This window comes from Sciurus carolinensis, chromosome 7 (genome assembly GCF_902686445.1).
Source record: "Sciurus carolinensis chromosome 7, mSciCar1.2, whole genome shotgun sequence".
NCBI classification, from domain to species: domain Eukaryota; kingdom Metazoa; phylum Chordata; class Mammalia; order Rodentia; family Sciuridae; genus Sciurus; species Sciurus carolinensis.
The window spans coordinates 24,955,664-25,027,752 of NC_062219.1; the positions used below are offsets into that span (position 1 = coordinate 24,955,664).

General features: G+C 34.2%; 1 pseudogene; it reads right to left on the minus strand.

Moving 5' to 3' along the window:
• Window positions 1-43,864: 43,864 nt before the first annotated feature.
• On the minus strand, window positions 43,865-55,218 carry LOC124989717 (protein FRA10AC1-like; annotated as a pseudogene).
• Window positions 55,219-72,089: the final 16,871 nt, after the last annotated feature.

A 72,089-nucleotide genomic window follows, 5' to 3' on the forward strand; every position in this document is an offset into this window, starting at 1 on the left:
ATGACATTCCATACTTCCAGTCAAGCCTGAATCAAGATTTTGCATAAACATCATAAAGGCAGAGGCTGGAAAACCAAAATAGAAATTTTCTGGAATGGTGCATGTGGTGTTCTGGGACGGGGTGCTTCTACCCAAGGTTACCTGATGCTCTTGTTTGTTTCCCCAGCAGTCTATTATATAACCACTTAGTGTTCTGGCAGTTTTTCTTTCTTTTTTCTTTTTTTAGACAAAAACATCCAAATTTAGATAACAAATTTTAGGATCACCCTAGCCAAATCCCTCCAGTTCATATGACTTTTTGAGATAGTATGGTTCAAGGTTGAATGACAGTTATGTAGAAATGCCCAGAGCCACAGAGTTCTAATATAAAGAGAAGATGTTCTTATGCTTAATATCATCAGCCTACACACCTACCAAAGGTGTGCTTTTGTAATTGTAGCTTTATTCCCAAATCTGAAATGATACGTAATAAAAATGACCAACCTGGAACCATATTTTTTAAAGGAGGAAAAAGGAAAAGACATTTCATAGAAACTCAATATTGAATTTGCAAATTAAAGCTGGTCATTAGCCTCATATAAAAGATAGGCTGTTGAATTCTTACCTTGATACTTCTTAGGGGAATAAGATAGAGTGAAAAATGCCAGAGCTTTTCATTTTTCCATTTAGTACAGAGTATATGAATGAATTAGTCATTTTCGTTCTACACTAAGCCTGCAATCATGTATTAACTACTTAAGGTACCCTAATGCCTGTCTTCAAGGAGTTTAAAGTTAAGTAGGGGAGACAGACAAGTAAAGAAATGTAATATAAGGTGCTAGGTGCTGCAAAGATTTTAAAGTGGGAAAACAAAGGATAAACTTCCCGCATGTCAAAATCTATCAGGAAATATATTTGATCCTTCTTGACTTTAAGAAGTAAGTAAGAGTTCTATAATTTTACTTCGTGAGCTGACTTCCTTCATTCTAGCAATGTGAACACGAGTCCTCCTCCCTGACAAATGTTGGAATCTTAAAGCTCAACGTAATTGTCATCTGTTTTTGAACTTTTATAAACTATTTGTGGAGAAAGGTTTCACTTCTTGATGCAAAGCCACAGGCAAGAGCAATTCACGGCAACTGCTCTCCCTGCTGTCTGGGTTCTTTGAATAAGGCATTGTGTGAAATTCCGACCTCATTAAATCTGCTGTTTAGCTGCACTCTGTGCAGCCACTGCGATTCTGCTCTGGGTCACCCTCCTGCTTGTGAAACCATTTAAGGCAAACGAGATGCCTGAACCATGAGGTGTAACATAATACCAAAGTCAGACAGTCACATTCTTTACTACTTAAGTAAATTTCTACGCTCTTTGCTGATCAAACTAAATTCTTGTTCTGTTTTATTTAGTAGAATCATTCAGACAAAATGTTGCTTCCTTCAAATATTAAATAGTATTGGAGGGCCATATAGTTTGAAAGAGCAAAAATCTTATTTCAGCTCACTAGAATCTAATGGTATAAAAATTAGAGCTTAGAAGTTTCCTCTGGCAAAGTGGATCAATTTAATTCTAGAACCAACATTGCCTGATGATGCTGTTTGGACAAATTTAACACAATATTTTCTATACTGCACTACAGTTTCAGAGTAGAAGAATCATCCTCAGAATAATTTTATTCTGCTATAAAATGGCCTGGTCCAAGAAGCCAGTGGTGTGTATGTGTGTGTGTGTGTGTGTGTGTGTGTGTGTGTGTGTGTGTAAATAGATGGGGAAATACATCTGCTAGAATTGAGACCATATTCTCATTTCATATGATTTGACAGTTCTTATGTGGCAGCAATCACTGTTTCTCTACCTACCTTGCTGACAGTCTCAAATCAATCAGTGACCTAGATAGGAAAGATTTTATACCCCATTACCCAGGCCTTCAGTCATCCCACTTGTGCTGTGACCAAACTGGTTTTCAATTCCAAAAATAGAGTCTGCTGCTGAAGGTATGAGATATTCCAAACAGAGATAACAATATGGTCAGTTTGGACTGGGCCTTCAGATTTTTACAAGAATCTCTGATATATTTTTATAACTTTAGTTATTAAAAATGCCTCAACTATGTTATCCTTCTTAAATTTAAAAAAGTTATATATATGACCTGCATTATCAACCTATTAAAACTCAACAAGAAAGCAGATAGTGAGTTCTTAGGAAAAACTTTCTTTAGTTTCTTAAAATATGTGGGTTAAGGGCCAATTTTGCCAAACATTGGGATGGTTTAATAGGATAACTGGAATAACAGCTGAGAGTGTTTTGCTTATTTGTTATTACATAAAAACCATGCAAATCAGAATGTGTCAAATGAAAACAGGAATGAATAAATTTATTATGTCCACACACCCACCTGTCTAAATCCATGTTATTGGGGATGTCGTTTTACAAGACATTATAAAATATACAAGATATTTCAATATGTAAAATGGAGAAACAGATGATTAGAAACGTCATAGAAATTGAGGAGTGTTTACTTGTATGATGATTTGGAATTAGGAAATAACATCATCAGTGGATTGAGAAAAATCAACCCTCAATGTCAGTGGACACAATCCAAGGAGCTGGGCAGAGCAAAAAAATAGAAGGAAGGTTTCCTCTCTCTCCCTTTCCTGGAATTTGGACTCTATCCCCCTTCTGCCCATAGACATCAGAATACTTGAATCTTCAGTCAAGGTATTCCAGGACTTTCATCAACAGCCCACAGGTTCTTGGGTACTTGAACTTAGACTGGAAATCACGCCATCAGATTCTTTGGTTTGGGGTTTCAGATTTGGACGGTTCTAATTTGCAGAAACTCTTTCATGAGATTCTTTCATCTCCATAATTCCTTGACTAAAACAATGTTATACTCGCAAAGATATAAAATTCAATAAACTTTGAATTAGTCTTTCTAGTGAAGATATCTGCGTCCAACTTAGAGTGATTGAGTTAGTATAGATGTGAATAAACTAGATGTAATCATAGAAGAAGGAAAAACACAATATCAATACCTTTATGAATAGATATAAATTATGAAGAAGACATTATACAAAGTTATTTTCTGGGAAATATTGAATGAGGTTTAGATGATGGCATCATTTTAACTATATGATGATTTTTATGCCCATTCAAAATACATGTATGCATTAAGACATTTTAAGGAATCAAATGAGTCTTCTTCTCATTTCACGAAAATCTAAACAATAGTCAGAGAACTCCTTGTTAAACAACAAAAAGGGAAGATACAGTTCTCTTACAATTAAATCTAGATAAATGAAGCATACATGTAGAAACAACAATCAACAAACATTATTTAGAGTATATTCTTTCTGGGCACTATTCCATGTACTAGAAATAGAAGGTCATTAAAGTTGTGTCACTGTCTGCCAGTAGCTTATGACATAGTCTGGAATTCTTAAAACCAATAATCATCATATAAATGAGCAAGCAAACAGCAGTTGCACTGGATGCAATGGTTGTAAAGAAGATAAAGGGTCAACTTTACACAGCAGAAACAGAAACTGGCAGCATAAGATGGGTCCTGAGATGATAAAATTTGAAACACTCGAGAAAATGTCATAAGCAGATGTCAAGATTGCAAATTTAGAGATGGAAGAGGGTAGATAGTGCATATATTCCATTTTTTTGCAATATCAATCCCATACATACCAACAATCAACTTCATGAAACCAAGGCAACGATATGCAAAGATGCAATTCAAACTTCTGAAATTTAACAGAAAACACATTTTTTATGTAGAAAGACAATACTGCAGGATCTCACTTTCATTTGGAATTAAACCAGTTCAACTCATAGAGACAGAGAGTAAAATAGTAGACAACAGGGTCTTGGAAGTGGGGAAGGTGAGATATTTGTCAAAGGGTATACATTTTCAATTATGAGATGAGAAAGTTCTAGAGCTCCAATACACAGTGTGGTAAATACAGGCAATAATATTGCATACTTGAAATTTGCAAAGGAATAGATAAAAATCTTCTATTTCACCTCTTCACAAAATTTAAATCTAATTATGTGGTGAGGGATTGACATGTGAATTTACTTACCTGCAATAATCATTTAATAATATATACATATGTTAAAATATTTCATACATCTTCAATATATAGAATTATGATTTGGCAATAATCTCAATAAACTGGAAAAATAAAATGAATCACAGATTGTAATTATCTCTATAAGATATGTTAAATATGCTCCATTGATAATAGCTATATTGAACTTCTAGAAAAGATAACAAGGAAAAATGAGTCTAGTCAATGAGTCAATTGATATATTGCATATGTAGATAATAGATAGATACAGTTGATCAGTAGGCACAGATACACAGAAACATGGAAAGATAGATTACAATGCAGTTCTCAGTTCATAAGATTTAAGCAGCCTCTACAAGGTTCACATAAAGCCACAGTAACCACATTATATAAACAAAGAGAACTAATAAGGGTTTGGCCTTAACTTGGAGGTTCTCCTGCCATTGAGTAATTTTCCAATGCCATATACTTAGCTCTTGTTATGACCTAATTATGCATAATTCTTTTAGAATAGGATCATTACGACTGTGCTTATGACAAGCTCAGCAACCATTTAAAGACATTCACCAAACACACATGTGGCTAAGTAGGGAAATGAAGTCTGCATCCAATTTGATAACCACAGAAGAAATGCTGGAATGAAAATATCCTTTGAAAACAGTATTTTGGTTTACCCTAGACTGAACCAAGATTGACAAAAACATTGCATTTTTGAGATATTTAAAGAAAAACAAATAGTTGACTTTGAAGGCATCATGCCCAGAAATCTCATGGTCTAATACAATACAGGGAATCACTCAAGGAAAAATAACAGTTTTATTGGATTCTTAGCCTCATCAAATATGCCTCAGGAAATGGAAGACATGACACCCTCATGAGTATGGGAAAATATTCTTTAGCTCAACAGTGAAGGAATTATATTTTGAGAGTTCTCAACACTTTTGAACCATAGGTACACATAGATTTGATAATAACTTGATGATTGTCTATTCTAGTATCTTGGTTAATTATTTGATACCAAGACTAGATCAATATGTCAGATAGGTAAGCTGAATGAACAGAGAAAGTGTTCAATAACTGTAGAATATAAAACTTTAAATTCAGTTAGCCATTTTTCAAGGGTATGATGTTGAACTTTAAGGTCATCCCATAAAACCATCATAAGTAGTGATTCTCCCAATTACTAAAGATAAATAAATGAATGAATGATGCTTTTGTTACTTCTTTTATTTAACTGACAAGTCCATTCATATAAAATCAAATATCTAATAACTAATATGTCACTCAGTAATATAAATTCTGGCAACATAAAGTTATAGGTACTTGTAAAAGGCAAAAATATCCTTGTTTTCTCTGTATTGTACTTGTTATTCGCAGGTTTACTCCATTTCTGATTTAATTCTGACAGTTATTGTGATGAATGATAGAGGTTAATGTCAACGTTAAAGATGAGGAACTAAGCCTGAAGGCTCTTTAGTGTTTGGGATTTTAACACACTTAACTGTTTTGAGTCATGAATGTGTACAAAAAATTTATGAAATGAATATTTGAGGCAACAGATATAGTTCTTATTTGAACAATACACAACATATATATACATTGAAACAGCACATGTTACCCCACAAACGGGTACAATTTTATGTATCAATTTAAGACATTTAAAAAATAAAGATAATACTTCAAACAATTATAGAGCTGAGGGATAGAGAGAAATAGGTGAAAAAATATTGATAAACTACTGATAACTGTTGAAGTTGGGTGATGGACTACTGGGGTTGGTTTCCTCACATAATTATACTTTTATATGTGGTTGAAAATTCGTACAGTTAAGGTTAAGAATGAATTAATGAAAAATTCTTAAAGATAAATATACATTGTATAAAAAGTAAAACTGAGTTCCAGGGTGATTTTTTTTTAATATTAGTATCAAAGAAGTTTTTGCACAGAATGAAATGAGGATTTCTTTGCCAAAATGTTGAAAAATATTTTGGCAAAGAAATCCTCTTTTCAATAAAATGGAGTACAAATAAAATAAAAATCGTATTGGATAAATTCATTATAATGCTTTCATTTTCTAAATCATTTAAAGGAAACTTCAAAAATAGAGACAGAATATAGGAATCTAGGACTTCTCCTTCCATAAAACCCAGATGAATTTTCCGAAGACCTTAACCTACAAGCTTAAACAGATTTGGGAAAAGATAAGAATGAAATTTGGAAGTAGAAAGTGTCAAGTTAAAAAATAAAGTATAGCAATTTATCAAACTTCCAAAGTGCCGTCAACATTGGAGAAATCAAGAAGAAACTCAGTTTGATCATAGATAGACCTTCAAAATGCTAAGCAATTGTCAATACCAGTTTGCTCTGTATGTGGGGTGCATCTGAAGTGATCTGATTGAAGGCTGTAAAGATGTGTTAGTTTTCTTTTTTACCTTTATTTATTTATATATTTTTTATGTGGTACTGAGGATCAAACCCAGTGCCCACACATGCTAGTGAAGTGTTCTACCACTGAGCTACAACCCCAGTCCCCACGCATTTGTCTTCTAATGCTGCCACAAAACCAAACCAAAAACTGAGTGTTAAGCAACAGAAGTTGATTGCACAGTTCTCACAGGCCGGAAGTTTGGACTCAAGATAAACAGGGATGATTTTTCTGAAGGTCATGAAGAAGAATGTGCTCAGTGCCTGCTTGCCTTCAGCTCCAGCCAGCAATGCTGACATTCCTTGGCTTGAAAACTTATCACTCTTATCTCTACCTTCATCTCCAGTTGGTGTTCTCCTCATCTGCATGTCTGTCTCTCCAAATTTCCTCCTTTTATAAAGATCCAAAGCAATACTGGATTAAGGGTTACCCTAATGACTCATTTTGACCTCAGTTAAGACTCTGTTTTCAAACACAGTCACTTTCTGAGATACTGGGGTTATGACTTCAACAGATGAATTTTAAGGGGACACAGTCTGACCCCTAACACTGTACATTCTATATTCCTTCTCCACTACATGCAACTGGTATATTCTTTCTTCAGTAAAAGAGACAGGGCTTATGCTATGGGTAAAATAACAATGAAAGAACTTAATAAATGCTGTCTGGTTAGCAATTCTTTGGATCATGTGTAGCTCTTTTATTAAAAAAAGCTTCACTTCAGACTTATAGAAAATGAAAGCTTATAGAACTAAAGTCTTATTTAAAGGGATTTTATTGTTTTGGGATGGGAGGTAGGCATATACTATCCAAAAAACCTGAATCAGAAAGGAATTCTCAAGGAAAATGCAAAGGCATCTTGTATTACAATTTTAGAATAATTTTCAGTGACTGATAGCTGAAGAAATTTTACTATTCAGCTCTACAACATAATGTGTTGATTGATGCAAATTATTAAACTTTGGCATGCAACATCTGTGTATCAATTATGTATTATTTGAGCTTTTAAGATGGTTAAAAATAAATATGCAAAGCAAAATTCAAAGGAAATCACTACAACAACACCTCAATAAAAATACAACAATCCACAGGAAAGAATTTTAAGACTCCTGATCTCTATGAAATTATAATCATTACTTTTGTTTGTATCAAAAGAGAGTCCTCATTAACACCTAAGAAATTTTATACCAGAGTAACTCCTTCTTTCTTCATCTTCTTATTCTCCTTTCCTCTTCCTCCTCTATTTTCTCCCCCTCCTCTTGTTCTATATTCACATACCTCTTTGAGGATCTTATAAAAACTATATTCCCCCTCTCTAGGAAAATGCAATTATGCCTTTCATCCTTAGATACTCAAATGCTTTTTTTTAATCAAATGCTTTTTAATTCAGTTTTGCCTCAATGATATCATGCTTTCATTAGATGACTACCTAGTGGTAAGTGATTTTTTTGTGCCCATAAAATAGACAGAAGCTAACCTAATTTTGAAGACAATACCAAAAAAGAAACAATCATAAACATGCTTATTAAAGGTTATTAAAAATTTTTAAAGAGCTATTGCTGTGAAATAAATTGTTCAATGCCCTCTATTATGAAATGAATATTTGTGTCTTCTCAAAATTTATATGTTGAGCCCTTAACAAACTCTCTCTCTCTTACAAAAACCTATAGGAGCAACCTGTGAGAAGGTAGTCATCTGTAATCGGGAAAGATAGCCCTTAGGAGAAGCCAAATATGATAACACCCTGATCTCAGATTTTCAACCTCTCAAACTGTGATAAAATACATTTCTAGAGTTTAAGCTACTCAGTTCATAGTATTTTCTTATAACAACCTACTTGGACTACTTTACCTTCTAATACTCAATATTCCTTTCAAAGTTTGAGAATATGTACCTGTGGAACAAAATAACTGCTGATGGAAATGTATGTAAATTCCAGTCAACAGATTAAAAAGATTTATATTAAAAGTTGACAGGCAACATTAACAACAAAAATAACTAGATCAAAATTACAAATGTCAAGGAATAAGACACATCCTTATATCCAAAATATATAGTTAACTAAAGTTTAGATAATCTTTTGGAAACAGATATAAACTTTTCATGATATATTGGCTTTTCTTGATGTTATTAAACATAGTTACTTCAAAAGAAATCCTAGAAATTCATGTCACTGCCTTCATAAGAATGATATATACGTGGGTTAGAAGAGATTTAATTTTTTAAGTGTATTTTTAAAACATTTTTTAAATAATGAGAACAATGTTCAGGAAAGAACATGAAAATATCTTAAAATTTGGAATTTGATTCTGACTAATTTGAATCTAGAAGAAATTGTACTATTTTGACACGCTATATGAATGTTCTCACTTTAATTTCTTTTAGAGAAAAAAAAAACTGCAGCAATGTCCACACTTTCACATGACATTGACTTCTATTGCTGTGGTTTAACTACATTCTCCAAAAAATAGGTGTTGAACCCCTACCCTTAATGCCTTAAAATGTGAACTTACTTAAAAATAAGCCCTCTATAGAGTTAATGAAATTAAAATGGCATCATTAGGGTGGGCCCTAATCTAAAGTAACTGACATCCTTACACTAAGCAGAAATACGGACACAGGCAGACACACACCGAAGAAAGACAATGTAAAGACACACAGGCAGATGTAACTCGAAGGTGGAGAAACATATTAAACTGATGTAGCTGTCAGCCAGCAAATGCTAAGAATTGTCTGCCACTACCAGAAGTTAGGAAATAGTAAGAGAGAATCTGCTCAGGACGTCAGAGGGAGCATGGCTCTGCCTTACAGATTTCCAAATTCTAAACTTCAGAGCTCTGACAAAATAAATTTCTACTGTATTAAGCCATTGGATTTGTGGTAATTTGTTATGGAAGTCCAAGGAGGCTAAACATCTATGTTATAAAATAGTATATAGTACAAAATTAGAGCATACCATTTCAGCTTTCAAATTGAACATAATTCCATAAGTAACAAAACATAAATTAACCACTGGAAAAGATTCATTGATAAATAATAGCAGTCTGTGGCATAAAATAACTAGATTTCCCAAAAAAATGAAAAGAAAAACAATTATTTGAGGAGAGCACTAATGGGTATAGGTCATCTGAGAACATTTTTTATTAAAAACATTTTGTAACTAATAATGGACATTTGTATGTCATTAAATCCACCTGTTTGTTTTGTAAGGTAAATATCATCTATATCATAGAATGAAAATTAACTAGTTCTTAGGAAATAAAGCTACAATATAATGCTCAATTTGTGTTGCTACTGGTTTGTACAATTTATAACTAAATCTTTTGAACCAAAGATTCTTAATGTATGCCATGTTAAAAGGGACTACAGATCATTTACAAAAGAATTAAAAAGACCCTTTCTAAGAGCTCTTTGATCTAGATAATATCAAATTCCCTATTTTAATGTAAGAAATTGTTTGCACACATATAATACTTCCCAATTCATTTGTAGTCTTCAGAATGACCCTGAGGCTATGATGAAAGCCATATAGTTCAAAGTTAATTTTTTTTAAATGTCACTATTTCAACCTTAAAAGTCCTCATTCTCTCTTATATTTATAAGCAATCAATGGTACCTAAGCATTATAACCAAGTTTTATTTCAACAGAACCAGGAGTTACAAAAGGAAGTTGGGGCAGCATTATAGACAAGGCATTCCAGCTTGTCAGACACACATAAGCTCTTGCACACATGAGCACAATGACAAGTAGGGATTGGAGTTAATTTAAGGTTCTTTGTTCATTCTTCATTGAGATCATTTTAGTTCTGAAGCTCAATTTATTACCTAACCTTCATTTCAAAATAGCATCTGCTTGCAGTAACACAAACACACCATGTGTTTTTTTTTTTTTTAATGCTTCTTTAAAGCTGTTTCCATTATAGCAAAAAAAAAAAAAAAAAAAAAAAACCTCTAACTATATAATAAAGAAAATGATGATATGATGAGCAATCATCTGGGCTTCATGATGAGCCAGGCACTGTTGTAAACTCTTTATGTATATTAAATCAATTAATACTCATATTCTGAGAATATACAGATACGGATCTGAAAATCAGTCATCTGATCTGTGGTTGGTGTGTTTCCTTATCTTAGCATATTTCATATTCATTCATTTGCTGACAGAGCAACTCAGACAAAAACACAGACACATAGGAAATATATAATTCCTTATCTGTAAGGAAATCTGCAGCTGGAAATGTTTTCTCCATTGCCAAAGAAATGCTGCATCAATGGAGAAATGAAGTGAGAGTCTCAATATGCTTATATGCACTGGACTTCTTGCTACCTGAACGATGAAGGTGACAGAGTGTATGTTGGAAATATAAAAACCTAAATTTTGACCATGACTCTACATTTCTCTAATTGTAAATAAACGTAAAAGTAAGCAGCAATACATTGGATAGACCTCTGTTTTCCCACTTTACAAATGAAAAAGAAGGCTATAATGTCTTTGTTTTCTAAGTGACATTTGATATATGCTAACTGTTACAGATGCTTGGGATATAATGATAAATGAAATATTTTCATAGTAGTCATTTTATTTAAACATCTTAGTGGGTTATATCTGGGACACTCCAAACCTCACATATATAGTATATATAATTTAATGAATTTAGACAAAAGAATCAGGAAATATGTTTTCCTGGCATTTTGACTATTTTGAATTAAAGGCACCTGAAAAATAGCACAGGTAAGAAAAACATTGTTAATTCCCCTTTTTCTTCAAAACAGAAAATGAAATCCCCATGTGAGTGCTGCTCTTCCCCTACTAGGAACAAAGAAATGTTCTTTTCATCAGAGATGGCAAACTGAGACCAGGAGAATTCTGTATGAACAGAATTTATTAAAATAATTCTTATCATCTTTTAGCCTCACCTTGTCTTTAAACTATTTTCTATTAATTGCCTCTTTGTTCAACCTAGTATCAAAGCAATTAGGTTTTCTCAGTTCTTTGGGTCACATAAAACTTATATTAAATAAGTTAGTATGCTTTTCTCTTGTTAATCTGTTCATGCTAATAGTGTGTGTGTGTGTGTGTGTGTGTGGTGTGTTTGTGTGTGTGTGTGTGTGTGTGTGTGCATGCTTTTCTGGAGGTTGAACCTAAAACCTCTTGTATGCTAGGCAAGTGCTCCATAACTGAGCTACAGCCCTTAATTGACTTTATGCAAAATTAATTTGCATCCCCAGACAGAAACCTTAAAAGTGAAATTTTGTCTCCCCTCTAGCATGCACACATTAAACCATCAACACAATCAAGGTATAAACATATCCATCACCTCTGAAAGCTTCCTCATGCCTTTTGTTTTTTTTTTTGTGAAAAGAACACTTAACATGTTTTATTCTTTTAAAAATGTTTTATGTGCACAATGCCGTATTGTTAACTCTAGATATTATGTCAGATCTCTACAACTTATTGGTCTTACCCAGCAAACTTTGTATATATTGAAAAACTCCTCATTTCCACCCCTGGCAACTTCTCTTTGTTTCTGTGAGTTTGACTATTTTAGATACAGTGTGTTAATGGAATGAATCATATAGTGATTGTCCTCTGTGACTGACTCAGTCAATGGAATGAAGAAGAAACAAATGATGTGGAAGAAAATATTTGCAAACCATGTATATGATAGAGGGTTAATGTCTAAAATATATAAGGATATCTTACAACTTAATAGCAAATGAACTTATAACCTAATTTTACCAGGGCATAAAGAACTGCCTACATTTTTCTAATAAAGTTGGAATTTGTTATATAAAATGAGTAAGTTGTAGAGATGTGATGTACAATATAATAAGTGGTGGCAGAATATGGAGAAATTGGAATACTTGTACAAACTTAGTAGGAAAGTAAAGGGTGGAACTGCTATAGAAAATAATATAGAAGTTCTTCAAAAAATTAAAAATATTTCTATATCTTGCTCCAATAATTCTGCATATATTATTGGCTATTATTCATAATAGTCAAGATAAGGATACAACCAAATGTCTTGATGGATGGGTGAATAAAGAAGGTAGGTTATGTACACAAACCTAATATTATTATCCCTATAAAAGAAGGCATTCCTACCATACATGATATCATGGATGAACCTTGAAGAGTTTTGCTAAATGAAACAAGCCAGTCACGTATAGTACTCATACCCTAAATTTAAACTCAGAATGATAAATGCTATGGTAGAGACAGACCAAGTTGCTATGAGAAGCAAAAGGATTGCATTTAAACCAAATTAGGGGAATTATGATAGTCTTTGTGAAGGGGATAACTATAATTTGAGCCTTGAAATTACTTGGAACCTAACTATGCTTTAGATAGAAAAATATTTCAGGCAGAGTAACCATTGTATTGTAAGGTAGGGTGGAAAGAAATAACTGTTTACTTGAAGAACACATGTAATCTAGTGTAGTTTACATACAGGAAGTAACCTGGAAATATAGAAAACAGAGGTTAAGAAAGTTAGTGGGAAGGAGATCATAAAGAGCTTTAATGCTGTGCCAAATAACTGTATAAAGTACTATTTCCCAATATGCTTTCTCTAGAAATACACTTGAAAAGTGGTATATAACATATTAGAGTTTTTGAGAGAAAATACAGATGTGTATATTAATGGATTACAAAAATTCTGAACTAATACAACTTATTAAATTTTAACACATTTCCCAAATGTGTTTTTTGAATTTATTTGACTGTGAAAATTTTTAAGTAAAACTTTGTTGCAAAATGCCATGAATAGAAATTCAAAATGTATAGTTTGTATAGGTTAATAAAGCAAAGATAATTTAATTTAAAAAAAAATTTTCTGTGGTGCTGGGGATTGAACCCAGGGCCTTGTGCATGCCAGGTAAACACTGTACCAACTGAGCTATAACCCCAGCCCAAGAATTTATTACCCTACCCAACACCACAAATATTATTGCTATTCTGATTTAAATGTCATATTAGATTTTCCTTTTTTAAAAATGTATGTGAATATAAATCTGCAATCAATTCATTTATAGCTGGTTTCCTTTGATTCAAATATATTTGATTACTGCTGCGAAAGTTATAGTGAATTCTTTTTCATTGCTGTTTCTTACTTAATGTATGAGTTCCACTCTCGACACTCAGTCTTGCACACAGGAGACATTATAAATAATGATATTAATATTTTTGTAATGTTTTTTGTTTCACATATGTACACAGTTTGTTGGTTATAAACATTTGAGTCAAATTGCCGAATCAAAAATATGACATATCCACCGTTAATTGATACCACCAGACTATATTCTCAAGCACTTTTTCAGTTTATACTCCCAACAGGAGTATGCTAGAGTTGATTTGCTGCACTTGTCTGCCAACAAATGACATCATTAATCTTTTTTAATTTAATCTGTTCTTGAAGTTGTTTGGTAGTATTTAGTGTTCAATTTGCAAATTGGCCATTTGGATACTTACTTTTGAAAAACACAACTTTTGTCTCTTGATCATTTCATAATTACATTGCTGATTTGTTTGGTCAACTGTCTTTTTTCCCATTTTATTGATCGTTAGAATGACCTTTTATATTTTAAAGACTACCAGTTTGCTGGTTATATGAATTATAAAATTTTTGCCCAAGATATTGCTCAACATTACATTCTCTTAATGCTATCGTTTTATGACTACAAATATCCATTGAGGAAATTTTAATAGAAGGCAAGATAGATATATCCAATTAACACAGCATCATTCAATTGAAAAGAGTATTGTCTTTCTCCTGTGCTGAAAAATTACTTTGTAAATCAATTGTCCATATTAGTGTAGCTCTGTCTCTGGATGATTCATTCTGAATTTTTACTTGTGTTTTCATCTCTACCACAACACTGTTTTGATTTCTGTAGTAACAAAATGCCAGATATGTTAATTCTGTATTTATTTACAAAGTTAATGAAAATGAAGATAAAGGTAATTTTTAAAATGATGAGAAATTTAGGAAGAAGTGTATACAATATCTTAGAATATATTACAAAGTTACATTTTAGACAATTATGGAAACACAAAAACTCTCCAAGGTTGAACTAAAAAGAGAGAGATGGAGGGAAAAAAGAAAAAAATATTAACCTATTGTACCAGAGCTTTAAAGTTCTGTCAGCAAGTGTAAACCTATATAAGGCATTACTTATATAAAGCAAGGCCTGCTGTATGAGGGGCATTGGGATAGGATTCCAGGCAGAAGAGAGCTAAAGTTACTCTCAATATCCATAAAGAAAAAGTCTTTCCATGTTTTATTTCAAGATCATCTTGGTTATACTTGGTGCTTTGTGTTACCTACACACACACATACATACACACGACACAAGTATTCTCTGAAATATGATCAAAATGGCATTTAATATGGAGAACATTTTGGAAAAAAAATTACATTTTTACAATTTCTTGTCTTCAAATTCATAAAACAATATCATTTCACTTATTCTATTAGTATTTTGTGAGTTTATCCATAAAGTTTTTGAACGACTTTGTTAGATTTATAATATGTATTTGATGTAACTGATAACATTTTAGGTATATAAATTTAAATGCCTTTATTCTGACTTTTCTTGTTAGAATGTAGAATCATAGTTGATTCTGCTTATTGGTCTCAGAGTGAGTGGATTTGCTAAATATATTAATTAATATTAATAATACATATTACTTTAGTCAGTTTTTTCTCTGTTGTGACCAAAAGACACAAAAAGAAAATTTTAGAGGATGAAAAGTTTATTTGGGGACTCTCAGTTTTAGAGGTCTTAGTCCATAGACAGCTGGCTTCATTCCTCAGGGCTCAAGGTGAGGCAGAACATCATGGTGGAAGTATGGCAGAGAAAATTAGCTCAGCACATGATCAGGAAGCAGAGAGAGCTCTGCTTAATCAGGACAAAATACATACCCCAAAGACATGCTGCCAGGGTTCCATCTCCTGCAGTCACACTGTACCTGCCTTCAGTTACCAAAGCAGTTAATCCCTATCAGGGATTAATGTGTTGATTAGGTTAAGCCTTTCATAATCAATCATTTCACATCTAAACATGTTGGCTCTTTTCTATGTTAGAATTACACAATCTGTGAATGAGAAGAGTTTTAATTTTTCTTTTTAATCCTTCTACATTTTTGCTTTCTATTGTTTTATAGACCTAGATAGAACCTAGAATAAAATGTCTAATAGAAATTATTAAAGCAGGTATTATTGACACTTTTATTCTCGAAAGAAGTTTGAAGATGGAATTATAAATATGATGCATGACAGTAGAACATTTTAAAAATCCTGTAGCAAATTAAAGATATTCCTTCCTTTTTCTAGTTGTTAAGAATTATTATCATGAGAGGATATGGAAATTTATTAAATACTCAGTCTGAATTTTACAATGATAATCATGTTTTTTTTTGTTAATGTTATGAGTTACATACATTGATTAGTTTTCCAATGTTAAAGGAGTTTTCAATTCCTGGAATGAAATAAATTTGATTGTGATATATCCTTTTAATATTATTAGATTTCTTTGGACAACATTTCCATTTTTGTTATTTTTTGGGAAGTGGGTATCAAGGATTTAAATCTGGGGCACTCGACCACTGAGTTACATCCCCAGTCCTATTTTGCATTTTATTTAGAGACAGGGTCTCACTGAGTTGCTTAGCACATTGCTTTTACATGATGTAGCCAAAATACCTGACAAGAACAACTTAAAGGGAAAAGTTTATTTGGGGCTCACAATTTTAGAGGTTTCAGTCCACTGACAGCTAACTCCATTACCTTGAGTCTAAAATGAGACACCACATCACCGGGGGAAGACCCAGTGAAGGAAAACTTCTCAGCTCATAGTGGGGTCAGGAAACAGAGTGAAGAGAAGGAAAGGAGTCATAGAAGATAAACCTTTCCAGAGCATGCTCTCAAGTGATCCCTCCTCCAGTCACTCCCTGCCTGATTATAGTTTTTACCCATTCAAACTATGATGAAGTGATTAGGTTACAGTTCTCATAATCACTTTATTTCTGAGCAATCTTGTGTTAGCACAGGAGCTTTTGGGGGACACCTCACAACCCAACCAATACATTCTACCCTGGCTCCCAAAAGCTCATTGTCTATTTTACTATGCAAAATGCATTTAGCTTATCTCTAAGGGTCCCATTGTCTTAACAAGTTCAGCATTATCCAAAAGTCCAAGTCCAAAGGATCCTTTGAGACCTAAGGCAAGCTATTGGCCATGAACTTGTATAAGCATTAAAACAACAACAAAAATCAAAACAAAAAACAAAACAAAACAAAACAAAACAAAAAAAAAAACACACAAGCTTCATGTATACATGATTCATTGAAATAAACATATCCTTTCCAAAAGAGAGAATAAGGGCATGGAAAGAAGGGACTGAACAAAAATAAGATTGAGACCCAGCCAGGGAAGTAGGTCCCATAACTTTGCATAGAACATCTAGGACCCATGACTGAGATGTGCTTTCCAAAGAGTTTGGGCATCCTTATCCCTTTGACCTTGCCTGAAGAAATATACATGACTCTTTTAGAGCCTGGCTCTCTCTGCAGTCAGTTTTTCTCAATAGGTAATCCACATTATTGGCATCCCTGAATTCCTGTGGTCTCCATTCCAGCCCTGGCTTCACCTTCATAGCATTGTGCATTGCCCTCTCAGGGTCAGTTTGCAGAGTATATAAATATATATATATATATATATATATATATATATTTTTTTTTTTTTTTTTTTTTTTTTTTTTTTTTTTTGGTGCTGGGGATTGAACCCAGGGCCTTGTGCTTACAAGGCAAGCACTCTACCAACTGAGCTATCTCCCCAACCCACCTGAAATCTTGATGGAACCCTCCATGACCCCTTAACTTAAGCATCCTGCCTTCCAGTAGAACTAGCATCACATGAATAATACCAAAGTCTGTGGCCAACTCATGCAATAGCTGAACCACCTGTGATCATGGTTTCAGTGGCCTCTGAGTATCTACATGGCTCAGCATGGGGAAACACCTTCCTGACCCTCCACCCCATGTGGGCAGGGTGCCCCAATGATCTCTTCTTACTCAAAAAAAATTTTGTTCCACACCCTTGCTCCTGTAGTAGGTAAGGTCTTGCAAATTCCTGAGATGCCCTTGAGATATTTTTCATTTTGTTTCTAAGCAAAGTACTTAGGATATTTTTAGGGGCTGCAATATCCTTAACAACCACACCTTCCTTGGCTTCAGCTTTACATAAGCTTTTCAGGTCAAAATGCAAGTATTTAAAATACTTTAACTCTATTTTATTTTCTTGATTCTCCCAGTAAATCTGCCTAAAAATTTCCAGCAATATCCATGCCACTGACTGAATACTATATTTTCTTGAAATTTCCTGTGCCAGATTAATTAATCCATCACTTTTAAATTAAGACTCACAGAAAGTCTCAGGAAATGGGGAAAATATAGACAATGTCTTTACTAGAAGCCAAAATGAATAGTTCCTAGTTCAACTGACAGAGAATGGGAAAACAGTGACTGAGATTGGGGGTCTCTGATGACCTCATGGCTGTGGTTGCCTGGTGCCTGGGAATGTTTCTGTGTGAAGGCATATGATGCCTAGCTCTTTTGGTAATGTCCTGCATGAGGAGGCCTTGGGGAAGAGTTTTATCAGCTTTGACCTTACTCTCAGGCATATAGCTTCCAGGGATAGAGGAATTCTCATGCTAGACAACCACAAAGTTCCACCAGTTCTGCTACTCCTAAACCTGCCCACTAAACAGTAACTTTAAACAATGAACCTTCTTCAGAGCTAAACAAAGCTCCTAACATTGCAATTTTCAACTGTGGATTGTATCTATAGAAAAGCTGCATAGATGTTTCTAAGTTTCTGTGACTTTCTGAGTTCAAAGAATAATGCTTGCATAGTCTTTAATCTGATAATGAGACATATATAAATAAAGATTGCTGGCATAACTCTTTAGATCTACTTCTCCATCAGAGAACAGCACTCTACCTGATCCCACCTTTATATTCAAAATCTGAGGGTGTATTTTCTAATCCCCTATTGCCACTCACCAGAACTGCAAGTTTGACTGGTTGGTTGTGACATCCAAGTTCCAGTAGAGTACTCTGTCTCCACTAAAGCCTCATTGAGACTCATCCTGCTTTTAATGTCCACAGTCCTATCAGCAATATCATGTTCTGAGTTCCCATGAGTATTGCCCATTAAGATCCACTTATAATATTCTAAAGCTTTTCCAGCTTGTATCTCTAAATTTTCCCACATTCCTCATTCCAACTAGCTATAAAGACTTCTAATCAGGTTAGTCACTACAATGACCTGACCCCTTTTCTGGTATCAATTTTTTGTTTTAGTTAACTTTTTATTGCAGTGATCAAAACACACAAAAAGAACAATTTAGAGGAGGAAAAGCTTATATGGGTCTCACAGTTTCAAAGGTTTTAGTCTATAGATAGCTGTCTCCATAGCCCTGGGCCCAATATGATTCAGCAATCATGGGGGAAGGGCTAGTAAGAAAAGCTGATTAGTTCATAACAGTGTCAAGAAGAAGGTAATAGGTACCATAGGGAAGATCTACTCTTCCAGGGCATGCCACCAGTGACTCACCTATTTCAGCCCCAAGCCATTCCCCACCTGCCTACAGTTATTACCCAGTTAGTCTATTCAATCTATAACATACTGATGAGGTTACAAATCTCTCTCAATCAATATTTTTACTTCTGAATATTCCTACATTAACACAGGGGTTTTGGAGGGATGCCTCACATCCAAATTATAACATACATCTTACATTTAATTCTTCCATAATTTTAATACTTAAGAGTTACAGAGCCAGAATAATCAAGATAGTAGACTATTGGCATAATACTAGGCAAGTAGGCCAACAGAGTCCAGAAATAAATACACATATATATGATAAATTGATTTCAACAAAAGTGTCAGGGCAATTCATTGAGGAAAGCATATAAATTTTTAAACATTTTTCTGATAAGTAGAAGTCTATATGCAAGTGAAGTAAACAAGATGAACAGCTAAAAATAAAGTGAGGACACAAATTACAAATATCAGGAATGAAAGAGGAGATCACTATAAACCCTTCAAAATCAAAAGGATGAAAATAAATAGTACAAATAACTCTCACATGTAAACCTGAAAAATTAGATGAAACATCATTTCTTTCTTAAGACACTACTACAACTTACCCAACATGAAATAATTTGAATAGCCCCAAAATAATTAAGAAAATTGAATTACAATTAATTACTCACCCTTTCAATAAATCTCCAGTTCCAGGTGACTTAACTAGAGAATTCTACTGAAATTTTAAAGAATTAACACCAGTCAAAATCAAACTTTTCCAGAATCTTAAAGAGACATTTCTTGAAACATCCATAAAACAATATTACCTTAATATCAAAATAAGATAAAGAAAGTTTAAAAAATTACACATTAATATATTTTCTAAAAATAGATCAAAATATGTAATAAAATATTGTTTGTAGAATTCATCAATATATAAAAAATACATACTATAAAAATAAACATAATAATTAAGTAGAGTTTATTACAAAGGTAGAAGGTTATCGTAGTCTGCTTGGAATGTTATTAAAAAAAGACCATAGAAGTCCGGAATGATGATTTACAGCTATAATCCCTGTGATTTGGGAGTCTAAGCCTGGAGGATCACAAGTTTGAGGACTCCCTCAGCAACTTAGTAAGACCCTGTCTCAAAACAAGAAATAAAAAGGGTCGGGGAAGTAACTTAGTGGTAAAGTATCCTTAGATTCAATCCCTGGCACAAAAAAAAAAAAACAAAAACAAAAAACAAAAAAACAAACATAGAGTGGGCAGCTTTTAGGCAACAGAAATTTATTTCCTAAAGATCTGACGACTGGGAAGTCTTAGATCAAGGTAGGTTTGGTGTCTGATGAGGGTCTGTTTCCTGATTCATAGATGGTACCTTCTAACTGTGTGCTCACCTGAAGGAAAGGGCAAGGCAACTCTCTAGATTTATTTTGCAAGGACACTAAAAACATTCAGGAAGGTGAAAGTAATGACCCCAGCAAAAGACCCACCTCCTAAGACCAATACCTTGCAATTTAGAATTTCAATATGTGAATTTAAAGGGCACACAATATTCAGACCTTAGTTAACCCTCATTTAATACTTTAAAATCAATCAATGCAATCCAGCATGCCAATAATCTAAATAAGAAAAACCACGTGATTATATCAATTGATGCTAAAAAAAAAATGAATTTGGAAAAATCCAGTAACTACTTATGATTAAAATACTCGGGCAGTTTGGAATAGAAGAGAATAACCTCAATTTGCTAAAGAGTAAAAGACTGAATGCTTCCCTGAAAATTGGAAAAAGGTAAGAATTTCTGGTCTCTCTGCTCCTATTTTACTTAGTACTAGAAGTCCTAGTGACCTCAATAACACAAGAAAAAGGACTACTGATAGAAAGTAAGAAATAGAACATTCTCTATATGCAAATGACATGATAAGTTCATGTAGGAAAAGAAGGAATTTACAAAAACAAAAATGTGAGTTCAATAAGGTAATATAATGCAAGATGAAAATATGAAATCATTGCATTCCTAATAGTAGCAATGAAAATATCACATGAAATTAAATGTATAAAACATTTTAAATCATACAAAAACAAACAAACAAACAAACCCCAAAACATACATACGACTTGTTTGCTGAGAACCACAGAATCTGATGAATGAAATCAAAGGAAACTTGAATAAATGGAAGAGAATATTCATGGGATGGAAGAATCAACATAATAAATATATCAATGTCCCCCAAATTGATATATGTTTAATATAATCCTTATTGAATTAAAAAAAATTGTATAGATTCAGGCAATATTATTCTAAAATTCACAGGGAAACAAAGGAACTAGAATAACAAAAGCATTTTGGAAATATAAGAACAAAGATTCAGTTTTGAATTTAAGATTTATCTTGTGGCTAAATAAATGCAATGGAATATGAATAAAAATGAGAAGTAATTTAGTGGAAGATATGGCTTAATCTTCATTACTCTTACACAATTAATTCCTACTGGTAACAGATTAATAGGTAAAACTCAGATATACGGGTTACAGTTTGGATAGTGTCTCCCAAAGCCCATATGTAAAAGTCTTGCTCTCCAGAGTGACACATTGGGGAAGCAGGGGAACCTTTAGGAGATGGAGTCTAGTGGAAGGTTCTTAGGGCATTGTGGAACCTCCATTCCCTCCATCCTTTTTCTCTAGTCTTCCTGCCTTGTGAGCTGAGCAGTTTTGCTCTGCCATGATGTCTCATCTGAGACCCAGAGCAATGGAGCTACTTGATCACCATCTGGAACCTCCAACACCATGAGCCAAAATATACTTTTTCTCTTTATACTTTAATTGCCTTGAGTATTCCATTATAATTTCAGAAATTTAAGTAAGACAGTACTAAATCCATATGTAATATAGATTTTCCTTATACATATACACCTATGATAAAGTTTAATCTATGAATTAGGCATAGTACACAATTAATGACAATTAAAATAATAAAATAAAATAATTATAATAATAAAATTATTACCTTTTGACCTTTCTCAGAACAGTTTGTTATACTATTAGCAACTTCAGCAAATGATAATTTTTCTCTCCTTATGAAGTTGTCAACTTTCATTTTTTCATTTTAAAAAGCACATTAAGTCTTCTCTTTGGCATGCAAGATTTATTGACCTGTCTACTGTTGTGCTTTGGGTCCAATATTAAGGAAAACGAACGATTACTTGAACACACATACTGCAATAACGCATTAGTCGATTTCATAACCAAGATAGCTACTAGGTGACTGATGGGTGAGTAACATACCCAGCATGGATTCACTGGACAAAGTGATGATTGGTATCTCAGACTTGATGGCACAGGATGGCACAAAATTTCATCATACTACTTGGAACATAAGCAAATTTAAAGTTATGGATTTTTTTTTTTAAGCTGAGCACAATGGTACATGCCTGTAATCCCAGAGGTTTGGGAAGCTGAGGTAGGAGATGGCAAGTGTGAGGTCAGTCTGGGCAACTTAGCAGGACCCTGTCTCAAAATAAAAAGTGAAAAGGACTAGGATAGCTCAGTGGTAAAGCACCCCTGAGTTCCATCTCCAGTATCATAATTTTTTTTAAATCATGGAATCTTTTATTTCCAGAAATTTTTGTTAATACTTTGGACCAAGGTTGATCACAGGTAACCAAAACTGCAGCAAGCAAAAGCAGATTCAATAAACTTAAATTCTTATAACTCAATAATCAAAATTCAAATATCCTAAAGACTCAGTTCACCAAAATAATAAATATCAGAAATTGAATTTTAATTAGTTAAAACTCCAATGGAAAAAGCAATAACTGATAAATTATATCTAGTCTTTTTAGCATTTCTTTTTTTTTTTTTTTTTTGCTTGTTGGCTAATTTATTCAGTTAGTGCACTATTCTTTTTGTGCTAAGCAATTAGCAGGTCACATCAGAAAAAAGACTGTTTAACAGAACTGCCTACTTCTTTTTAATACCTTTGGGATCATTATTTTTGCTGTGACCTCAGTGTTTTTTAAACAATTTAGAGTGTTTATTTATTCTAAAACACATGAAAGATGTATGGTAATTTTAAAGTTTAGAAATAAAGCAGAAATTGAAGATCTTTTCTTAATAGCTTAAAGTGCATAAAATTAATTTGACTGATATAAATGTGTGCTAATAATACTTCTTCAATTTGTGTGACAAATGCCCTTAAATAATTTATATCAATAACTTTGTTCTCATCTACAAATAGCCTATCCTACTTACCACATTTAAATCTTCATTAGCAAAATATATGTTGCTCATTATTTGTAAATAAGTATGCTTAATGATAGGAGACAGTAGACATTTAAGAAAAATATGAAACCTTCAAGGATTTATGGTAATTAAGCATGACATAAGTTGTAAAGAAGAACTAGATGGTAGGTGACTTGTACACTAAAACACACTTAAAGAATATTTTAAATTTAAAATGAAAGGAAACAGCAAAACTACCAAATCTAGTGGTATCTATTTGCATAGTAAACCTGGAAAGAAGTACATTCCAATGCTCTAAATATAGATTTTAATATTTTCTACACCAAAGTAGACTATCAAAGGGACATTCTGAATGTGCCCACCCCACACAAATGTTCTCAGTGACTTTCCTTCAAAGTCAACAGTCCTATCTTGGAAATCTTCATCCCGAGCCTTGTTTAGTATTTATAACCTGTTGCCCTCCCTTTGTGTAACTTATCACTGTCACTTTCCCATCCCATCCTACACTAAACCTCTGCCAGTTCAAGAGTTCCTATGAATTCAGTGTAGAAACTGCCAGAGCTTTTAATTTCTATACCCACAAAACACTGAGCAGAAAGTCTCATCTGGTTCCTTGAAGTAATGCCATATCATTCATTGTCGGATTCTGGGGTGATGCCTAATCTGTGTCTTGTCCACAGTGTGCTGCTTTTATTTGTCCTAATCACATCCAAGCATACCATTCTTTTTAATGATTTAATATCTATTAAAACATAATAGATGGATTTTGCAAGAGACCTTCAAAGCAGTTGACATTTGGGCCCCATTCTACCATTCCAGTCTCCTATGTCATTCTCCTCCCATATTGTGAAGTCAGAATTCTTGGTACATTTCACTTGCCAACAGTTCCTCAATACTCCATGTATTTAATGTCCCTAGACCTTTCATTGTATACATCTCACCATCTAAAATGCCCGTTCTTATCCTTAGTTCTCCAAAAGGCAATTGTCTCACTAAACTAAGCCAACACAATATGTCTCCAATCTAGAGCAACCATCTATGATACATTTCCTTCCACCTACTCAGAAACCCCTATCTCATTTACATCTTCATCACATGGCACTTTACATCCTCTTCTCTGTTTGAGGAGACACAGTGACACATCCAGTAAGACCGCTGACTCCAGAGTCAGGTGACTGGAGAGTGAGTCACAACCCTAACCCTGACAAGCTGTGCAAAATTGAGCCAGTCCCTCAACCTCTCCATTTCTCAGTTTTTTCATCTTTAAAATGAAATAACACAACATATGGACAGTTGTAAGCATTACAATATAGACACAGAAAAATTAGAATTGTGCTTAGTACATGCCCGATGCTTTGCCTATTATTTTACTTAGTTGTACATATACTTATTTTTCTTATAACTTAAAGAAATAAGGAGTGATTTTGTTATCTTTATATCAATTATTATTGCTTAAATACAAATTGAGTAACCTGTATCAGAAATTCTGGAGGCCAGTACATTTTGGCTTGAGGATTATTTTTTAAAGTTTAAAATATAAATATACATATACACAATGAGGTATCTTTGGTGTGAAATCCATTTGTTTCCTATATACCTTAAACACATTGTCTGAATCTCTTATTTTTGCAATATTTTTAGTGTTCTGTGTTTTGACCATTACCTATCATATGAGTTCAAGTGTAAAGTTATCCACTCATGGCTTCATGTCAGCACCAAAAGGGTTTCAAATTATGGAGCATTTCAAATTTTGGAGTTTTGGATTGGAATGCTCAACCTTCAGTGTAAAAACTCAGCAAATGATAATTTTTTTTCCACTGTGTCATCAGTCTGTATTTTATCAGAAAAAAATGATATTACCCCAGATTTTAGGCCAACTTAATCTAGGGAATCAGATCTTTATAAATTTAGTGGAAAGGCCAGAAGAGTTGTTAGTGGAGAGGATCTCTTTCTTTTTAAATCTACAACTCTAGCTATGGCTCATATAGACAGGAACTTGCTATTGCTGCCCAGGACCATACCTTCCAGGAATTAACCACTAATTGTCACAGTTACTGTACAGGGTCAAGGTGGACGTCTCTCAGGGGAATTATTGGCCACAGAAGCATATGTCTATGTCTTATCTATGGTCCCAAACATATATGAGTGCAGTACAGGAATGACCATGGAAGGTTTCAGTGAGTACTAATTATATGCTAAGTGGATTTGGACTGCTGTATCCAAAATTCCATAGACTGGTCATTTAAATTATGAATACTTATATCTTACAGTTTTTCAGACTGAGGAGTTCAAGTAGACTCAGTATCAGCAGAGGAACTGATTCCTGGTTCATGGGCAACTCTGTTCTTGCCATGTGGTCATGGAGCAGAAGACATGGGGAATTCATTGGGGTTTATTTTATGAGGGCACCAATCACATTCGTGAGGATTTTGCTCTGGGACTTTATCACCTCCACAAGTTTCCAGGTCCAAATAACAGACAGTATTTGAATATACATTGGGAGACACAAAGGTTCAGGTCATGGTATGTGTGTATAATATTTTGATTTCAATTACAAAATACAAAATCTGCCTTTTTATTACCCCTCAAAATGCTGAAATATCCATAATCTCAGATAGTTTGACTTGATAAGCAGGCAGTTAAGTATGGTATAAATATTAATTATAATAATAACTTCTAGGCCTTTCCTGCTCCATTGCCACCAACATTGTCACAATCATCATCAACAGCATTCAGGCTCATCCAATATCATTTTTTAAATTCTATGAGAACCCATTTTTCCTTGAAGTCAATGGCTAAGTGTTGAAAATTATGACACAGGCCCAGATGAGAATACCCTGAGGCTACTTTGTTTTCACATTTTCTTGTTGTGGTTTTAATATTTTTATAGTGGAGTCTTCATGCTAGACTCTTGATACCCTGAATTCTCTATCTGACTCTGCACTCTATTTCCTGTCCACCATTGGATCTCTGGAATTAACAACTAGGAGTTATACCTTTAGATCATATCGGGTCTCTACTGGGCCTGCATGTAAAGTTCATGTCAGTTGACTCTGCCTATCTGCTTTAGATCTCCTGGTCACAGCTAGTGTGCCTACTGTAACATCTGCAGTCAATCAGGATTCTTTTGTTTGGAAGTTGAGTTTCCAAATTCTCTTCCCATTGAACCTCCAGGATATTGGCATTCTCTCACATCAAATTTCTGAATTTTATCTCACACTCTTGTACTTGTTATTGTAATAAAGACAAAAACTATTAGTATGTGAGAATTTACATCCCACTTTGTAAAAGTACTTTGAGTTATGAGTCAAAAAGAAGAATTGGAAGCATATTAGAAAGTCTAGACCAATTTACATCAAAGAGCAGAGGGAGATCTATAAAAATAAGTATAGAAAAAGCAATGAAGCCCATGTGGGTAGAAGAGTTTAAGCATAGAGAGGGAGAGAGAGAGAAAATAAAAGACTGTCAAGGACACATGCCATGTCGTGCTTCCCAAGACTAAAAATTTACAGATCTACAGGAAATTCCACTTAAAAGTCAGATGTATCATGACATGTAATCTCATTTCAGCCTTTCTGCAATTTGAAGAAATATTTTAATTGATTTTCAACTTTATTTCATGTCAGATTTCATTTGAATGGGAAGCACTGCTGGGGTGGTATAAAATGGATCTATCTGCCTCATGAAATTTGCTTAGGCTTTAGGCTGACACACATTTCAGTATTACTAGAGCAGGCCAGTTTATCGGCTGCTTCTATTTTTTGTAGTCCTCATTATTCTAGGGATGTTTTGTTTCAGTAATTTCCTGGCATAGGAGTCAGAGTTACATCATTTTCTTTGGTGATTGACCATTGCAATTATTAAACAATGTTTTTTGTGGAGGTGTTATGTACTATGTTGATCAGCATAGATATTTCTAGCATCTTTTCAACCACAAGCAATGATTATTTTGTGTATGACTTTACATTATGCATGATGAAGAATCTTTCACTCGTCTAACTGCAAATCTGTATGTTTCTCTATTGAGAATTTATTGGACTAAAAGATCTATGTAAGTCTATATGTAGTTATGAGTTCTATTGACCAATCCCACTAGAAGAGACCACCTGTGGTCCAAAGAAAGTGGATGCAAGCTTTCTGTAACCCTGATCTTCTTAATGAATAAGGGTAGAACTTCTCAAAGTCCCTGAATCATTATCAGCAATATAGTAAGTGAAGCATAATCTTGAAGTCATTCTCAATAGGATACACATTTTGGACACATCTACAAGGTAAATAACATTAGTTAAGCACATGTTATATAACCACTGAAGTTTATTTCATGCAAACAAAGTCAAAACATTCAATAGCTATCCAGACGAAAATGCAATTATATTCATAGAGTTGAAAGGGATCAAAATAGCCCTATTATTATAAATTTGCACAATCTGAGACTAAGAGGATACAAACCATCTTCTCGATGTCATGAAGTAGACTTGGGAGACAGAATTTAAGACTTGTGAATGTGATTCAGTGACTTATTACACAATATTTTGTCTAAATTAGTGGGATATGTAGAGTCAAAAATCTTAAAATATCAAACCTATTGGTATATTTTGTCCTAAATTAAATGGTTTAATATATCCAGTCTTTAATTTCAAGTGTAGACTTATGTTTAATTTGAGTCTTTGAAAAAAGGTTACTTACACAGCAATCAGAATGATTAATTTCATCAGTATTGTAAGAACATGTTCAATTTAAGTTAATTTACACATGACTTTGAATGCTTAATCTAAAAGCACCTTTAAAGAAAAATGAAAGCATATTAATTATACCTTAAAATCAAATACTTACTTGAAATTTTTAATTACTACTAAAGCATTTAGGGTATGTTTTTCAAAAAGTGTGAAGTTCTATTGAAATTGCAAGCAAACTCCTCTAACAGAAAATTATTACATAATATCTAATGCTCTTTTTAGACCCGTAACAAACATCTATGTCACAAATAAAGAATTTTATTTATTAGCTATTAATATGCCTTAAAGAGAGATTAGTTTGGGAATTACATGCATGTATATTATTAATGTAAATTGCTAATTATGACATTTTTTTCTAGATTTCTTTTGTAACAACTGCAAATAAAAAGGTTTTGAGTAAAATATTTTCTATTTGATGCTGATTTCTATTAATACCATCATATGATTCAATGTGGAATGACTCAGGTTATTGACATTTCACAAAATTTTACTTACAAATAATAATGGCATAAGCTACATCAATAAAGAACTCAAAACCCAGCCAAACAGTTCTATAACTCGATTCTATGAACTGAAAGTCATTAGCATCTCTCTAATCAAAGAGGATGCTAAGTTCATTTTATGTTCCTGTGCCTCCCTTCCCTTTTGGTCCCCTTACTGCCCTACCTAGAAACAAAAACAACAACAACAAAAAAATGTTTCTAGTCAAAAAAAAAAAAAAAAAAAAAATGGAGAACCCTTTTCTTCCCCTGTGGCTTGTTGCTCTCTTAAGCTACAAAAGTGATTGATAAATATTTTTGGAGTGCAAAAGAAATAGGGAAGCAATTATATCTAATTCCCAAAACTTCCCTCATACATGACCTATATCATATTATACTTTTAGCAGTAACTATTTTTCAAACAAAATGTTATTGGAAAACACAAAGTGGAAAAATAAAGGCAACAAGTGTTATTGAAATAGATAAGATGTCCAAGACCCAAAGCTGGTCTCTCTGTTTCCCACAATGGTTGTCCAGGTGCTCCCTCTGGAACTCTGTGGAACATGGCTCAAAATCACTCAGTCAAGATAATGAAAACACAAACCAGAACCCGAGAGATATGTATTTGCAATAGAAGTATCTGATAGAAGATTGTTTTTCAAAATACACAAAGAATGCTTTGACAACAATAATAATAATGATAGGGAAAAAACATTAAAAATTGGGCTAAAATCCTTACCAGATACCTCACTAAAGAATATATACAGATATCAAAAAGCAAATGGAAAGATGTTTCATATCACAAACATCTGGGAAAAGCAAATTAAAACAAAAAGGAAATACCACTATAAACTTTTTAGAAAAGGTATTCATTCCTTGCTGGTAGGATCGCAAAATGGCACAGCCACTTTGGAAGACAGTTTGTCAGTTTCTTAAGAATCTGAACATACTCAACCATACTTGACACAGCAATCATGCTCCTTGGTATTTATCCAGTGAAGCTGAAAACACATCCACATAAAATCCTGCACACAGATATTTTTATCAGCTTTATTCATAACTGTCAAAACTCAGAAGCAACCAAGATGTTCTTCACTAGGTGAACGGATGAAGTGCAGTATATTTAAGTGATGGAATATTATTCAGTGCTAAAAAGAAATGAATTAGGAAGCCATCAAAAGAAACAGAGAAAACTTAAGTTCATATTACTAAGTGAAAGAAGTCACTCTGAAATGGCTACATACTGTATTATTCTGACTATATGACACTTTAGAAAAATCAGAAGTGTGTAAATAGTAAAAAAATCAGTGGTTGCCAGAGATTAGGGGATGTGGATGGATAGTACGTGGAGCACAAAGGATTTCTAGGATAATGATCTACTTTGTATAATACTATAATGATGTCACTATATGATTATCTGAACCTGTAAAATATACAACATCAAGAGGTCTGATATAAACTATGGCTTTGGATGAAATTGATGCAGGTTCATCACTTGTAACAAATTGCCACTCTGGTGAAGGTTGATCATGGAAAAGGCTATGCTTGCACAGGAGCAGTGTTTATGGTTTATCCTGTTACCTTCCTCTCAATGTTATTGTGAATCTAAAACTGTTCTAAAAATTACTCAGCTATAAAATCTCAAAAAGAATACATAACTAATAGGAAATTTTAAGTGATGCTCTCAGTCACAAAAGGGTGATTAAAAGTGCCCCTCTAGATAAATCAGCCTCATGTTTATTGACACTTACATAATGAAAGCTGGAAAAGGTAGAATAATAGGAGAGACTTTGAGGACAGCCTCCTAAACAAGTTCTGGGAAGGACCTGATCAACATCCTTTCAATTATGGCTATTCTTTTGCTGAATGGAAAAGGGTGAGAGGGAGGCCTCAGAAAGCATTTCTAATTCTCCTAAGTCAGTGTTTCCTAGACTGTGAAGATCCATGTTCTACAGTATCAAAGACAGCACAGGTTTTATCTTGCCAATATCACTGATACAGCACCTGTGACTTTCTCTCCCCCTTTCAACCTCAAGAAGGGCAGTTTTTCTTTCATGTCAAATACAGTGAGCACTAACTTGTAAATGCTACCAAACTGTTACTTTTGCCCCTATCAAACATACCTCAGAATAATATAAGAATAACTTTTCCCTTCAGGGAGAAAGGGTTGACATTGTCTATAGATATGTGAGTGCATTAGGTTAGTAGTTTATTTTGGTGCATTGATTAGTATTCTTCCCAAGAAGACAACCTTGACTGTTACTCTGTGACCTAACCAGATCCTCTCAATTCAACGGGAGTATTCATCAATTACAGTTTACAACAGGAGTCAGATTCCCAGACCAGCTCTCTGTATAGTGTGGTCTGACAAGAAAAGAAAAAATAACTCTGTGTAGTTATAGCCTGCGTTGTTCCTACACATTCCCACTTATCATGAGAGCAATACCTCAGATTTTTTTTATTCCTATACAAACATCAAACATGTAATCAACTCAACACTGAGATATTGATTCAGGGGAAAAGGAACTTCATTTCAGGTGAAATCAAAAGATTGAGTACACTTTTGTGTCTTACAGGGTGTTGTTACGTTGAGAAAAGATGCAAAATGAAGCTATTACCAAGAGAGCTAGCTAAAACAATACTACCCCAATATGGTTTCTATAAGTAAAATTCATTCACTATCAACAAATATTTTCTGGTCCAGAAAGTTCTGAAGATTCTGTTTAAAATTTAGACACCTTGTCAGTGTTTTGTTGTAAAGTCATACTTGCTGTTTAGAAAGATGGGCATCATTTTTCTGCATGAATAATTACGTATGTCTGATATTATAAATCAACCTTCCCATTTCTGCTTTTCCTAACACTTGTATGGTGTGGTCTCTCAATTGACAGAATGGAATTCACTGACTTTATTTATGGCTCTGGTACAGAAGAAAATATCAAAAGATCACAGTCAATATCAAATTGAGAACTGAATAGATTGACAATGTTAGCAAGCCACAAACATTAACACTTAGAGTGTGGCAATCAGATACCACAAAATGAGTCTTTCTTATTCTGTCCTAGTTAAATAGCAAAATTTAAAATCCTAAGCTTTCCCCAATTTATGTAAGTATATTTCAGTGCACTTCATGTATTATATCTTTGTGACTGTCTGATAATGTGAAAATATCCCTAATAAAGATTAAAGGTATGTATTCTCATATGTAATAGATTTCTAAACCTATACTATTCTGATTTATGTAATAAGAAATATGTGTATCCACAGATTTTGGCATGAATGTGAAGGGAAGGCTGATATATTATTCAGAATAATATCACCTTGAAATTAGAGAAAAGATATGATACTCATGATATTCAATGGTTTACACTGAATGTAAGCCATAAGTTACCATAGAATATATTCACAGTAATGACTATTAGATTTAATGATTTGAAAAGAAAAGAAAATCTGAATGAAACAAACAATGAAGTTTAACCAGGACTCATGAGAATAAATGCCTTGAAGATAAAAACAATACGGATATTCTAGGCATATATACATGTACAAAATAGGCAGTTCATTTGGTATCCATTTACTTAATTTCTTTCATGTGCCTAACACATTCCTTAGTGTCTGAGGCTCAAAAGATGTTAGTAATGGTCATTTACCAGATGGATTTGTGAGGAAAAACGAAACACTTCATGAAATATTTATTAAACTAGAATATGTGTGTTTTCACACACACGCACACACAAACACAAACATTTTTTTATTTATATCCAATATTTGTTATGAAAATAATATCTTGTGAACTAATATAAGATTTTAGGAATTAGGACTCCTTATTTTAAAAAAAGTTCCATTGAGGTGATAATTTTATTTCTATTCCATACTACAGGGTATTAACTTGAAAAAAAGCCAGAAACTAGTTTACATATTTTTAATCAACAAGTTTTGTATAATCTTATCTCTTCCTTTGGCAAACATACCAAAATGTGAAAATGCTACATATCAGTACTTAAATATACTATAGGGCAGAACAGAATAAAATATGAAAGAAACAAAACAAAAGTAGGCAATTTTACCTCCATGAAATTTCTAGGGGTCCAGAGGAGAGAAGCATGTTGAAATATACCTTCCAAAATGTATGATAAGTTGTTGCATCTGGTCCTTCCTACAACCAAAATAGAAGCACAATGTCTAAAGGAATTCTCTGGATTTTGGAGCAGTGTTCTTTTCATCTAGGTATGTTACTCAAACCTATGCACCAATAATCTGGAAAAGCTGCTAGATTTGAAAGAGGCTCAGAACAACAGGAAGGTTCACAGCATGTCCAAGCTACAGTTTAAGCTTTTCTCCCATTTGGACCATATGACCTAGAAGATCCAATGATGCTTGAAGTGTTAGTGATAGACAGAATTGCTGTCTGGAGTGGAACTTCTAGAAAGCCCACTCAAGAGTCTCAACTTAAGCCCTTAGGTTGAAGAGAAAATTCCTACAGGTTAATATTCTTTTGAGAAGAGCTCTTGACTTGCTACTCAATCTTAATTGAGACTGAACTTCTAACCATTAGCCACCAATTTACCCTACAAACTGAGTTGCCTATCATGAGCCATGAGGTTTCATCATTGAATGTAAATAGTACTTGTATGTGCAGGTGCCAGCAGGCCCTGAAGATGGAAGTAAGTTGCAAGAATGGCCCAACTGCCCATGGTCTCCATTTCTGCTGCATCACCTTCCTATTCCAGCCTGTAGCTACACCCTCCTGGGGATTTCCAGTGATCAGTGGGCAGATAACAAGAAGAATCTGGCATCATTTACAGATGGTTCTGCAAATGTGTGCATCACCCAAAAGCAGAAAAAGGCAGCATTGCAACCCCTTTCTGGGACATTCCTGAAGAGCAGTAGTGAAGGGAAATATTTACCGCAGGCAGAACTCTGAGAAACACATCTGGTTGTTAACTTTATGTATGCTCTTTAACTTTTATGTGTCAACTTGAAGTGGTCATGGGGTGCCCAGGTACTTAGCAAAACATCTGTATATCTGTGAAGGTATTTCTGAGTAAAATTAACGTTTCACTTGACAGATTGGTTAAAGCAGATTGCCCTTTTCTATGCAGATGTGCCACATCCAATCCAATACACACCCTAATTGAGGAAAATGGCTCAGTTAGGGAGAATTCACTCTCTTTATTTGACTCCTCAGGTTGGGATATTGATCTTCACCTGCCATTGGACTCAGAGTGGAACTATGTCACCGACTTTCCTGAGTTTCCAGCTGGTTGACTGCTGATCCTGGGACTTTTCAGCCTCTGTAATAGCATAAGCCAGTTCTGTATAATATTTTAAGAGAGATAATAGATACATATAGAACAACACACACACACACACACACGCACACACACACACCTATATATCTCCTATTGATTCGGTTTCTCTAGAGAACTCTAATGCAATATGATTCTGTGTAAACAAAGCTAAGGTTAATACTTAGAAAACTGAATTGGAAATGTACGCTTCCTTTCTTTGATTTTTAAAATCAATTTTTAATTTAGGAAAGTCACAGATGTAGAAGCATTCATAAGTTCTCGAGTCCTGAGCAAAGGTTTGTTCTATTTGCCTGCATTATACACCATCATAAATTTCTTTTTATCAATCTAGTGCCTTTCCTGTAAAGGTTCAAAGACTGATAAGTGCACTGAATGCTTTTTAAAGAGATTTTTACTAAAGTGTTTTGGCCAAAATGTTCATTGATAAAGATACTTAGTTTTAAGTGCTTTTATTTGGAGCACAAAACTACCATCCATTATGCTTCAAAATATACATGACTCTTCAAAAATGCCTAAAGCATGATTATTACCAAATAATATGCCATAGTGTCAAAAGTGCTACTTGTTTATTTGCATCAATTTTTTCTTTATATGAAAGTACAATTTATATGGTATGAAATGCACAATTTTTAGTGTGTTTTTAGATGGATTTTAGAAAATATGCAATCTATGAAACTACCATATAAATCAGGGCATGGAACAATTTCTTCACAACAGAAAATTAACTCAAATCTCTTTCCAGCTACTGCCAGTCTAAAATCTCTTATTTCCATTAGTAAAGATTGATTTTGCCTATTTTTAAAATATTATTAATTAAATTATTCATTACCTATAATTTTGTATCTCACTTCTTCGCAATGTTTCTTATTTCTTTCTACATTGTTCTGATATCTACATTTTATTTTATTTTTATTGACAAGTATTATTCTAAGATAAGAAGATATATATGCTTATTCCTCTATTGATGAATGCTTGCTTTGTTTCCATACTTCAGTTAATATGAAGAAAACCATTATAAACCTTCTAGTACAAATATTTTGATGGCTATTTCCCTTAGATAAATACATGGAAATTAAATTCCTTGTCCAGATTGATAAAGACAGATGTAGGCATATAGCAATTACATCAATATATAATTATATTTCTGTCTCTGACAATAGTTTCCAAAATGATTTTATTATATTCTTATAGGTTCTACAGCCTCAAAAACGGTTTTGTCATATTTTCTAATTTTAGACATTGCAGTGTTTGCAAATTTTTCATACCTGATCATAATTTGCACTTCTTTCATGTCTAATGAGGGAGAGCCACATTTCATAAGTTTATCAGACATTCATATCTTGTATTTTAAACTGCCTATATATGTTTTTGTTCTTTAAAATTTTATTGACTAATAGTTTTTATATTATTGAATTGTATATGTTCTTTCTATATTCTGGAGTAAGTGATTTTACAAGTATTCTCCCAGATTGTGACATGAATAAATTTCAAATCCTTAGTGGTGTTTTTGTGTTGAAAATTAATTAATTTTGATGAAATCCTAAGAGCTTACTTGTGCTATCTCTAAGGAAATGTAGCTTACCCAAAATTATCTCTCACTTTTCTTTAATTGTCATTGTTTTAACTTTTATATCCAGGTTTTTAATAACATCTCAAGTTAACTCTGGTCATGTGTAAGGTAGGAGTCAAAACTCCTTTTTTCTATATAGTTATAAAGTTGTACAAGCACTGCATGCGAAAAAAATCAACTCTTGAATTGTTTTGATGTCTATGTCAACACTTAGGACACTAGAATTTCACTTCTGGACAAAATTGAGCATCAGAGGCTATATTAACCCACATTCCCAAAATAATTAAAATAAAACAAAAAAATCCGTGAAAAATAGCATACTGACACTTGGCACTAGTTAGCACAATTATTTCCAAGAAGAGAAAAATAGGCAAGCCCTGGAATCCCCAGATTTTGTGTTCTCTAAGGTAGAAGAAACATTGGGGCATTTAAAATAGACACCTGGAACATCTAAAGAAGGTTCACATAGAATTCCTAAGAATATACAACTCAGGAACAAAAAATAAATATATAAACTGTGAGAGTAACAGCAGTTTAGAAACTGAAACAGAAAACATTAGTAAACTAGAAAACATAGAAATAGGAACTGTGCAAAATGAAATAAAAAGACTAAAAAGAAAATTTTAAAAATGAAAAGAGTCTACATGAGCAGTAAAGCAATTTTAACCGACTACATTTATGTGTAGTTGGAGTCTTTGAGGTACAGAAAAAATTATAAAATTTTTTTAAGGACTACGGAGTAGAATTTCCAAATTTGATGAAAACTGTAAATCCACATATTCAAAATGTTCAATAAGCCCCAGGTACAAGAAGCACAAGTAATTATATTTAAACCAATATAAAGAGGATATTTTAAAATAAGTCAGACAAAAAAATGTACAGGAGACATAAATAATGATAGCAGGTTGTCCATACAAAGTAATACGAATTAAGAGAGAAAACAATATATTTGAGGTTGAAATAAAATTCAGAAAACTCACAATTTTATACCCAGATTTTTTTCAAGAAATAAAGGCAATATAAAGACATTTGCATATACAAAGGATGAAATAATTCATCACTAGCAGATTATTTCAACAATTAATATTAAAGAAAGCTCAAAAGGGAGGGGATTATTTCAGAAGGAAGTGTACATCACCAAACAAAAACTGTGAAAAGGTAAATGCATCAGTAAATGTAAAATTTCTTCTTATATTTTAATTATGAATAGATAATTTTAAAGCAAAACAATAACAGAACAACAGTGGGAAATTATAAGATCCTTTTACTACATGGGAAGTGGCGAAATATTACAGGGATGATAATAAGTGAAATAATCTAAGCATCCACTAAAATAACCCAACAAAAAGTTATAAATAATAAGGTAATGAAGCAGAAAACTGTTTTAAAAATAGCATTTAATCTGAAGTAGAGCTGAAAGAAAGAAAAAGTAGAACAATGATGAAATGAAGAAAGTAAAAATGAAATAGCAAAATGGTTGACAAAATACCAACCTTACATCAAATATAATTTAACATACCTCAAATAAGTGATTGTCATATTGGATAAAAAAATAAAAACAAACAAAAACCAAAAAACGTACTCCCTACATACTCACAAAAAACCAAAAATGTACTCCCTACATACTCACATTAATATAAACAAATAATTATCTCAAAAGTAAGAGAATGGCAAAATATGTGACACAAATAGTAATTGAAAGATGGAGTGACTATACTAAAATCAGATTTCAGAGTAAAGAATATTACCCATGTTAATGATATTCATTTCATAATAATATAGGAGTCAAATCACCAGGAAGACAAAATAATCCTCAGGTTTATCTACCTAATTCAGAGCCTCAAAATAATCTTAAATTTTAATAATCCTAAAAGTTTATCCTCCTATTAACAGCTTCAATATGCATTAAGCAAAAAAAAAAAAAAAAAAGGCATAGCTACAAGAAGAAATATACGAACCAACAATTATAATAAAAATTTTTTAACAAATCTCTCTCAAAAGTTGGCAAAATATGTAGGCAGAAAGGTGGTAAGTATATATAACATTTGCACAGCATTATCAAACATATTTAACCAAATCATATGTGTAGCATACGTCACCAACAGAAACAGAATGCTCTTTCTTTACAAGTGCATGGAATGCTTTAAAAAGTAGAGAACATTGATAAAACATAAGTCCCAAGATATTTTAAAGCATTCCAATGATAGAATATGTGGTATTGCCACAGTGGAATTGAATTAATATGAAATAAAAATCAACATGTCAAGAAAATTATAAATTACAGAGGTGGATTCACACAGATTGATGTAGCGAATCAATGTAATACCAATCATAATTTCAGTAGACTTTTTTTGTAGTAACTGACAGGTTCATGCTCTGATGTATGAAAACATGCAAGAAAATAGAAGATATTAAAAATAAAAACCTTGAAGAGGAACATAGCAGCAGCACAATAGCACCAAATTTCAAGTTTTATTATAAAGCTTAGAGTAAGAAAATAGTGTAGTTTTAGATTTAAGATAGACAAATACTGAATAAAGTACAATTTTATTATTTACTAAATGCAGTAAGAATTAAATGATAAATAGTATTCTTTTAATAAGTGGTGTTAGAATTATTAAAAAGTATACAAAACAAACACAAATAAAATACTTTGATGTTCATATACATAAAAATATTCCCAGAAGGAACATAACCCTAATTTAAAACCTAAATAAACTACAAAATTTCTAATAGAAAACATAATGAGAAATCCATGTAACCTTGGGATTTATAATAATTACTTACATTAAAAACAAAAACACAAAATTCATAGGTTAACAAATTGAAAGATTGGACTTAATCAAAATTAAAGGTGGAAAACACCTCTAAAAGAATAAAAATAAGTCAAAGACTGGAAGAAAATAGCTGCAAATCTCATATCCAATAACAAACTTCTATCCAGAATATACAGAGAATTTATAAAACTCACTAAAAAGAAAATACTCAACCTCATTTAAAAATGGACAAAGATTTGGCTATCGATAGAAAGTATGCACTATGTAAGACAAAAAGCTAGAAGAAATAATTTTGAATGTTTTCACCACAAAGATATGATATATCTGGGGAGACAGAATGTTTAACCTGATTTAAATATTAGATGATGTATCAAAACACCACCAGCACTCCATAAATATGTATAATTTTTATGTTTGTACATATCAGCTAAAATAAATCTATAATTTAAAATGGTCAATGATTTGTAATTAATCAAACAAAGTATATGGTTAACAAATTATGAATAGAAAAGATTCTCCACATCAACATTCATTGGGGAAATGCAAATTAGAATTACAAGGACTTACCACTATATATCAGAGGTATCTAAAATTAAAAACTTGTGGTATCAAGTTTTTACTTGATGCATACCTGGCCAGGGTATGGATCAATGGAAACTCATAAACTATTGCTGAAAATGTAACATGTTATAACCAATTTGGCAAACACTCTGGCAGTTTTTAATAATTTAATGCACACTTATCATACGTCTCAGTCATTCCTCTCTAAGGCATTTATTCAAAAGAAAAGAAAGCATATTTTTAAGCAAAGTGTTTTACTTGAATGTTCCTAGAAGTAATCTCCAAACTGGAAAAAATCCAAACAGCAATCAAAATATTAATGGATAAGACAACTGTGGTCTACCCATGGAATAAGATCTATTCAGAAGTAAAAAGCAATGAACTATTGATCCATACTCCTACATGGATGATCCTCAAAATAATTTTGCTGGAAGAAAACAGAACAACAGCAAAGAATTTCATTTAGTTAAAATCCTAGGAAATACAAACTAACCTGCAGAGGAATGGTTGACTCTAGATTGGATGGGCCCTGGCCCCTGTGAAGGAAAAGAACAAACCAGAGCAAAACATTTGAGAATTCTGAAAGGACTTGCTATGCTCATTATCTTGTGGTGGTGATGTTGTGAGGATAATTTTATAGGAATATAGTACCTCCAACTCTTAAAATTGTGCAACTTAAATATGTGCTATTTATTTTAATTCAAGTGTGCCTGTTAAAGCTGCTAGATCAAATTCTAGATCAAACCCAACTTGGTGAAATTCAGGTGATTTAAACCAGGATCTCTTGGATGGATCTGTTTCACACGTAGATGCTGGAACCTAATCCCAACTAACTGAAAGTCTCTGGGGCGGCATTGGGCGGCTGTGTTTCAGATGCCTCTCATCCACTTTTTACCAGCAGATTAACCAGTGCCTCTTCTCATGATGGCAGCAGAAGTGAAATAATGGGAGCACTGAAACAAGAAAACTTCTTAAATCCTTGACTTGGAAATACTATGCAGTTACTCTTGACTCTATTTATTAAAGCAAGTCACATAATCAATTTCAAAGTCAAGAGTAGGAAACATGTTCCTTCCATTATGAAAGTATAGTAAGGATATGGTTGCAGGTATGCCTGAGGTATTGGGTCAATGAGGCAATCAAATACACATAGAATATACAACATTTTGTTCAAAAGAACAAATAAATTCAGAAAAAGTACCTCAAAGAAACAAAATCAATTTTCTCTTCTACTTTAATAACTTTTATTTTACTATGAACCCCCATCTTCTAAAACAATATATGAGTCCTAATTTTTAGGCTTCAATACTAACTTGATATTTAAATGATCTTCAAGATTGGTTTTGTCAAATAGATCATAATGAAAATAATTCTTGAACATATTATTTTAAAATAAAGCCCTTGATTCTATGAAAAACAGAAATAGAAAATACCCTCATAATCATCTCAGTTAGCTCTACAATCTTCTCAAATTAGTCCTCAGCTATTGTTGCTGTTGAAAACTCTGAGATAGATAAATTTCTCAACTCATATTTTTCTAGATTAAAATCCTCATGAAGTTTATTTTATTACTTTAGAACTGTTTGGAATGAACATTTATCTAAATATCCTTCATGTTTTCACATCTCCACCATTTCTCCATAAAGTACCTAGGAGAATTTAAAGGTGATTCATGAGTATATAGGTGTGGGGAAATGTTAAGAGGTATTACTCATCACCATGAGCTGGTTATTCTGCTGACTAACATAGCTGCCCACATGGCGTCCTATTTAGTACAAGGGGAAGTAAGAACGTTGAGTATCTTTTGGCTCAAAACACAGTAGTTCAGTAAAACAGGTAACTGAAGGGAGTGAGTTTCATTTGTCAAAGTAAATTAACAATTACCAGCCTTCTCTGTCAATAACTGCTTCTCTGAGGGGGAACGTGTGGTTTCAGGAAAATTTCAGGTGAAACAAAATTCATTTTTCAAGCTGAATAGAAAATACTGCAGCAGTCTTCCTTAGAAGTTCAGCCATCACATTCAAACTGAAAGGACATTTTCTTTCTTCAGCATTTGCAAGTGCTTGCCGACAGCAAGAGACAAGGAAAACAAAAGATTGAACTACATCATCTTTCACATCTGTGTGATTTTCTCTGTTAATTCTTCTTTAAAATTGGCTAACTGAAGAATGACTTCTATATACAAAACCAAGCCTGTGTATATTACTTGGAACCTGCTTGTCAAAACAATATTTGTTTTTCTGGCCATTAATGCTGCAGAAAACTGAAGAGGGAAGGAAAATATGAGACCTTAGGAAACATTCACTACTTGTTCCACAGGCTCAACTCAAAAGAAGGTAAACATAAAATAATAATAGGTCTAACCTTGCAGATGGAACTGCAGTAGAAGACCAGGCTGTGAGCATCCCACATCTGTCCTTTTGATCTTATTATTATGTGGCGCTGAAGGAGAAGAAGGTCCTGCTGCTAGGGAAAAACAGATCATGGAAGGAAAGGTAAATGTCAAGGAGGAAATAAGGTTAAAATATAAAATCATAACCAAAGGTAACAACATTGGTTTTCATGGAATGCCAACTTAAAAAAAAAAAAATCAGTTGGAAAACAGAATAAGAGTGAAAACAGGAGAAAGAAAATGAAAGGGTTACAAAGGTCATTTCTCTAAAGCACACAGAAGTGCTAACTTGCCAGTTCCTTGACTTTTTCGTGGAGGATATTTTAGGAAAAAGTGTATCACATGTATGGATTCATGTTTCTCCTGAGGATAAAGTGGGTATTTAGAGGTCTTCATCCTGTCTTTTATTCCATCCACTGAATTATAGTTGGATATTGGCTTGTTTTTTTACAGAATGGTTTTTATACTGATTCTCCATACAGAGATCTTTGCACATTTTTATGTGCCTATTAATTTGTAAGAGAGTAAGGTTTAAATGGCAGTTCTGAACTGAACAAAAAACACAATCTCCTGATGCAGGACCATGGTGACATCAACTAAAACCTCTGAAAGCCCCACCACCCACAGGTGCCTACATTGATGCTGGCCACATTGTTTGTGTCTGTTTCTTCATTTAATTACTAATAATGATAATTCAGAATTCTTCAGTTCTCAAACATAACAGGGATTTTATTTAATCTCTTCACTTTGATGCCCTTGGCATTTACTGATTCATCATTGCTAATTTTCATTATTCTAAATAATACATGTAATATTTTAAAATTGGACAGGAATACACTGTAGGCTGTAAAATGTAGTTTTCTATGGGCCAGGAAGAGGAAATGGGATTGTCCACCTAGCCGGACTTTGCCCTATGGAATCATGATAGGACCATTTAAATAATGTAAGACCACTTAAAGACATGGGAGAAATTTTACAACATGTCATATATTGGGGAAAAAAGGAAGGCAAAAATACACAATCATATTGTTTTCAATCAATTCAGTGTGACTGTGAAAATATAGAGAAAAGGAATAATTGGAAAATATCCTAACTGACTTAACATTTTATTTCCCATATATTAATAATAGTAGCTTATATTTTCTTCTTTGTTGTTTTCTAGAATCAATCTGCATGGCACTTGCAATATAAAAATAATGAAAAATATAAATATATATATAGCTACTAATAGAGATATTAAACAGCAGACCATCTGTTTTGCTTTTGGATACATGTTATACTCTCATGAGAAATATTATTAAGATTTCATACCTGGCAAGGATATACCTTGCTTTTAGTGTCAGAAGCAATATCTCCCAAACTACTCTGGTTGCCTTACCTGTGCTCCTGTCTCCTGTGCACTGCCCTTTTCCACTAAGCCATTACACATCATTTGGACTGTCTTGGTGATGCTCCTTCTGCTACTGTCATTATTATTATGATATTACCACTGTGTTACTGTAATTATTATTAATGATCATTTTCATAAATCTTACTTATCAGAGAACTTGTATGTTTTAAAGATTATCCCTAGAAATATAACAATAAAATTCATTTAGGAGAAAATAAGAATTCAAGGAAAAGGGGAAAGTAGTTTTAGAAGGAAAATTTAGTATATAGCTTTTTATATTTAAAAAATGTAAGACAATAATGAATCATATTAATATTAAAAATTAATTATCAGATTTATAATGATAAGAAAAAAACTCTGTCTTCAGGGTTTAAGAAAAATGAATCATTAATATTTTATATTTAAATAATACATATTTTCAGATGACAGTATAATGAAGATAAATGAGTTTTTAAATAACCAAATTAAAAAGCAAACTGTCATAGAAATAAATGGATTCGGAATAAAATCACAAACACCATTAATATATTTTATGAGCTCAAAATACACTGCATGATAAATTTTGGGACTATAAAATTTTTCTTCATCATCTCATGATCATGATCATCATCATCATTTACATTTTATAGATGTGAACTCAAGGCAGGGAGGTGATGCCCTTTACCTGGAATCTTGCTTCTGAAGGATCTCAAATCAAAACTGAAACTTGTGATTCTGTGTCCATAACAATAATTTCAAATATGTTTAATATTGTTTTTATAGGTCTTTTATTCCCAGGCCATAAGACATATTCTTTAAAATACTATCCTTATCATCCAGCATTCCTCCTTTTCCTTATATTTTACATCTCATTCATTAATCTTGATGTACCTGTTGAGTATTAATGTAAGCTCATTGAAAGCCAATCTCAAAGATATTGTAGCTCTGGAGAGTCAATGTGTAGGGAGACATCTAAATTAAATCTCTTTATTGTTGTTGTTCAGCTGTATCTATTTAAAACTTAGAGTTTAACATCAGTTTAAAACTTTGATAATTCCTATTCCAACTTAGTATTATAGCTGTCATTCCACTTTTCTCCTTTTCCCCTCTCTGAAAGTAAGGAATCTCACCTTTGCAATCCTTATTATATTCCCTCTTTGAGTAATTAATCCTATTTTTTTACTTAGTTTTCAGTTTAATGCCAATCATTCCATATTTGAATGTATATCAAGGAACTATGGATGAAAGAGGTTTACAGATGGGCAACTGAAAAAGGACAGAGAAGTGTGTCTACTAATGTACTTCGGAAGCATCAGACATCCTGAAAGTGGCTGGATTTTTATTTCCAAATATCAACCACTCAAACTGCAACTTGAAGATAAAAATTTATGAAGTTTTGAAGTATACTGTCACATTAAGGAATGCAGGCATTCTCTCTCCCATCTCACAGAAACAAATCCTGAAAATACTCATCAAATTCTTCTTCCTGTAATTTTTCATCTGTCTCTGGTAGTGGACCCTTCCAGAGATCAGATTCAGAAACACGTTCTTCCTCATCAGAGTTTCTGTTTACAGAATCTTCTGATTTCTTTTTTTTTTTTTTTTATTGTATACAAATGGGATACATGTTGTTTCTCTATTTATACATGGAGTGAAGGCATACCATTTGTGTAATCACACGTTTACATAGGGCAATGATGTTTATTTTTTTCCCTTCCCCCCCACCCCTCCTACCCCTCTTTTCCCTCTATACAGTCCTTCTTTCCTTCATTCTTACCGCTCTCCTTATCCCTAACCCTAAACCTAACCCTAAACCTAATGCTAACCCCTCCCACCCCCCATTATATGTCCTCATCCGCTTATCAGCGAGATCATTCGTCCTTTAGTTTTTTGAGATTGTCTTATCTCACTTAGCATGATATTCTCCAATTTCGTCCATTTGCCTACAAATGCCATAATTTTATCATTCTTCATTGTGGAGTAATATTCCATTGTATATATATGCCACAGTTTCTTTATCCATTCATCAACTGAAGGGCATCTAGGTTGGTTCCACAATCTGGCTATGGTGAATTGAGCAGCAAGGAACATTGATGTGGCTGTATCTCTGTAGTATACTGATTTTAAGTCCTTTGGGTATAGGCCAAGGAGTGGGATAGCTGGGTCAAATGATGTTTCCATTCCAAGCTTTCTGAGGAATCTCCACACTGCTTTCCAGAGTGGCTGCACTAATTTGCAACCCCACCAGCAATGTATGAGTGTTCCTTTTTCACCACATCCTCGCCAACACCTATTGTTGCTTGTATTCTTGATAATCGCCATTCTAATTGGGGTGAGATGAAATCTTAGGGTAGTTTTGATTTGCATTTCCCTTATTACTAGGGATGTTGAACATTTTTTCATATATCTGTTGATTACTTGTACATCTTCTTCTGTGAAGTGTCTGTTCATTTCCTTAGCCCATTTGTTGATTGGATTATTTGTATTCTTCGTGTAGAGTTTTTTGAGTTCTTTATAGATTCTGGAAATTAGCGCTCTATCAGAGGTATGGTTGGCAAAGATATTCTCCCACTCTGTAGGCTCTCTCTTCACATTTCTGATAGTTTCCTTTGCTGAGAGACAGCTTTTTAGTTTGAATCTATCCCAGTTGTTGATTCTTGCTTTTATTTCTTCTGCTATGGGAGTCCTGTTAAGGAAGTCTGATCCTAAGCCAACAAGTTGAAGATTTGGACCTACTTTTTCTTCTATAAGATGCAGGGTCTCTGGTCTGATTCCAAGGTCCTTGATCCATTTTGAGTTGAGTTTTGCGTAGGGTGAGAGATAGGGGTTTAATTTCATTCTATTGCATATGGTTTTCCAGTTTTCCCAGCACCATTTGTTGAAGAGGCTATCTTTTCTCCATTGCATATTTTTGGAACCTTTGTCTAGTATGAGCAAATTGTATTTCTTTGGGATTGTGTCCATGTCCTCTATTCTGTACCATTGATCTACCTGACTATTTTGGTACCAATACCATGCCGTTTTTGTTACTATTGCTTTGTAGTAGAGTTGAAGATCTGGTATTGCAATACCCCCTGCTTCACTCTTTCTGCCAAGGATTGCTTTAGCTATTCTGGGTTTTTTGTTCTTCCAGATGAATTTCATAATTGCTTGCTCTATTTCTGCAAGGTACATCATTGGGATTTTAATTGGAATTGCATTGAATCTGTATAGCACTTTAGGTAGTATAGCCATTTTGACAATATTAATTCTGCCTATTCAGGAACATGGGAGATCTTTCCATCGTCTAAGGTTTTCTTGAATTTCTTTCTTCACTGTTCTGTAGTTCTCATTGTAGAGGTCTTTCACCTCTTTTGTGAGATTGATTCCCAAGTATTTTATTTTTTTCGATGCTATTGTGAATGGGGTAGTTTTCCTAATTTCTCTTTCTGAAGCTTCATCACTTATGTATAAAAATGCATTGGATTTATGAGCATTGATCTTGTAACCTGCTACTTTACTGAATTCACTTATGAGTTCTTGTCGGGGTTGCGTACGGACCCCTGGCCCTAGGTGGAGCCTGGCCAAGATGGCGCCTGGCAAGCTGCCAGTGCGGTTGAAAAACTGCTATTCTGCACGTATACAACTAATTTCACCTTGAGGAAGTCTCAGTAATTGGTCAGGGCCTCTGCATGATTCTTGCGTGATTCTTAGGTGCTTCAAGTTATACCCATATACGTCTATCTTTTCCCCACATATCATGAATATTCTAATTAGTTGATATAACCTATATAAGTGACAATAACTTCCCAAAGAGGAGAAGAAATAAAAAGAAGAATCAGCTGTTAATAAGGAAGTTTGCCACCCATCACGTCTCCGGGTCGTTCTTGCTGGCGGGAGCGACAAGTGGTGCTGAACCCCGGGAATCTTACGTGCCGCGGAGAGGTGAGTGAGGTGAGCAACGGATCGGTGAAAGTGTGCACCCAGATCTGTCAGTGGACAGGGAGGTTTCCTAGAGACGAGAATATTGTGATTGCGATAAAGTTCCTAGGAAAGAGAGGTGAAAGTTTCCTCAAAAAATGGGGAACGAGGTTGCTAGATATCGAATGGAAGGTCCCTTGAAAGAAATTCTTAAAGCTAACGGCACTTCCTTAAAGACAAAACCGCTCGGGCATTTTTAAAGCAGGTAGAGGAGATTTCACCTTGGTTTCTGGAGGAAGGATTGCTAACTATCCCACAGTGGGAACACCCGGGGGAAGATTTAAAGCGTTGTCCGGTAACGCTCCCAGGGACGTTAGCAGTTTGGTCATTAGTCAGACTTGTTTGCGTTCCCCTCGGGAGGCTTTACAAAAGGCAGTTGCGCAGGGAGAGGAAGTGTTAGAAAAGGTAAAAGAAGAGTCACAAAAGGGCTCTGTTAGCGCTCAGTCAGATTCTGATGAGAGCGAAGAGGGACTCTCAGAGATGGAGTTAAATAAAATTAGTAAAGAAACAAAGTGTTCTCAAGCTGGTTCAATTAGTCAACAGGCATTAAGGGAATTGGAGGGCATAGGGCAGCAGCTAGAAGACAAAAAAAAGGCGTTACAAAAGGCTTTACAAGAGTTGAGCTTACAAAAATATACAGTGGCGCAGTGGAAAAAAAAAAAAAAAGGAGAAAGTACAAACAAAACCACAAACAGAGCACAAAGAAAAAAAAAATCAGTTTAGGGGAGGGTCCCCCTAGGCAGAGAGCTCAGCAGCTCCATTCCTTAAAAGTAGTAAAAAATAATGTTTTGTGATTTTCTGCATTCAAACCTAACCTGATTTCTCAACCAGGTAAAAAAGGGGTTAAAAAGTCCTGGGTGATCCTCCCTCCCCCTGCCACATTGGAATGTAACTACAGCGTCTCAAGGAGAAAAGGGGGGTAACCTAAAGATAAGAAGAAAAGAAGAAAAAAAGTGTCCGTTTTAAACTCCTGGGCCGCTACACAAAACTAACTTATTCTTCAGGATTCTTGTTTTGTTTTGTTTTTTCTTTAATGCTGTATTTTTGAGCTCATAATTTTGATCCTGCATACCTAGGTTAATGATTTTTTTTTCTCTTTTTGATCAGTTCTATTTTTTATTCAATTGAAGTTTTTGAACAGCTGTTTCATTGCAATGAACATTTACCTATAAAGTTACAAGGCCTTTGATTTTGTGTTATGTGTTATGTTGTGCTGTCTAATGTCATGTTTTGTCAAAACTGAGCGCTCTTAAAATTAAAATTTAAAAATGGATCCAAATACTTTTATTCACGTGATTTAAAAAGGTTCAATTTAAATTGGGTAAACTAATAAAAGTAAAATATCTTTAAAAATAACTTGCAAGTCTCCAGGTGGTCAAACTAATAAAATGTTAATGTTAAACAATGTCTAATATCAATTGCTTCTAGGACTTTTCTTCAGCAGGAAAGAGGCAACGGATCCTGTTCAGGACACTTGTCTGATATCTTGGTTTTTATAAAATAAATAAATTGGAGTTAACATGTATGGGATTACTCTAATGTGTTTGTAGAGACGTCTGGTTAATTTACAAAGTTAAAATGCTAATTGTTAAATAACATCAAGTACTTTTAACTTCTTAAATTACATGGGGTATCATACTTAAACATTATTGGTGTTTTCATAGGTTGGTAAATAAAAAGGGTTTAAACTTGCTTTGTGTCATCACTAAACTAAAAACAAGGTTATTAGAAGTTATGTCCTAACAAGTGGAATTCTATATATAAAGGGTCCCAAAAGTTTCAACTGTGTTTCAATTAAGAGTACTATAAACAACAAAATATTTAATCTTATTAAAATAGGGTGATTTATCTAAATTCAGAAATTTCATAAGAGTTGTTTCAAAATGTGAACAAAAAGGTGTCAACAGATAAAAATAAATAAATAAATAAATAAAAGGTTCTGGGTATAGAAATATATTTAGTAAAAGGTAAAAGGAAATGTTTCTGGATAAAAAAAGTCTGTGTATAACAAAGGATAAGTTTCAACAAGTCTGTGTGTAACTAAGTTGGTTGTATGTATGTAAAACAGCTAAAGCTATTTTAGGTTTTTCCTAAGGTGAAATACTAATGTTCTGATATAAGCCAAAGTTTAATCTATATGGTAAAATGACATGGTAAAATGACAAGGATTTCTTAGAAACACTAATTTACTCTTAACTTTGTGTCTCTTAAGTTTTATTCTTTAGAACAATTGTCTTAAAAATAGGGGTTTATACAATTATGGTTAAGCAACTGTTAAAAATTGTACACGTTATAAAGTCTAAATTTTTCTTTAAAAACTAAAATTGGTAAGAACCAATTCCTCACTAAAATTAAAATAACTCTAACCACAGATGTACCTTATAACCCACAAAAACAAAGTATTGTCGAACATACACATCTCACCCTCAAAAATGCTCTTTATAAACAAAAAGGGGGAATAGAGGAGAACTTCAGGTCCCCTAAAGATAAACTTTCTCTTTGTCTCTTTGTTTGGGGTTTTTTAACTCTGGGTAATAAGGGTAACTCGGTGCTTTACTGGAGCTGCGGCTCAGTTTGTGTGTTTCCACGGAATAAACTAACTTACAACCTCTTTTTAGTCTCTTAGGAGGAACAGTTCAACTATGTAACAAAACAACTGCTTCTCTCAATTGTACTTCAGATTTGTGCTATCTCTCAATGTTAAAATGCTTCTAGGTTCCTGCTGGCAGACTTAATGTGTGTTCCTACCTTCCTACCAGTCCCAGTCTCTGTTACAGATGATGAATTGCCAGTATTGCTTTCCAGAAACAAGAGAGACTTTGGAATCACCGCAGCAGTCATTACCGCCATAGTTGCATCAGCGGCAGCAGCCACTGCGGCAGCTGTAGCCTTAACTACGTCTGTACAATCTGCAGCCACAATCAATAAGGTGGTTCAACAGACTGCTACTGCCTTATCTACTCAGCAGACAGTGGATCAACACTTAAAAGCAGGGATTCTTTTAGTGAACCAGCGAGTGGACTTACTTCAAGAACAAATGGACATTTTACAGGAACTGTTAAACGTGGGATGTATTTATCATCTGGCGGGACTGTGCGTTACACCTGTAGCTTACCATAACTTCAGCTATGCAGCAAATTTGTCTAGAAGCTTGTCTGTTCAGTTACGCGCTAACTGGTCTTATGAATTTGATAATCTTACAGCTATTCTTAGATCTCAAATTGTTAGCCTTAATGCTACTAGAGTTGATGTAGCTCCAATGTCTGAAGTACTAAATTGGTTATCCTCCTCTTTCAGTTTTATTAAGCAGTGGGCTGGTATGGGAGCATTATGCATGCTTATGATCATTGCTGTTATCTTCCTCTCACGCACTATCATGCGTGTGCGCCAGAGTCAAGCGAGAGATCGTATCATCTTCCATCAGGCCATGGCTGCCCTAGAGGCCGGCAGCTCCCCACAAGTGTGGCTCGCGAGGCTGGACCATTGACCAGACGGGTAAGGTAGTAGGTAACGCCGTACCGACCTAAGACAGGAGCTGTAGCATGCTCTGCAGTTATCCGATGACGGGTAAGGACGGTGGTTGACCACTCCGCCTAAGACAGGCTTGGTCCCGAGCTTTTCTTTTAAAAGAAAAAAGGGGGAACTGTCGGGGTTGCGTACGGACCCCTGGCCCTAGGTGGAGCCTGGCCAAGATGGCGCCTGGCAAGCTGCCAGTGCGGTTGAAAAACTGCTATTCTGCACGTATACAACTAATTTCACCTTGAGGAAGTCTCAGTAATTGGTCAGGGCCTCTGCATGATTCTTGCGTGATTCTTAGGTGCTTCAAGTTATACCCATATACGTCTATCTTTTCCCCACATATCATGAATATTCTAATTAGTTGATATAACCTATATAAGTGACAATAACTTCCCAAAAAAGGGGAAGAAGAAATAAAAAGAAGAATCAGCTGTTAATAAGGAAGTTTGCCACCCATCACGTCTCCGGGTCGTTCTTGCTGGCGGGAGCGACAAGTTCTAAAAGTTTCTGGTGGAATTTCCTGGTTCCTCTAAATATATAATCATGTCATCAGCGAACAGGGATAGTTTGAGTTCTTCTTTTCCTATTCGTATCCCTTTAATTTCTTTGGTTTGTCTGATTGCTCTGGCTAGAGTCTCAAGGACGATGTTGAATAGAAGTGGTGAAAGAGGGCATCCCTGCCTTGTTCCAGTTTTTAGGGGGAACGCTTTCAGTTTTTCACCATTTAGAATGATATTAGCCATGGGCTTAGCGTAGATTGCCTTTATAATGTTTAGGAATGTTCCCACTACCCCAATTTTTTCTAGTGTTTTGAGCATGAAGGGATGCTGTATTTTATCGAATGCTTTTTCTGCATCTATTCAAATAATCATGTGATTCTTAACTTTAAGTCTATTGATATGCTGAATGACATTTATTGATTTCCGAATGTTGAACCAACCTTGTATCCCTGGGATAAAACCCACTTTATCGTGGTGCACTATCTTTTTAATGTATATTTGTATGCGATTTGCTAAAATTTTTTTGAGAATTTTTGCGTCGATGTTCATTAATGATATTGGTCTGAAATTTTCTTTCCTCGATGTGTCTCTGTCTGGTTTAGGTATCAGGGTGATATTGGCTTCATAGAACAAGTTTAGTAGGGTTCCCTCCTCTTCTATTTCATGGAATAGTTTGAGGAGTATTGGAATGAGCTCTTCTTTAAAGGTTTTGTAGAACTCGGCTGAGAACCCATGTGGTCCTGGACTTTTCTTTGTTGGTAGGCTTTTGATGACCTCTTCTATTTCATTGCTTGAAATTGGTTTATTTAAGTTGTGTATGTCCTCCTCGTTCAGTTTAGGTAATTCATATGTCTCTAGAAATTTGTTGATGTCTTCGAGGTTTTCTGTTTTGTTGGAGTATAGATTTTCGAAATAGCTTCTAATTATGTTTTGTATTTCACTCGTGTCTGTTGTGATGTTTCCTTGTTCATTCCGAATTTTAGTAATTTGAGTTTTCTCCCTCTTTCTCTTTGTTAGTGTGGCTAAGGGTTTATCAATTTTATTTATTTTTTCAAAGAACCAACTATTTATTTTGTTAATTTTTCCAATTGTTTCTTTTGTTTCGATTTCGTTGATTTTGGCTCTGATTTTAACTATTTCCTGTCTTCTACTACTTTTGGTATTGGTATTCTCTTCTTTTTCTAGCGCTTTGAGGTGTAGTGTTAAGTCGTTTATTTGTTGATTTCTACTTCTTTTTTTGAATGCGCCCCATGAAATAAATCTTCCTCTAAGTACTGCTTTCATAGTGTCCCAGAGATTTTGATATGATGTGTCTTTGTTCTCGTTTACTTCTAAAAATTTTTTTATTTCCCTCCTGATGTCTTCTGTTATCCATTCTTCATATAATAGTGTATTATTTAATCTCCAGGTATTGAAGAAGTTTCTGTTTTTTATTCTGTCATTTATTTCTAATTTCAATCCATTATGATCTGATAGAGTACAAGGTAGTATCTCTATCTTCTTGTATTTGCTAACAGTAGCTTTGTGGCATAAAATATGGTCTATTTTAGAGAAGGATCCATGTGCTGCTGAAAAGAAAGTGTATTCGTTCTTTGTTGGATGGTATATTCTATATATGTCCATTAAGTCTAATTTGTTGATTGTGTTGTTGAGATCTATAGTTTCTTTATTCAAGTTTTGTTTGGACGATCTATCCACTAGTGAGAGAGGTGTGTTAAAATCGCCTAGTATTATTGTGTTGTGGTCTATTTGATTTCTGGAATTGAGAAGGATTTGTTTGACCTACGTGGATGAGCCAATGTTCGGGGCATAGATGTTTATGATTGTTATGTCTTGCTGATTTATGCTTCCCTTATGCAGCATGTAATGTCCTTCTTTATCCCTTCTGACTAGTTTTGGTTTGAAGTCCACATAATCTGAAATGAGGATGGATACTCCAGCTTTTTTGCTGTGTCCGTGTGCATGGTATGTTTTTCCCCATCCTTTCACCTTTAGTCTATGGGTGTCTCTTTCTATGAGATGAGTCTCTTGCAGGCAGCATATTGTTGGATTTTTCTTTTTAATCCAATCTGCCAGTCTGTGTCTTTTGATTGATGAATTCAGGCCATTAACATTCAGGGTTATTATTGTGATATGATTTGTATTCCCAGTCAATTGACTCATATTTGTTTTTGACATGATTTGGTTTCTCCTTTATTTGGCTATTCCTTTAGGCTAGTGCCTCCTGTTGCTGATTTGCATCGTTGTTTTTCATCTCTTCCTCATGGAATATTTTGCTGAGAATGTTCTGTAATGCTGGCTTTCTTTTTGTAAATTCCTTTAGCTTTTGTTTATCATGGAAGGATCTTATTTCATCGTCAAATTTGAAGGTAAGTTTTGCTGGTTATAAGATTCTTGGTTGGCATCCGTTTTCTTTCAGGGCTTGGTATATGTTGTTCCAGGCCCTTCTAGCTTTTAGGGTCTGGATTGAAAAATCTGCTGATATTCTTATTGGTTTCCCTCTGAATGTAATTTGATTCTTTTCTCTCGTGGCCTTTAAAATTCTGTCTTTATTTTGTATGTTAGGTATTTTCATAATAATGTGCCTTGGTGTGGGTCTGTTGTAATTTTGTATGTTTGGAGTTCTATAAGCCTCTTGTACTTGGTTTTCCATTTCATTCTTCAGATTTGGGAAATTTTCTGTTATTATTTCATTAAATAGATTGTTCATTCCTTTGGTTTGTTTCTCTAAGCCTTCCTCAATCCCAATAATTCTTAAATTTTGCCTTTTCATGATATCCCATAATTCTTGTAGATTCTGTTCATGATTTCTTACCATCTTTTCTGTTTGGCCAACTTTGCTTTCAAGATTAAATAATTTGTCTTCAATGTCTGAGGTTCTGTCTTCCAGGTGTTCTATCCTATTGGTTATGCTTTCTGTGGAGTTTTTAACTTGGTTTATTGTTTCCTTCATTTCAAGTATTTCAGTTTGTTTTTTTTTCAGTATCTCTAACTCTTTATTGAAATGATCTCTTGCTTCCCGTATTTGGTCTTTTAACTATTGATTGGTGCGATCATTTAATGCCTGCATTTGCTCTTTCATCTCCTCCTTCAATGCCTGCATTTGCTCTTTCATCTCCTCATTAGCTTCCCTGATCGTTTTAATTACGTACATTCTGAACTCCCTTTCTGACATTTCTTCTGCTGTGCTGCCATTGGATTTTATTGATGTAGTATCTAGGTTTGTTTGGGACATTTTCTTCCCTTGTTTTCTCATATTGGTCAGTTGTCCGTGGGACCCTGAGATATTGCAGTTTTCCGCTATTGGCTTGTAGTGTCCCGGTAGATTTCCAGTGTATCACCTCCCAGCCTTCAGTAGCCTGATGTCTTGGAGGAATCTGATAAAGCAGCGTATCCGAAGAAAACTGCCCCTAGCCCCCTACTGGTTCCACAATTTGGAACTGGCTCTGTGCGGAAAGGCTCTCACTGGGGGCCTGCACCGTGCAGCTGGCCGTGTGGGAGGAGCCCACTGCCAGAGTGTGGAAGGCTACCTTGGGAAGACTCTAGCTGCCCTGCCCGGCTCTGATAAGCCACCTCTATCTGGGTCTGCCACCCGGGCCGAGCTTTACCCAGTGGGCAGACTCACCTGTGGCTCTATTTCAGTCCGAGTCTCTCAATGCCTCCCCTTCTTAACTCCTGGGTTCTGGAGCGACTGGGGGTGCAGTCACCCTCTAGGCCGCCATCTTGGATCGCCCGGTGAAGAGAGCCTGCGGCCGGAGTGTGCAGAGCCACCTGAAGAGTTCTCTGGCTGCCCTGCCCTGATCCCAGAGGCTGCTTGCTGATCAAAGCTCTCCGTTGGTTCGGGGGCTTGTGGCTGGTTCTATGTAGAAAGACTCTCACTGGGCGGTCTGGTCTGAGAAGCTAGCCTTGAAAGCACCTCCCACCACAGGGGTCCAGGCTACTTGAATCTTCTGATTTCTTTGAAGTTGATTGTCCTTTGTCCTTTTTCTTGGAGGCTTCTTTTGCAGAAGATAATTTGGATTTTTTATGTGATGATTCGTCACAATCTTTTTTGGTTTTGGCCTTTCTTTTTTTTCACTTAACTTCTTTTCTCCTGAAGATGAAAATTTAATTTAAAGGAACATTCTTGGCATAACCTTAATTTAACAAGTGCATTTCTCCTTCAGCATGCTCAGTATATCCAAAATTAATTTCCCACCTCTTTAAGCCTTCTTTTTCATCACAATATTTATTTCCACACAAAAAATTGACCTTTTCCTGTAATTACTTCTTTTTCTACTCACCACCTAAAAATCCAAACTTATTTTCTTTGTATCTGCTGAGACCTCCTATGCAGTATTCCTTAAATAGTTTATCATATTTCTTTGCAAGTCTCTTCTCCCAAGTCATTTCCATTTCAGCCTCCTCATTCCATAGGAATCTATGATTTTCTCGTATGACATCCAAGTCTGTTCTTATCATTTTCCCCTAAATGCCTGAAGTCTTCCCTTTTGCCACCATAGTATAAAATATAGTCATTTACAAACTTTGTATGCCTTTGATAAGCATCCATAGCTATGAGATGAAACCTGTTTCTTGCTTCTTCCTGATCCAGCAATTCTGCTGCAACTTGCTTATAAGCCACTTTTCCATGTTCTGAAATGGCTTTTTGAGCAGTAAGTCATCCTCGGTTGTCCCCCATGTTCATCATCACTAAAATCAGAGTCATAGCCTCCAGGCCCATGCATTGTACTCTTTGGCCTAGTTTTGTTTCCGTTCCTTCTTAAATTGACTTTCTTAGAAATGCTGAAAGTTGTTCTTGGAAGAAGACAACTGCACTGGAAAAAGCTTCTGGTTCCAGTATCACATTGATCTTGGGACCTTAACTCAGAGGTTGCACTAAAAAACTCTCACATGGGTCTACGGATAAACTGAGAAGGGTGGAGAAAATGTGAAGGGAGACTCGAGTGTCTCCAGAATCCTTTCCCTTTCCTTCCTCTCTGCTCTTCCAAGCTCGCCCTGAGTCCTGGTGGCTGCAGCCACCGCCCCGGGCTGAGCACCCGCCGCAGGGTCGATCTGGGCCGCCCTGGCCGCGGATCTGCCACAGCCATCGCCGCCGCTCCCCACCTCTCCCTCCGGGACCCGTCGGGGAGCCTGAGTAATTCATCTTTGATTACATATCTATATCTCCTGATGGATGTTCTCATCGAATAGGGGCTTCAATTTGCCGCTCAACATCCTCCCACTACTGCCTTGCATGAGCACCATTTGTCCTGGCTCAGGCCTCGACTTCCTGAGCCAGGTTACTATTGCCTCTCCCTTCTTGTTCCCAGGTGGTGGGCTACCTTGCTTGGCAATGCCTAATGGTTGTTTGACAATAAAGAAAAAAAAAAAAAAATGGGGATGGGAGGGAGGAGTAAAAGAAGAGAAGGAGGAAGGCAGAGAGGAAACAAAGGATGCTTTTTACTATTAAACATTTGTGGTGTGCACAATTTATTTATTTTTAATAGTACTAGGGATTGAACCCAGGGTCACCGTACCACTGAGCCACATCCCCTGACCCTTTTGTTTTCACTTTTGATTTTGAGACAGGGTTTTGCTTAATGACCCAGGCTGGTTGCACTCCTCCTACATATCCTCCCAAGTTACAAAGATTACAGGCATGTGCCACTGTACTCCATTTACACAAAATATTAACTAAAAATAATTTGTATTGAACAGATTTTTGGGAAAGGACAAATTACAAAATTATAAAATTTCTAAAAACAAATGTTAAAATATGACAGATAATATCCTACAGACTATCGTGAATACATTTTAAAACATGATCAGAGAAGAATTCATGATTTTAATTACCTATATCAATGAGAAATAATATTAAATGAACTAAAAACTTAACTCAAGTAATGGGAAAACAAACAATAAAAAATAAACAATAAAGCTCAAATTAAGAACCAGGAAGAAAATGAGAAAGATAAGATCAGCAAATAAAGAGGTTAAAGCAAACAAAAATTAGAATTAACTACTAATTAAAAATGCTATTCTTGAGAAAAAAAATCTATGTAACATTTAAAAACATTACTAAACATAAATATGCAAAATCAGAAAAGACAAATGTGGGTTGTTAGAATAAAACAACAATAAATATTATTTAAAAACTTCTGCAAAATTATAGCCACATTTAAAAACTCTGAATGTATACATTTCTAGAAAATACTTATAAAATATCAGTGACTCAAGTTGAGGTAGAATGTTTAAAGTGATCAGTTTCCATGGTAATAGAGAAGTATGTCAAAGAACTACCCACATGAAAGATAATATTCAAATAATATTATATGTAAATTCCTTGAGCCTTCAAAGAGCAAATAATTCCAATGGTCTCCTCCTTTTCTTTTTACCAATGCAAAATCTGTGGTAGAAAGAATTCTAAAATGGTCTCGATATTCATACTTTCTGAGAGGTTTCAAGATGGTGGATTAGTGAAAGCTGCATTTGCAGTTGCTCAATAAGTCAGGATTCAAGCTGTGGGAAGATAGCTTCCCAGAGAGGTAGAGAAAATAGCAAATGTATTGCAATTCAATATTAGGCAATGAAAGTCTCTTAGAGGCTTGGAAATTTGAGTGCTTTGAACAAAGGGCAAAAAAATATTACACTGAAGTCATTCAAGTGCTAGGTTCACCACAGAGGAAAGAAATAAGACAGAGAGAAACACAACAAACACATTTGGCACAGAAAATTCTGTAGAACTAAAAACCAGTTCGTGAATCCAGAGGCTCCACAGTGAACTGATCTTTCAAAAGTGGTCTGTGTTCCTCTCAACTGGCAATGGAGATTTGAGGCAAGGAGTCATGTTAAAGAAATCACTCATCCTGCTTCAGGAGCCTGGGAGATCATAGCAAATATTTTCATATTGTCCCCAAAATTAATTAGAATTAATTTTGCACCAGCCTTAGCCTGGGAATGCATTGAGTGGTCAATCTAGACAAAATTCCAATCAACAGTACTGTCCCATTCTGTTCTACTTCACTGGTGAGAAAGGATGTTGGAAGCATCTTTAACCAACTTAAGTTTTATGCCACTCCGGCAGGCAGCTTGGTAAGCAACATGAAAAGAGGAAGGGTTTGAAAACCCCAATCCTAGTGTTCATGTGCATATTCCTTTTCTTTTCTCCCTCCCACCTCCTCCCTCTTCCTCTATATAGCACAAGAAACAGAAATAAGATAAATTCTTTCATTTTTCATTAGGAAATTCTTTTGTTCTCTTTTTCTCCCTCTCATTCTTCTCTTTGGTTTTTTAAAAAAATATTTTTCTCCTTCTTTATAGCTATCCCTTGCTAAATCACTTCTTTCTCACTGTTCACATTTTGAATATTATAAACTTTCTTTTACCTTCCTATTATATTGTCTTTCTCTTAATGAACATTTTTTTCATGATCTTTTAAAACTACTTGGTTTACATAACTTCTGTCCCTACCATCCACATTGTTGCAGATATTTGTACTGTAGATGGTCAAGTTGACACCTGCTATTTACTTCAATGCCATATCTAGTTCATAACTATGTATTACTTTTGCTTTTGGAAATTGTTGACCCCATCAATTCCTATTGGAAATTAATGTTGTGGGTGTCATAGTTGGTACAGGATATTTATTTTAATGCTATATATTGTTTGTGTTGTTGCTATTTTTTGTCTCTCCTTTTTCTGTGGTGCACTGGGAATCTACTGAGGCATTACAAGTTTGCAATACAGAGACTCTGCTTCTAAGCTAAATCTAGCCGAGAGACATTACATGCTATTCCACACAGGTTAATCATGTTCACACTTCAGCAGTACTTTAACACAAAAAATAGGAAGAACAAAACCCCAACCTAAAAACCAGAATCCAAGTAGGAATCACAATAGGGGCCCTCATGTTCCACTAATGGACATTCCACAACAAAAATAGAGAATGATAACACAAAGTTTGTGGATATCACAACTATGAGTGGTCTCAAGGTAGATCATGCTAAAAAACTTTAGCTAGACAAGGTTGTTCCCTTAAAAGGCTCATATGTAAGAGTAAAAGAAAAATCTATCTCAACAGAACTATAAAACCCATAGTAGAATACAAGAGCTACAAACAATAAATAAATAAATAAAATAGGACATGATGTCCCCTAAAGTACATAACTCACCAGAAAATTACTACTAAGATATCAAAGTGGAAGAAGTTCCAGGTAAAGAACTCAAAAGAATGTTATAAAAATGATTAATTAATTCCAAGAGGACACAGAAAAACAGTTGAACAAATTAAGGAAATCAGTGTGGGGTATGAACGGGAAATTCAAAAAAGAAGTGGAGATAGTGAAAAAGAACAAAACAGAAATCTTGAAACTAAAAGACAAAAAAAATCTAAAAATCATGTTCAGTTTAAAATCTCTCCAACAGAAGGCTGAAGAGAAAAATCTCAAAGCTCAGGACAAAGTAGCTGGCCTCAAATGTTCCACTAGCATTAAAAAAACAAAATAAGTAACCCTGACTAAAATATATAACAACTACAGAATAGAATTAAGAGGCTAAACTTAAGAACCATTGGAATTAAGGAAGGTTGAGATATGCAGGGTAATGGCATAAATAACCTCTTCAAGTAAATAATAGTAGAAAGATCTGGACCTACTTTTTCTTCTATAATCTGCAGGGTCTCTGGTCTGATTCCAAGGTCCTTCATCCATTTTGAGTTTAGTTTTGTGCACAATGATAGATATGGGTTTAGTTTCATTCTGTTGCATATGGATTTCCAATTTTCCCAGCACCATTTGTTGAAGAGGCTCTCTTTTCTCCATTGCATATTTTTGCCCCCTTTGTTTAGTATGAGAAAATTGTATTTATTTGGGTTTGTGTCCGTGTCCTCTATTCTGTACCATTGATCTACCTATTTTGGTGCCAATACTATGCCGTTTTTGTTACTATTGCTTGGTAGTAGAGTTGAAGTTCTGGTATTGTGATACCCCCAGCTTCATTTTTCCTGCGAAGGATTGCTTTAGCTATTCTGGGTTTCTTATTCTTCAAGATGAATTTCATGATTGCTTGTTCTATTTCTGTAAGGTACATCATTGGGACTTTAATTGGAATTGCATTGAATCTGTATAGCACTTTTGGTATTATGGCCATTTTGACAATATTAATTCTGCCTATCCAAGAACATGGGAGATCTTTCCATCTTCTAAGGTTTTCTTGAATTTCTTTCTTTAGTGTTCTGTAGTTCTCATTGTAGAGGTCTTTCATCTCTTTTGGGAGATTGATTCCCAAGTATTTTATTTTTTTTTGAAGCTATTGTGAATGGGGTAGTTTTCCTAACTTCTCTTTCTGAAAATTCATCACTTATGTATAAAAATGCATTAGATTTATGAGCATTGATCTTACATCCTGCTACTTTACTGAATTCACTTATGAGTTCTAAAAGTTTTCTGGTGGAATTTCCTGGTTCCTCTAAGTAAATAATCATATCATCAGCGAATAGGGATAGATTAAGTTCTTCTTTTCCTATTCATATCCCTTTAATTTCTTTGGTCTGTCTAATTGCTCTGGTTAGAGTTTCAAGGATGATATTGAATAGAAGTGGTGAAAGAGGGCATCCCTGCCTTGTTCCAGTTTTTAGGGGGAATGCTTTCAGTTTTTCACCATTTAGAATGATATGAGCCATGGGCTTAGCGTAGATGGCCTTTACAATGTTAAGGAATGTTCCCACTATCCCTATTTTTTCTAATGTTTTGAGCATGAAGGGGTGCTCTATTTTATCAAATGCTTTTTCTGAAAATAAAAAATTTATAGCTCATAAAACAAAAAAAAATGTAGAAAAATTTCCAAATCTTAAGGATGAGATGAACAGCCAGTTAAAGGAGTTATTCAGAATCCTAAGTAGACAAGATCAAAAAGAGTTTCTCCATGACACATTATAATTAAAATGCCTAACATAGAAATCAAGAAGAGAAATTTTTAAATCTCAAGAAAAAACTTCCAGGAGAGTTAAGTCTATTAGAAATTTTCAAAATTCTCATCACTAAAAATAATGTTTTACAAGCCCTGAAAGAATACAACTGTGAACCAAAATTGCTGTATCCAGCAAAGTTATTATTCAGAATCAAAGATGAAATAAAATCCTCCCAAGATAAGCAGAAGGTAAGAGAATTCATACCTACTTAAGCCAGAACTACAGAAAATATTTAAAGAAATACTACACAGAGAAGAACTCAAAAACAAACTTCAAAACTCACAAACGGACAAATATCTTTTGCAGAGTAGCTAAGTAAATGAGAAACAGGACCAAATCAAACTTTAGGAATAAATAAAAAAGGGCAGAAATTGATAAAAATCTCTCTATAACAATATTGAATGTAAATGGTCTCAACTCTAAAATTTAAAGACACGTTCAGACAGAAAAGATTACAAAAAAAGACCCAACTATATGTTGTTCACAAGAGGCTCTATTTAGAGGCAGGCAGCCATAGACTGTAGGTGAAATAATGGAAATTGAAATACCAGGCAAATGGAGCCCCCCCAAAAAAGTAGAAGTAGCCACTCTCATGTCTGACAAAGCAGAGTTCAAGCAAAAATTCATCAAAAATGATTTTAAAAGTTCACACTGGTAAAGGAACAATCCAACTAGAAGATATAATGACAGTGAATATTTATGATCCAAACATTGATGCAACTAATTACATAAAACAGACATTACTCAAATTAAAGACTCAGACAATAGAACAATGATACAGGGTGATTTAAACACACCTTTCTCACAAGTAGGTCATTCAGGCATAATCTCAGTAAAGGCTCTTCAGATCTAAAAAGTATTATAAATAAAATGGACTTAATGGATATCTATAAATTATTTCATTCAATAACAAAGGACTACTCTTTCTTCTCAGTTGCTCATGGAGCTTCCTCCACAATGAACCATATTTCAGGCTACAAAGCAACTCCTAACTAATACAGTAATAAGTTGATTTAATTCCTTTCATTGTATCTGAATATAATGGAATGTCACTGGAAATCAACTCCCCCCCCAAAAGCAAAAACAAAACAAAATGAAACAAAACAAACACATGAAGCTTGTAAAAACATGGATATTGAACAATATTTCTTCTTCTTCTTTTTTTTACTAGGGATATAATATAGGGGTACTTACCACTGAGCTACATACTCAGCTCTTTTCATTTTTATTGTGAAACAGAGTCTCACTGATGCTGAGGGCATTGCTAATTTGCTGAGACTGGCCTTGAGCTTTGATCCTCCTATCTCCTTGAGCTTTGATCCCTCTATCTCCTGAGTAGCTGGGACTAAAATTGTTCACCACTGTGCCTGACTGACCAACATATCTTTGAAAGATGAAAGAGTGATAGTAAAATTAAGGGGATCAGGGGAGATCCTAAAAGTTTTTAGAATCAAACAAGAATACTGATACAATATACCAGACACTTATTAAAAGATTCTAAGAGCAAAGTTTGTAGATATGAGAGCCTACATGAGAAAATTAGAAAGACCCCAAATAACCTGATGATGCATCTCAAGTCCTTTGAAAAATAAGAATAAACCAATTCCAAAACAAGTAGAACGATGGAAATTATTAACATCACAGCCAAAATCAGTGAAACAAAGAATAAAAGAACAAGATAAAAGATAAATGAAATGAAGGGTTGGTTCTTTGAAGAGATGAAATGAGATTAGTCAATAAATAGCAAAACTGTTTTAGTCAGGTTTTTAGGTTGCTTTGATTAAAAGACATGACTAGAAAAACTGTAGAGGAGGAAGAGTTTATTTGAGGACTATGATTTCAGAGGTCTCAGTTCATAGAAGGCTGGTTCTATTCCTCGGGTGGGGCAGAACATCATGTCAGAAGAGTTTGGCAGCGGGAAGCAGTTCACATGGTGATAGGAAGCAGAGAGAGAGAGTCTTCACTCTCAAGACACAAAATATATAGCACATATCTATCTCCCAATTCCCACCTGCTCAATCAAACCCTACCATTTTAATTACCATTCAGTTAATTCCTATCAGGGGATCAATTCACTGATTTGGTTAAGACTCCTACAACCCAATCATTTCTCCTCTGAACCTTCTTGTATTTTATCACACGTGAAGTTTTGGGGGACAACTTACATCCAAACTATAACATTAACCAAATAAAAAACAGAGAAAACAGAAAATTTATATGATTAGTAATGAAAGAGGAAAAAAAAAAATCACCACAGGCATCACCGAAATTGGCAAGATCATTAGGGACTATTTTGAAAACTTATACTCTAATAAATTAGAAAACCTAGAAGAAATGTATATATTTCTGGACACATGCAACCTGCTAAAATTGAATCCAGTGGAAACAAAATCACAAACCAAAAATCAGCAATGAGATAGAAGCAGTAACATAAAGCCTTCCAACAAATAAAAGTTCAGGACCAGATGAATTCTCATCTGAATTCTACCAGACCCTTAAAAAAGAACTTATATGTCAATGTTCCTCAAATTATTCTGTGAAATAAAAAGGAATCAACCATTTCTAAATTCATTCTATGAAGCCAGTACCACCCTCATTTCAAAACCAGATAAGAACACATCAAGCATAGAAAACTACAGACTAATATTCCTGATGAATGCAGATGCAAAATCTCTTAATAAAATACTTGTAAATCATTTTGTCTTCATATTGAAAAGATTGTACACCGTGACCAAATTAGTTTTATCCAAGGATTGAAAGGATTGGTTAACATTTGAAAATCAAAAAATTAGATTCACCATATAAATGGAATTAAGTACGAAAATCACATAATCATCTCAATAGATACAGAGAAATCCTTCATAAAATTCAGACTCCATTCATAATAAAGTCATTCACATAACTAGGGATAGGAGGAAATTACCTCAAAAACAGAAAGAATATATATGACAAAACCCATATTATAATAAATGAGGAAAAACTAAAAGTATTTACTTTAAAATTTAGAACAAGACAAGATTGTCAACTCTCACCAGTCCTATTTAATATAGTTCTTGTAACTCTTGCCAAATTAATCAGATAATTGAAGGAAAACAAAAGTTTACAAATAGGAAGAGACGATATTTGCTATTACTTGACCCTATGTCTAAAAGATCCAAAAAACTGCACTTCTAGAGTTGATAAACAAATTTGGCAAAGTAGCAGTTTATGAAATCAATGTACAAAAATCAATAGCTTTTCTATACACCAATAATAAGTCTATAAAGAAAGAAATCAGGCAAACAATTCCATTAACAATAACCTGAACAAAACAAAATAAAACCAAAAAAAAAAAAAAAAAAAACACTAAGGAAAAGAATCCAACCAAGGAGGTGATAAACCTCTACAATGAAAATTATAGAACACTGAGGAAATAAATTGAAGAGAAGACACAAAAGATGAAAAGATCTCCATGCTCATCAATAGGCAGAATTAATATTGTTAAAATGGTCATACTACCAAAAGTGACATACAGATTCAATGAAATCCCCATAAAAATACCAATAATATTTTTCATAAAACTAAAGAAAATAGTCCCAAAATTCATTTGGGGGAAGAATAAAAGACCCAGAATGGCCAAAGCAATTCTAAGTCAAAAAAAAAAAAAAAAAAAAAAAAAAATGATGTTGGAATCATCACAATACCTGACTTCAAAATATACTACAGAGCTATAGTAACAAAAACTGCATGGCATTGGCATAAAAACAGACACATAGACTAATGGTACAGGATAGAAGACACAGAGAGAAACCCACACAGATCAAGTCATCTGCTCCATGACAAAAATGCCAAAAATATACATCAGAAAACTGGCAGCCTTTTTAACAAATGGTGCTGGGAAAGCTAGTTCTACATATGTAGAAGAATGAGACTACATCCTTATCTCTCACCCTGCACAAAAGTCAATTCATAATGGATCAAAGACCTAGGTATTAGATCAGAAATAATGCAAGTCCTTGAGGAAAATTTATCACTCATAACTTTAACATATAGACACAAGCAACAATTTTCTCAATAGGACCCCTAAAGCTCAGGAAATAATGCCAAGAAATAGTAAAAGGGATAACATCAAATTAAAAAAAAAAAAGAACTACTGTATAGCAGAGGAAACAATTAAGAATGTGAAGAGAGAACCTACAGAATGGGAAAAAAAATCTTCGTTAACCACTCTTCTGACAGAGAATAAATATCCAGAATATATAAAGAAATTTTTTAAAAAATCAAAGAAAACCACCCCAATTAATAGAGGTCAAATGGACTAAACAGACACTTCTCAAAAGAAGAAATATAAAGGATCAATAAATACATGAAAAAAATGGTTAAAAACTTTAGCCATTAGGAAAAGTACATCAAAACTACACTGCAATTTCTTTTCATTCCAGTTAGAATGGCAGCCATCAAGAATTCAAAATGATAAATAAATGCTGGAGAGGATGTTAATAAAGGTGTACACTTTTATACTGTTTGTAGAACTGCAAATTAGTACAGCCCCTATGGGAATCATTATGGAGATTTCTCAAAAGAGTAGGAATAGAAACACCATATGACTCAGTCATACCGCTCCTTAGTATTCATCCTAAAGATATAAAGTTGGCATATTATAGTATTACATGCATGATCATGTATAACGCAATAAAATTCACAATCCCCAATGGTCAAACTGGTTGTCCATTAATGAATGAATGGGTAAAGAAAATGTACTACATGTACACAAAAGAGTTTTATTCAGTCATAAAAAAATTAAATGATGTCATTTCCTGGCAAATGGATAGAACTCAAGAATGTTATATTAAGTGAAATAAGCCAAACTCAGAAGGTCAAGGGTCATATGTTCTCTATAATATGTAGAAGCTAGAGAGGAAAAAGAAAAAGAAAAGTGGTAAGTGGAGATCTCATGAAAAATCAAAGATCAATAGAGGTTAGTGATCACAGAAAATGAGGGCAAGAGGGAAAAGGGAAAGACTGAGTAATGATAGTGGTCAAATTATATTATTTGTGTGCTTGTATGAAAGTGTAACAATGAATCCTGCCATTATGTACGATTTTAATGGAAAATAAAAATATGGTAAAATTGTTTCACACATTCTGATATGAATTCCTAGGAAATACTCTCCCCTGGATGTGAGTAGAACCTATAAGTATGAGGAAATAGCACACTCCTGGCTATTACATTGTATAGTAAAAGGAGAGAATCCTAGGTTGGTATGACCTAATTGAGCCTGTGTTTTTAAAACAGAATTTTCTTTTTAAGGCTGAACATACCTTTTGTGGAAACAGGAGTGAACCTGGAGGACATTATGCTAAGTGAAATAAGTCAGGCATAGAAAGATGCTGTGGAGTCCCTCAAACTTACCTGGCTTATCTTTCCTCCAAGGGATTCACACAAATACAGGGTTTGAAATTGAAATGAGGAAGCATATTTTCTGTAACTGTCTGAATGTGTGTGTCCTTCCAGAATTCTTATGCTACAATCTGACATCCAAAGTGATAAAATTAAGAGGGTGGCCTTTTGAATAATGATTATGTCATGAGGGTTTCATTCTCATGAATCTCATGAGATTCATGCTCTCATAAAACAGTTTCAGGGAACTGCCTTGCTTCTTCCACCAGGATGATGTAGCAAGAAGCATCACCTATGAAACAGAAAGCAAACCCTCACCAGACACAGATTCTGCTGGTACCTTGATCTTGAGTTGCCAAGATTCCAGAACTGTAACAGAGAAATTTCCATTATTTATAAATTACTCAGCCTCGAATGTACTGTTATAGCAGTCTGGAGGGATGAAGACATCTTCCATCATGGTGACAAATAAGACCTTTATTCATGAAAAAAATAAATAAAAAATAAAACAAAATTTTCTCTGGCTTATTGGTGAGGGAGGAGACAGAGGGGAGTGCTGTTGTTTGCCTGAGATAAAAATAACCAATTGCTATGTTCTGAGTTGCTCCTGGGAATGACACAGAAAGGACAAGAACATTCTCTAGATGTGGGATCCAAAATATTTAGCCAGAACATGGGGACCATGTAATAGGGTCACAAGAAAATGATTCTACTCACAAGTATAAGAGCCTAGAAGCAGCTCTTACCACACACATGTCTCCAGATGCAGCTGATTAACACCTTGATGCAGCCTGTTTTGAGATTCTGAGACACCAACTCTACGAAAATGCACCTAACTTCAGATCTTCAGAAACTGTGAGATAATGAATTTGTATTATTTTATTGTTTAGAAATAGCAAACTCTTCATCATGATGAAATATATGACCAAAATGAGTCAAGACAACATTCCACATCTCCAAGTATGAATGTATAAGAAAGAAAATTCAATAGATAGAATCATCTAAATAGTATTTCTGCCAAAGAAATTTTAAACTAAATCTATGGTGAAAAACTAACCAGTTGAATTCAAATTGAGAGATTGGTCTAATTCTTAAAAAAAAAAAAAAAAAAGTTAATGCCATAAACAACAGTAATGGGAAAATTGTGCTATTTTAAAGGAAATTATAATGGCACCTTAGTTATATGCAATATGCAACTGAAGTTAGAAAAATTCTGAAAAAGACATTTTTGAGATAAATGAGGAAATTAAATTGAGTCAATGTTTTAGTTAGTTTTTTGTTGCTGTGACCAAAATACCTGACAAGAACAATTTAGAAGAAGTAAAGTTCATTTGGAGTTTATGGTTTCAGAGGTCTTATGTCAGGGGCGGGCTCTGAGGGCCCCAGAGCCGCACCGTGGCCTGATCTCTAAGATGGTGCCTGGCAGCTTGCCAAACATAGCTGCACTCATATTCAAGTTTTAGGAAGTAACTCTGGTTGGCTGTTGTACATGAGGCGATCCTGGTATCTGCCTGGAGACTGTTCCTTGATAGGCTGACTTTCCTGGTAGTCTACTCTCTGATAGGCTGATGTTCTCAATATAAGTCTGAGACTTGTGGAATAAAGTCCTTTTTTGGTTCCTGTGATCAAGAAAAGCGTACGCGTTGTGATTGCCCACCGCCTGTGGGCGGTGGACGATCATAGTCTTAGTCCATAGATAGCCAACTCCATGACTTTGGGTCCAAGGTGAGGTAACATATCATGGGAGAAGGGCCCAGTAGATGAAAGCTGCTCAGCATATTGCGTCAGAAAGAAGAAAGGGAAAGGAGGGGACCACAGGGAAGATAATTCCTTCCAGATCATGCTCCCAGTGACACACCTCCTCCAATAATGCCCCACCTACCTAAAGTTACCAACCAGCTAGTCCATTCAAACTAGGACAGACAGACCCATTACACAACAGCTCTCATAATCTAAATCATTTCACCTCTGAACATTCCTATGCTAATTTCTTTTGAGGAACACCTCATATCCAAACTACAATAGTCAGTAAGTTATTTTTCAACTTACAAATGTCTAAGTATAACCATTATCCTGGGGTTATATAAGAGAATGCTCTCATCTTAGGCAACATCTGTTGAAGTATTTAGGAATAAATTAGTGTTCCCTCCATAAAATTTCTCTCAAATGACTGAAAAAGGAGAAATAAATGTTGTTAATGTTTAATAGTGACAAATCTAGAAGTGTGTCTGAATGTTCATGTAGTAGTCTTACAATTATGACATGGTTTGGATCTGGAATTTCTTCCAAGGATGTACATATTAAAAGCTTTGTATCCAGCTGGACACTATGAAGAAGTGGTGGAAACTTTAAGAAGTTGGGGTTAGTTGGAGGCCTCTGCTTTTTGGGTACATCACCCTCAAAAAGTACTGTGATTCCAGCTTTTTCCTCTTTCTCTCTTTTTTTTCCTAATAAGAGGTGATTTGCCTTCCTCCACCATTCACTTTCCACCATGAAGTTCTGGATAGTCACAGGCTCAAAGTAATAAAGACAATCTGTCATAGATTAAAACGTCACAAACTGGGAACAACAACAATAAAAAAAAAATCCTTTCTTTTTTATAAGTTGATTATCTCAGATATTTTGTTAGAACAATAGAAAGCTAACACAAATTATAATATTCTTTCTATGTGTTCAAATTTCAAATTTCAAAATTACTATATAAGGAATGGTGTTGGGTGATAGTTTCAGGTATGTGCATTCTCTATAAAAATATTTCTATTATATCTATAGATTACTGTAGGATTTTTTCTGTAAGAAACATTTTGGTTTTGTCAATATAATCATTTAAGCACTTTTATTTTAAATTGTTAATGTAATAAACATATAAATAAATTTTGTAATGGTAAAACATCCTTAAATTCCTTGGACCAAACTATTCTTAACTAAGGAAGATTAATCTGGTGAATTGATTTGCTAGTGTGTTGTTCTATTGCATCTTATTCTCAAGTGATATTGGCATCTGATTTTCCATTTTTCTCCTATCTTAATTCATTTAAAATCAAAATGTGAAAATTTATTAGAAGTTCTTAGTAAGATTCCCATAACTTCTTTCCTGTTTTTCTGCTGTGTCCACAACAGATTGTAGGAACATCAAGAACAATGACTGTACTTCATTCCTCAAAAATGACAAGGTGACATATTTATTTTAATAAAATTTTATTGAAAAAAAACAATGAGGACAGGTACAAAGGATGGAGAATGGAGATCAAAAGCCCTGTTGAAGACTAATTTTAAAGCAAATAGCTATACTGACAGAGAAAAAGAAGAATGGGCAATATTTAGTTTCCTCTGCTGAACAAATCAATACAATGCAAATGAATAGTTGAAATGATTCCACATTTATATTCTAGGATCCAGTTCATAAACAAAAAACTAAATGGTGGGCTTTTACCAGTTTTATTTTGATTTATAGATTCTTTTACTCAAAGTTTATTTTAAGGTACTAATTTCATATATTAATTGATAATACACAAAAAACACAATTTCTTTTGAGTCTCACAAAATCCCTGTTATATGAACAAGGTTGAAGTTATTCATCTATTTTACAGATTATATAATTGAGACAGGGAAATTGAAAGATTTTTCCAAAGACACACAGACAGTGAAGAAACAGACAGTTTTAGAATTTGTGTGTCCACTTCTTTCTTATGGGTTGAAATGTGCCTTTTCTTTCCCTCCCTCCAAATTTATGCTCTAGTCCTAACCCTTACTTGGAAAATGGGTCATTGCAGATATAATTAGTCAAACTGAAATCATATGGGAACAGGGTGATATCCAATGTGATTGGAGTCCTTATAAAAAAGTAAATCTGTACCCAGAGAAGTCCACGGGGGAAGACCACGAGAAGACGAACACAGATCGGATGATGCTTCAGCAAGTAAAGAATGCTAAAAGTCGCCTGCAGGTTAACAGAAAAAGGGCAGAGGCAGCTTCTCCCTTACAGCCTCAGGAAGAACATATCCTACTGACATTTAATCTAGACATCTAGCCTCCAGAACTATGAGAAAACAAATGCTTGTTTTTAAGCCACTTAGTGTGGTACTTTGTTTGGCAGTCCTAGAAAATTAATTCATGTGTCTTGCTGTACTTGCAGGTAGGAAATTATAATGACCAAAATTAAATAAGCAATGTGTTGTGTATTCCTTCCTTCTACTTCACTAAACTTTCCTATATGTTGTGATTATTTTTAATCTAATTCCACATGCAGGAATGATCTAAACACCATTGAAAAGCAATTTAATTTAAACTTTAACTTGCAGCCAGATATATAAACCTTGAATTTACAGGGAAAAATCTTATTTGACCTTGTTCTGTGAAGCAGCTATACTGTTCCCATAACAACATCTTGTACAAATAAGATTATAACAGATAAAGAATAATCAAAATTTACTTTTATCATTCAGGTATTTTACATTAAACATAGTAGTGATTTTATTTATGTTAGTGTAAAGTCACAATAATATTCTACAAATTGTTAAGCATGTTGATATTAAACAATTATCCTTTTATCTGATCTTGAAATTAAACATAATGTCCACTAGTTTGATTCATACCCTTGACTATCTCAGCTAAATAACTTCTGATTAACAGAGTTCAAGTACATAGAACCAGAAAAAAATCATGGAATCATAAATCCTTCAGAAATGCCACTGTGTTTGGTATCAGATAGTAGAGGGAACTTAGTAAATAAAGTAATTGACTAAAACACTATATTTTAATACTTCAACAACTGGACTTATATCAAGATCTTCCATTGTTATCCATCAACCAATTTAAATGAAGCACTTCATATTTACTAAGAAGCTATCCACCCATTGTAATATATACCAATAGAGACAAATTAAGAATATTGAAGTCTTTTACTGAAGATGGAAAGTTCTGATACCTCATAGTAAATAGGAATAATCATCAAAAGTATTCATTACTTCATAAATAATAGTAAGGGTACATTTACTTTCAGAACTTCAACATGTAGTTTTACTTTTATGGGCATTTTTAGGATATATTAGCTTTCTGCACTTCATAAAGCAGAATTCCTGAATTTCAGACAACATAGTGTTTATCTTTGCACTGACTATTCTTTTGAATTACCACATTTGCCCTCCAGATTTTCAAATACTTAGCAAGTTCATCCTGTTCTAAGAAAAGTTCATACAGAAATTTTCAACAAAACTTTCAGGAACCAGTCTCTGTAAGGTAGGCCCAGGAACATTCACACCATTAATCACATAATTTTATTGTATTTCATACTTAACCCATTAACCTTATTTGTCCTTGTATTTTCAGTCTACTTGTTTAGTATATTTCTGATCTATTTTTATTAACTTTTTAAAAATTATGCCTTTTTCTTTGAGAATCTAAATTTCAAAATAGCCAATGTCTTATCTATGTAATTCAGTATAGTATTCTCTGAACTGGACACAGTTCTCACCAAAAGATTAATGTCTTAGAAAATGAAAAGATTTCTGCTATGCCTCTGGGGTTGGCCCAAGAAATGACAAGTTTAAGGACTTCAGGGGCTAGAAACCCTGCTTCCTCCGCCCAACGGTTAAAGTGTCATTGTTTTGACACTTGTAAAATTCATTCAAAACAATCCAGCCAAAGAATGGAGTTTGGGAAGCATCTGCAATATACAAATGGCAGATCTTGTGCTCTAGGTTCCTGATTAATACAAGAAGTAATAAAAATATCTACAACCTAGAAGTAGAGGAAAGAGATCAAGTAAGCTTACTAATCATAAACTATGATAAATAAACAATGATATGGGAGAACTTTAATGTGCTTCACCTCACAGAAGTTTGGGAATGGTTTATATTTTTATTAATGATTTGCTCTTTATGCCTATTCCAAAATAATTTGAATTATATAAAAGGAAAGTTGCAAGGGTTTTTAAAAATTGATACTAATACTAATAATAATTACTATTATTATTTATTACTATTATTTTGGTACTGGGAATTTAACCCAGGAATATTTCACCACTAAGCTACATTCCCAGCCCTTCTTAGATTTTATTTTGAAATAGGGTCTCACTAAATTTCTTAGGGTCTTGCTAAGTTACCGAGGCTAGCTTTGAACTTGTGATCCTCCTTGTTTCAGCCTCCTGAGTTGTTGAAATTACAGATGTGTATCATAGAATCCAACTACTTTTATTTTTTTTTTAAGTTAGCAAAATGTGGAACTTGACATGACTTCATGTCAGTAGCCAACATTCAAACTAGCAGACC